The sequence below is a fragment of the Perca fluviatilis genome, chromosome 11 (genome assembly GCF_010015445.1).
Source record: "Perca fluviatilis chromosome 11, GENO_Pfluv_1.0, whole genome shotgun sequence".
NCBI lineage: Eukaryota > Metazoa > Chordata > Actinopteri > Perciformes > Percidae > Perca > Perca fluviatilis.
Genome location: NC_053122.1, coordinates 29,929,442 through 29,990,389, shown reverse-complemented (window position 1 = coordinate 29,990,389; position 60,948 = coordinate 29,929,442). Strand labels below are relative to the sequence as shown.

Here is a 60,948-nt window from a genome sequence, read left to right as displayed (position 1 = left end):
CTGTCCCAAAAGTACCAATCATAGGATCAGGGTCCACATCTTTATTGAAAACATGTATGTATGTATGTATGTATGTATGTATGTATGTATGTATGTATGTATGTATGTATGTATGTATGTATGTATGTATGTATGTATGTATGTATGTATGTATGTATGTATGTATGTATGTATGTATGTATGTATGTATGTATGTATGTATGTATGTATCAAAAACTGCAGACCAAAATGGACGGATCGTAGAGCAAGCCCAGAACATATGATATAGCGTTCCTGGATCCTGACGGCACCTAAGGCATGTTGGATCAGAACCAGGATATATCTTAGCAAGTGTTGCCCTTGATAAGTGAAGTCTATGGCAGATCTTAAACTGCAGTACCCCATGTCTGATACATATGGAGGAGGAGTGTATCCTCTGTATAGCATATTGCCAATCCACATCCAGGATTACTCTTCCTAATTCTTCTTGCCACTGCTCCTTAATGTGATTGAGGGAGGGTGTGTCAATTGCTTGTATTATATGATCAGGGTTTCCGTGGGTCATTAAAAAGCATGAAAAGTAATTAAATAGATTTTGTGAAAATTCAGGCATGAACTGGCATGAAAAAACATGAACTTCGATGTTCAAAGGCATTAAAAATTATGTAAACTTGATGGAATAAAAACATTGTTTTTCACGATTTATTTTGTTATATATAAACATCTAAATCTAATTTTGATCGGAAGTATAGCGTAATGGTTGACCTTTTAATTGGCTGGCTGTTTTTTACGGCTGGTGCACGAAGTTGCGACACCGGATGCTAGTAATGCAACGTGCGGTGAGTGTGAGTCTACTGTCTATGGTGTGAGTGAGTGTACGCTGTGGCGAAAGAACAGAGGAAATATGAAATGACGGAAAAATGGAAAATGCAAGTTTTGGGACTGGTTGACATGATTTTGGCGAATTTGCCTACTGCCGTAAGCAGAATAGGTTCATTACTTTTAATTACCGGTGCATGTTGTTTTGAGATCCGCGGGGCAGAAATGCGAGCTGCTCAGTGAACAGTGTTTTAAATATTTGTATTTCTGTTGTGTTCTTATTTTGTGAAGCACCTTGTGTTGCGAGCCATCTGACAGTTAAATTTGGATTTTCAAATATTAAAAATTGGCATTGTCAAATGCTTAGAATTTGTGTGTGAAAGTATCTGCAGTTGGACATTGGCATGAAATTAATTTAAAGTGGCATGAAAAAGGGCATGAAAAAGCATGAAATGAGATTTGCTGATACCTGCAGAAACCCTGATGATGATATAATCTAGAAACTAACCCTCTCCCAGATGGGTCATAATCAAGGCACTCCTCAATCCAACCATGAACTGGCGGCGCTGGGAACGAAGACTTTTTTTTTTGAAACATAGTCCCTAACCTGTAAATACCTAAATAAATGTGACTGTGGAATTGAGTGATGCTGTAGCATTTGCTGGAAGGTAATACATGTTCCATTAGCAAAAAAACAAAAAAACAAGCCAAACCCCTTTTAGACCATGTCTGAAACACTGGAACAAACACAGATGGTGGGAAGGAAGGGTTTGCTGGAACTGGGAAGGCTGGCAGACTAGTTCTGTGATTATTGGCGTTTTCACACATGAAAGTCCGAACCAAGGTCCGGACCAAGGTTCATGTTTTTGTTACATTGTATACATTTGATCTGGTAAGTTTTGGTTTCACACTGCAGTTATGCAAGTGCACTAAAGATCTATACGTGACAAAACTACGTCCTGCCGTCATCACATACATGGGCTGCGTTGCGTCTCCAGATACTTCTAAGTGATTGGTTTGTTGACGGGCTTCCCCGTCCTCTTGTATCCTCTCTCTGTGTCAGAGTTTTTTCATTTGACTGCTGGTCTCCCCAACTAACCCTCTTTTTGTTTTGTTGTGATGTTGAGAAGCAAGACACAGGAACTTTCTTTTTGGAGCATTTATTCAGAGACAAACGGAAACCTACACTGTACATTTACTACCACTTAACAAATAAACTGCTGATGTATTCTCTGCTCTGATAGCCGACAGCTGTCTGCTCTGAGCACATTCACCGTCACTCTCTCTCTCTCATTAAGAACCGAGCTATTCCTTAAAGGAGCTTCCCCGGTCTTGTAACACAAGGAGAGCCTGCCAGAGCTTCTTATTTGGTCCAAAAGTCCGAACCATCCAAAAAAATGCTTTCACACTATAAACGAACTGGACCTTGGTCTGGACCGAGACCACCTCTTTTTATTGGACCAAAATTTGGTCTTTTGATCCGGACCGTGGTCCCGGGGAGGTTTCACACCTGGTTTGGATCAAACTAAGGGCGTTTTCACACATACCTCGTTTGGTCCGGACTTTCAGACTTTTTAGTTTGATCCGAACCAAAATTACAGTGTGAAACCTCCCCCGGACCACGGTCCGGATCAAAAGACCAAATTTTGGTCCGAGAGAGAGAGAGAGACGGTGAATGCGCTCAAAGAAGACAGCTGTCGGCTATCAGAGCAGAGAATACATCAGCAGTTTATTTGTTAAGTGGTAGTAAATGTACAGTGTAGGTTTCAGTTTGTCTCTGAATAAATGCTCCAGAAAGAAAGTTCCTGTATCTTGCATCTCAACATCTCCAGGGCTCCCTTGTAATAGAGATTTGACTATCTCAATGGGACATCACCTGGTAAAATAAAGGATAAATTAAAAAAAATAAATAAATAAAAAAATAAAAAAAAGATCACAACAAAAGGGGAGAGCAGCAGTCAGTTGAAAAAACTCCGACACAGAGAGAGGGACGGGGATGCCCGCCTACAAACCAATCATTTATAAGTATCTGGAGACGCAGCTCACGTATGTGATGACGGCAGGACGTAGTTTTGTCACGTATAGATCTTTAGTGCGCTTGCAAAACTGCAGTGTGAAACCAAAACTTACCAGATCAAATGTATACAATGTAACAAAAACATGAACCTTGGTCCGGACCTTGGTTCGGACTTTCATGTGTGAAAACGCCCTAAAAAGTCAGAAAGTCCGGACCAAATAAGTTATGTGTGAAAACGCCCTAAAATGCAACCTGAACTGGGACCATATTTTGAGTTTGGCACACACTATTGGATTGTTGGTGAGATGCTTCTAGCTGAGAGGCAGTGAAGCGCACACCAAAGCAGCTAAAGTTATTGGAGAACTTGCATCTTGTTCCATCAGCGCCCACAGAGGCTGCACTCTAAGAAATAAATCCGTAAATAACAGAAAACGTACTGGCAGCTCATTACCCGGACATTGTACTGTAATTTTTCAGTTAAATAACCTTGTCTATGGTAAAAACAAAACTGAGCATTTACTGTTATTTAATGGTGTGCCTACAGTAAAAAAACTGAGCATTTTCTGTTATTTAATCAGTGGCGTAACGAGCCAACACTGGGCCCTTAAGCAGGATTATCAAGGTGGGCCCCCCTACTACAACACGTGATGACGCAATGTCCAAAAGCAGGCTACAATGAAAAGGACAGGATAGGATCATAGAGACGCAGCATATAAGAGATGAGATGACTGACAAAATCAGAAATAGCCTACGCGCACCACAAAAAACTGGTGACGGCGCACCATAACACATGAAAAAACACTGCTGGTTACAGCACACTATAACACATTGTTACTCACTGCTATGACTACACACACATAGGCCTAGGTCTAAATACATAAAAGATGCTCACTTACATTATAGCAGCATTTTCCAGGCTTTCCTCTGTGCAAAGTTGTGGATTAAATCCTCAAGATCCAGATGGCGTGCACGGGCATTCTCACTTGACAGTGTAGCAAGTCCAGAGAGACGACTCTGTCCCATTGAGCTCCTGAGATAGCTTTTTATCAGTTTCAGTTTTGAAAAAGAACGCTATGCAGAGGCCACTGTCACTGGGATGGTCAGAAAAAGCATGAAAACAGTGCAAACCTCCCCGAAACTCGCAGCGATGCAGCTGTTCTCGACGATCAGCATCTTCGTCAGCTGTTGCACTGTTTTCATTTGTGAGATATGTTCTTTCAAGCATGCGCAGAATGATAACAATTGCATTGGGAAATCCGTGGTAATGTCATCACTGTAAATCTCCTCGCCTTGCTCACTCCCCACTTCTCTGAAACGCTGTTTGTTTGGCATCTTCAAAATGTTCTCGGAACACAGTTACGTCTCTGATGGCGCTGTCCAGTAGCTGGACTGCTGTAGCGAGATCCATGTCTTTGGACTGTAGAAGTTTTGATATCACATTAGTTCTCTCCAGGATTTTGCTTTGGAGGACAACAAGACAAACAAATGAGAATTTCTCCATTGTCTGTTTCAACGATGCAGCATCGTTCCGTTCATCTTTCTTTCTGCTTGTCAGTGAAAGTTTTGCCATTGCCTTCATCACATCATTGTACCGATATCTCAGAGTTCTCAGAATTATGTACTTAACAAAAAAGTGTGAAATAACTGAAAACATGTCTTATATTTTAGTTTCTTCAAAGTAGCCACCCTTTGCTCTTATTACTGCTTTGCATTCTCTTGATGAGCTTCAAGAGGTAGTCACCTGAAATGGTTTTCCAACAGTCTTGAAGGAGTTCCCAGAGATGCTTAGCACTTATTGGCCCTTTTGCCTTCGCTCTGCGGCCCAGCTCACCCCAAACCATCTCGATTGGGTTCAGGTCCGGTGACTGTGGAGGCCAGGTCATCTGGCGCAGCGCTGCATCACTCTCCTTCTTGGTCAAATAGCCCTTACACAGCCTGGAGGTGTGTTTGGGGTCATTGTCCTGTTGAAAAATAAATGATGGTCCAACTAAACACAAACCGGTTGGGATGGCATGTCGCTGCAGGATGCTGTTGTAGCCATGTTGGTTCAGTATGCCTTCAATTTTGAATAAATCCCCAACAGTGTCAACAGCAAAGCACCCCCACACCATCACACCTCCTCCTCCATGCTTCACGGTGGGAACCCGGCATGTAGAATCCATCCGTTCACCTTTTCTGCGTCGCACAAAGACACGGCGGTTGGAACCAAAGATCTCAAATTTGGACTCATCAGACCAAAGCACAGATTTCCACTGGTCTAATGTCCATTCCTTGTGTTTCTTGGCCCAAACAAATCTCTTCTGCTTGTTGCCTCTCCTTAGCAGTGGTTTCCTAGCAACTATTTGACCATGAATGCCTGATTCGCACAGTCTCCTTAACAGTTGTTCTAGAGATGTGTCTGCTGCTAGAACTCTGTGTGGCATTCATCTGGTCTCTAATCTGAGCTGCTGTTAACTTGCGATTTCTGAGGCTGGTGACTCAGATGAACTTATCCTCAGCAGCAGAGGTGACTCTTGGTCTTCCTTTCTTGGGGCGGTCCTCATGTGAGCCAGTTTGGTTGTAGCGCTTGATGGTTTTTGCGACTGCACTTGGGGACACATTCAAAGTTTTCGCAATTTTCCGGACTGACTGACCTTCATTTGTTAGAGTAATGATGGCCACTCGTTTCTCTTTACTTAGCTGATTGGTTCTTGCCATAATATAAATTCTAACAGTTGTCCAATAGGGCTGTCGGCTGTGTATCAACCTGACTTCTGCACAACACAACTGATGGCTCCCAACCCCATTAATAAGGGAAAAAATTCCACTAATTAACCCTGACAAGGCACACCTGTGAAGTGAAAACCATTTCAGGTGACTACCTCATGAAGCTCATTGAGAGAACACCAAGGGTTTGCAGCGCTATCAAAAAAGCAAAGGGTGGCTACTTTGAGGAATCTAAAATATATCAGTTATTTCACACTTTTTTGTTAAGTACATAATTCCATATGTGTTCATTCATAGTTTTGATACCTTCAGTCAGAATCTACAATGTAAATGGTCATGAAAATAAAGAAAAATGCATTGAATGAGACGGTGTGTCCAAACTTTTGGCCTGTACTGTATGTAAAATTATATGGAAACAAATTAAATATATGTACATATGTGTTCAATATATGGAAGAAAATATTTACAATATATGTAACATTATATGGAAACATATATGAAATATATTTACAGATATGTGTTTAATATATGGTAGAATATTTTGTAAATATATGTAAAATGATATGGACATATGTACACAGTGTAAAATATATGCACATACAATGTACATACTGTATATGGTGATCATGGTGTAACATAAAAAATATATGAACACTTAATATGCAACCTGCAATGTATGTGCAAACCTTTATACCAAATTAACACAGACTAATGGGTAACAAAAGCCAACTTTATTTTCTTTTAATCAGGCACAGATACTAAACCCAATTTGAGGTAGAGAGCTACACAGGCCTATTAAAACCACAAGAGGCCTTGCATATGGTCATACAAAGGAAATGTGATTGACTCAACAGTGCAACATCTTTAAAGAGTGCCATTGAACAGGAAATATAAATGATAAATTAAAGCAATTTCAATGACCAATATATTTTTTTTAATTCAGCAGTGCTGTTATAAAACAAAATATATTTAAAAAAAAATGCAGAAATAAAAATGAATAAATAAATATACAAACTTTCAAAGACCTGGAAAAGCAAAGAAATAAATTGGCAAAAGAACAGTCCGTTATCCTGGTTAGGAGTCTATCTTGTTCTTCACTGCTTTGGCGCTTCACCTGGTGTCTTAGCTCGCAGATTTTACTGTTGATTGATTTTCTGACATCAGCTTCCTTGGCCGTCTGTTTACAACATCAGCTGTTGAAAAGAACAACAATGATTACTCTCACTTCTCCTGCTGCCCCTCTAGTTCGCGAAAATCTCGACCACCTGCCCCCGCCTGGCAGAGATGCAATCAAAACTGGAAAGCACCAGCTCTGAAAAGTATTTACCTTGTAAAGCTTGAAGTTTCCTCGGGTCTAGAGCCTGCCGACGATCAGCAGAGGGATCCAGCTTGCTGACCCCTCCTTTCACGTTGGACTTGAGGAGGACATCCATACTGAAGAGCCCCATCAGTAGCACCCGTGCCATCCCATTGGGGGGTGGTACAAGCTTTTGCCGTCTCCCAACAATGTGACGAGACAGTGACTGTTCCATCATTCCCGATTTTCACCTTATGTAAACAAATACATAAGAGCATAAGAAGAAATAAAAAATGAAAATCACCACAAGCAATATAATGCAAAGAAGGGCAAAAACAAAGATAATTGCCAAAAGCAATAGAATGCCAAAAATGCTGTAAGTTTTAATGTTTGTTTGAAATTTACCAATTAATAAATACTTACTTGTGAAGGTCTGCAAGGTGTGCAAAGTGATGTTTCACCTGGGTCGTCACTGTTAGCATCAGGGTCATCAACATCTTTGGTGAAGAGAACCGCTACCCCACGGCTACAGCTTCTGATGGACGCGGTAGCCAGATGATCTGGTGGTCTACACTGCCTGGACCGGCCAAACGACAACGTTCCTCAAAAACAACCTCCCCAACCGAACGGTAAGCAATCGTCCTCTTCTTTCTCTTGTCAAACAATTTTAATCTGTTTTGGAAACGTGGCTCCCTGTACAGCAGGGATGGGACCCATCCCAATACACGCGGAAACCAGGTGCTCCATGACAATTTGCACCACGCCTTGCACACTCAGAACTATGATTGACTGTGCTCCTCTGTGCTTTCTCCTTTGGAACAACCACCCGTTCATAATCCCATAACCACGGTGTCTGTTCCCTAACTGAGATCGATTAACATAAACAAAAGAGGTGCTATACTCAACAACCTAATTGGAATTAAAACAACCACTGCACTGACAGAACAGAATAGGAAAATCAAATGTGGACTATTAAACATTAGATCTGTCTTCTAAAGCAATATTGGTAAACGAATTGATATCAGATAACCAAATTGATTTATTTTTTCTCACCGAAACATGGCTGAGCCACGATGAATACGTTAGTCTAAATGAAGCCACTCCTCCCAGTCATAATAATACTCAAATTCCACGAGGCTCCTTAATCCTAAACCTAAACTAAATTATAACTCGTTTGAAAGCCTTGTTCTTAATCTTCAACACCCAACGTGGAAAACGGTACAGCCAATTATTTGTTGTTGTTTACCGCCCACCAGGTTCGTATTCTGAATTCTTATCTGAATTCTCTGAGTTCTTATCAAGCATAGTCCTTCAATCAGACAAAGCACTTATTGTAGGTGATTTTAATATCCATGTGGACGATGACAGCAATAGCCTTAGTACTGCTTTCAATTCACTACTAGATTCAATTGGTTTCAGTCAGAATGTGCATGAGGCCACGCACCGTTTTAACCACACCCTCAACCTTGTGCTAGAATATGGAATCAAAATTGACGATTTAATAGTATTTCCGCAGAATCCTTTATTATCAGATAATTTTTTAATGACTTTCGAATTCCTATTACCAGACCATAACAAATTAAATAAAAGTTTCTACACTAGATGCCTATCGGACAGTGCTATAACTAAATTTAAGGAAGATATTCCAACAGCACTTAACTCAATGTCGTGCCTTAATATAACAGAGGACCTTTATGTTAACTTTAGTTCCTCCCAAATTGATAACTTCGTAGACGCTGCTTCGGCCTGCCTACGGACAACTTTAGACTCGGTTGCTCCTCTCAAAAAGAAGACGATAAAGCAAAGGAAATTAGCACCTTGGTATAACTCCCAAACTCGCAAATTAAAACAAATCTCACGAAAACTTGAAAGTAAATGGCGTTCCACTAAACTGTGTGGATTGGCAAGATAGTCTGAAAACCTATAGGAAGGCCCTCAGAATTGCCAGATCAGACTATTACTCAACACTAATAGAAGAAAATAAGAGCAACCCAAGGTTTCTTTTCAGCACTGTAGCCAGGCTGACAGATAGCCACAGCTCTACTGAGCCATCTATTCCTGTAGCTCTGAGTAGTGACGACTTCATGACCTTCTTTAATGATAAAATTATAACAATTAGAGATAAAATTCATCACCTTTCGCCCTCAACTTCTAACAGCTCACCATTGGGCGCAGGAGGACTGGAGAGAACGATAAGACCTGATACATACTTAAGCTGCTTTTATCCTATGGACTTTCAACAATTAATGTTAAAGGTCTCTTCAGCCAAGCCAACTACCTGTCTCTTAGACCCTATTCCAACGAGGCTACTTAAAGAAGCACTACCCGTGGTCAACACCACAATATTAAACACGATCAATTTGTCTTTATTAACAGGTCATGTACCGCAGTCATTTAAAATAGCTGTGATAAAACCTATTCTGAAAAAACCTACCCTCGATCCTGAAGTCTTAGCCAACTATAGACCTATATCTAACCTTCCCTTTCTCTCCAAAATCCTTGAGAAGGTAGTTGCTAACCAACTATGTGACTTTCTACATAGGAACAATCTATTTGAAGACTTTCAGTCAGGATTTAGAATGCATCATAGCAAAGAGACGGCACTGGTGAAAATTACTAACGATCTTCTAACTGCTGCTGACAAAGGACTTGTCTCCATACTTGTTTTATTAGATCTTAGTGCTGCATTCGACACTATTGACCATACCATCCTGTTACAGAGATTGGAACACTTAGTTGGCATTGAAGGAATCGCACTAAGCTGGTTTAAGTCCTATTTCTCTGAGCGATCCCAATTTGTGAACATTAACGATAAACCCTCCAAGTATGCTAAAGTTAGCCATGGCGTTCCTCAAGGCTCAGTGCTTGGACCAATTCTATTTTCCTTATATATGCTTCCTCTAGGTAATATTATTAGGAAACACTCAATTAACTTTCACTGTTACGCAGACGACACCCAATTATATCTGTCAATTACGCCAGACGAAAGTGATCAGTTAGCTAAACTTCTAAGGGTATTAAAGATATAAAATCCTGGATGACCCACAATTTCCTGATGTTAAACTCAAACAAAACTGAAGTTATTGTGATGGGACCAAAGCACCTCCAAACTTCATTATCTAAAGATATAGCTACTCTGGATGGTATTGCCCTGGCCTCCAGCACTACTGTCAGAAATGTAGGAGTTATTTTTAATCAGGATATATCCTTCAATGCCCACTTAAAACAAACTTCAAGAACAGCCTTTTTCCATCTTCGTAACATTGCCAAAATTAGGAATATCCTGTCTCAAAACGATGCTGAAAAACTAGTCCATGCATTCGTTACTTCTAGACTAGACTACTGCAATTCCTTACTATCAGGTTGCTCAAATAAGTCCCTTAAGACTCTCCAGCTGATCCAGAATGCTGCAGCGAGTGTTCTGACGAGAACTAAGAGAAGAGATCATATTTCTCCTGTATTGGCTTCTCTGCACTGGCTTCCTGTGAAATCTAGGATCGAATTTAAAATCCTCCTCCTGACCTACAAAGCTCTAAATGATCAAGCACCATCATACCTAGAAGAGCTCTTAGTACCTTGTTGTCCTAGTAGAGCACTACGCTCCCAGAATGCAGAGCTACTTGTGGTTCCTAGAGTCTCTAAAAGTAGACTGGGGGCCAGAGCCTTCAGCTATCAGGCTCCACTCCTGTGGAACCAGCTCCCAATTTGGGTTCGAGGGGCAGACACCGTCACCACATTTAAGAGTAAACTGAAAACCCTCCTCTTTGATAAAGCTTATAGTTAAGGAGTGAGGAGTTGCAGCATCCGCCTAACCGCCCCATCTGCTCCTCTTCGTAGTCATCAGTTTTATTTATCATATAATCAATATTATAGAAAGAGTAGAGGGAGGCAGGCCAGTACAGCCCGATCTGGTTGGGGAGAGTTCTAGCCTGACCAGGCACCTCTCTTTAACCTGCCTCTCTTAGTTATGCTATTATAATTCTAGACTGCCAGGGAAGTTCCTTCCTTCCTTTCTATGACACACTGAGCTGCTCTCTCATCTCTGTTTTCACTTGTTTCCTTTTGTATGCATCCTGTCCCAGAAATGCTTGTTACTAACCTAACTCTGGGGAGTTTACTCCCCGGAGTCCTTATGTTTCTTCTTCGCGCTCTGCAATTCCCGGCCGCGTCCTGCTGCATCCGCCGCATCCACCCATGCTCTGCAGCGCCATGTTACATCCCGCAACGCCCTGCTGTGATGTTCATACGCACAGAGTAGTCAGGATCCGGTATAGGAAACTGCACTACTCAGTATGACACGATGTGCCCTGCTATATCATGAACTTCCACGATGACCTTCGAAGTCACTGTTCCATTATCTTTAATGTGATTATTATCTGCCACTGTTCATCATACCCCCAACCGGCCCCGTCAGACACCGCCTACCAAGAGTCTGGGTCTACCGAGGTTTCTTCCTAAAAGGGAGTTTTTCCTTGCCACTGTCGCAATAGCCACTGCTAATGCTTGCTCTTGAGGGAATTACTGTAATTGTTGGGGTTTGGGAATTTATAGTGTGTCGTCTACTATAAATAAAATTGAATTGAAAGTCTAGAACCTATAATCTCTTAAAGAGCGTACAATCTGCAGCCGACCTTCTGCATATTTTTTTGTGTATCATGTGTTGAGTTCTGTGAATTTATCACAAACATACTGTTTGATTGTGCCACAGCAGGGTAGCTGGCCAGCAGAGGGAACTAGCAAACAAAGAAATACTGTAAAGACATGATTGCTTTTCAACTGTAAGAGGAAGCACTAACCGCAACTTCCCCATCCCTGGAGTTTCTGTAGTTAAAAAAAGTGAGCTTTATGCAACCAATTGAGTTTCAGAGAGAAGATGGCTTTTTTACTGTAGAATAGTAAAGCTAACAAAGCTTCACTAAATCCGTGATAAATACATTCAATTTCTTATATATATTTTTTTAACAATAAAAGCATCCAGTGTTTTTCCAGTTGTTTCTGACAAAAAAAACGTTGTCTCTGGTCTAATCTGGTCTGGTCTCCAGCACAGACACACGAGTTAAGTCTGCAACACACCACTTGTTTGAGGGGGAGAAGGGGGAACCCGAAAATTGACAGCTTGTAAACGTAGTCATTGAGAACATTGACTATGACTACATTTACAAGCTGTCAATTTTCGGGTTATGGTCGGGTTAAGGTCACTATTCGGGTTTCTGAAACATTCGGAATAACCCGTTTACATGCGTGAGCAGAGAGAGTTACTCCTACATGGAATTTGTAATCAATTGGCAATATCCCGACGTAAACGGCGACGCACGGTTAGCGTCTGGACGTAGCCTACGGACAACCAATAACTTTTCGGTCACCTTCTTATAAATCTCACTATTTCGGTACTTTCTGCCGTCAACAAAAGACATTATATCCATGGTTTTCACCACACTAATAAAGAAATTGGTTTCCTCCTCGCTCCAAAAGTGTGGTGCTGTGCTGCGTCTCGCCATGTTTACCTCTACTTCTTGTTTACTTCCGGTATACTGCGCACAGGTTTTCTGCATTGACATATATATAACTATATTATTATAGTATATAATTATTATTATAACTATGTTTTGCGCGCATACAAGAAGTTCCTCTACTCAAAGACCAAGATTCCTTGCGAATAGAACATCGCAGAACACAAATCAATGTTCCTTTTGATGGGTATGCGATTACGCTTTACATTACCCAAATTTCGGTTAGAAAGGGGTAACCCGGGTAGCATATTCGGTTTGTCGGTGTTTACCGTGATGCACCGGGTTATTGCTAATATTCTGGTTTTGAACGGGTTATTGGCTGCATGTAAACGTAGTCTATGTTTACAAGCAGCCAATAACCTGTTCAAAACCGGAATATTAGCAATAACCCAGTCGCGCACGGCCATGTAAACACCGGCAAAAACAGGAATACGCTCATATTCCTGTTTTTAAAAACCCGAAAATGATCCCTGGGTTACCCCTTTTCTAACCCGAAATTTTGGTCATGTAAACGCGTATCGGCATATCCCCATCAAAAGGAACATTGATTTGTGTTCTGCGCATGTTCTATTCGCAAGGAATCTTGTATAGTAGAGGAACTTCTTGTATGCGCCAGAAAACCTGCGTGCAGTATACCGGAAGTAAACAAGAAGTGCCGGGATCGTCAGCTGTGTGAGTTTTCTCGTCAACCCTGTGAATCTTCTCCTCAACCGTTTTCTCTTCATCGTGGATCTTCTCGTCATACCTCCTGCGGTTGTCGCCTTTCATACTGTGTGAGGCTACATTCCCATTGAGTACAGGTACTCTTTTTGTTTTGGCCTGCGTGTTGGAGCCGCCATTCTGTTACAGGATACAACGTACCCGAGCTACATACAGGCCTGCATCATTTGGCCATTGGAAGGGTATTTCAAATTAGGCTAGGTTAGTGCCGGCTATTTTATTTTCTTGGGCCCTTAGGTTTTGAATGTGAATGCATTTGTGATCTGAAAAGTTATTTTGCAAGATACATTTAATTACTAACCTATTTTTGCTAAATAAATCTTTTATATTGTTTTTTTATAAAACAGTTGTGGTTAGTGACTTTTTTGATATTTTAAGTTAAGAAAAGAGTATTTTTGGTTTAAAAATTGAGTTGCTTAAAGGTTAAAAGTAATTCATATACATTTCATTTCATGTTAAAGTGTGAATAGTAATGCTTAGATGGTGATTTAAAGGGAAAGAATATTTTATGCAATAAGTTAGTGAATACACACACAAGTTAAACACTGATAAGATTATTAGTGAAACCCCACTTATTTTAGTAATTGGATAGAAGTTTGGAAGAAGAACTCAGGATAACCACCTCTCACTATAGCCATCCACGCTAGAGAGGCGCTACACACGGTATAAATAAAACTCCTGTGCAAATTAATTAATGTAATGTGAAACTACTGTTAGATACGTGGGTTCTTTAGGGACAGCTAATCTGTAGCTCTGAAGCTCTGATTGGCGCCTATGAATGCAGTCAGAGATAGCAGCACTGAGGACGAGTATGGTGAGTGATGGCGACCCATAAGAGTTAGAGGACCCGCTGGCCTCTTTAAGATCGCAAGTTTTGGAAAACTTGGGTTTCCCAGTCAGTTCCAGTAGTAGAGGCGAGAGAGTGGTGGATAAGACTGCTGTAGATTAGGGTTACATTTCCAGCGTTGCGGCTCCGAACCGTAACGTTAGTTGGGACAGACAACTTGTTTCTTCAGGCTAACTATATTAGCTTTAGCCAGGCAGGTAGCAGCTCTCTGCGGTGAAAAATGGCCAGGAGACGTCGTGATAACGTTGCATTAATCAGGTAGGCTAATTTAGTTTGTCTCTGCAGAGAACAGAGATGTTGTATTTTCAGTTTTATTACTTATTGTTTACTGTTTACATCTTACTTCAAACACTTCAGGCTGTTGCAGCTAGCTCAGGGGAGAGACTGGATGACACTAGGTGGTACAGCCTGAGACAGCTAGCTCAGGGGACAGACTGGATAACACTAGGTGGTACAGCCTGAGACATGCACAATAAAAAAATGGCCTTCTGCATTTTTGTTTTGCGTTTCCCTCCATTGTACCAAACTCATACCGAACCGTGATGTCTGAACCGAGGTATGAACCGAAACGTGACTTCTGTGTACTGTTACACCCCTAGTTTACACAATAAAATAGTTTAGATTCTGTAACAGTTTTATGCATTCTCCTTCATATAACATTATTGTATAATGTTGTAGAGCCAAGCAAACCCTTTTAGTAAACATGATGACATTGGAATGTTTTTTTATATTATATGTACTCTGACCGTAGAATAAGCCATTATAAACCTGTAGAAAAGGCTAAGCAAAAGAAAGAAAATACTATGATACCGCTAGAATCTTAAAAAAAAAAAAAAAAAACGTGATACAAATGTTTGGTCATACTGCCCAGCACTAATTAACACCAGTGTGAGTAACAAAGGTGTGTGTAATTACCTTTAAATCTTCCATGGATTCTTGAAGTCATTAAGGACAGGAATTGAAGCAGTTTTGGGGGAATGTTGTAATGTTTCCCCCCCTTTTCTGCTTTCGTGCCCCGTTCTGGGTTAATCCCTAGCAGGCACCTGTGGCAAACAAACATGACATTGCAAAATAAATACTATAAAACAATTAATTAAATAAATACACAACACCTCCCAATATTTTTAGAGTAAACATGCATATCCTTACCCATAACTATGATACACGGGGTGCATGGCAGCTCTGCTAAGGCATCCTGTGAGAGAGGTGAAGACAGAATAGGCAGAGGGGAAGATGTGATATGCCAAGCTGCATAGACACATTTGTTGGGCTAAATGACAAATTACTAAATTAGTGAATTGATGTTTTGCTGCGGAACTTACTTCTTCATTTATTAAAAGCACCTTTTGCTCCTCTGCGAGGTACTTCACTAGACCCTGGAGGAGTTTTCACAGGAGTAGTTACTGTTACCTGTGATTCCCTTGCTACCAAGAAACTCAGTAATGATCTTGCCCTTCTCCTGAATTTGGTCCAGCAATTTGGTTTGGACAGGAAATCCCATTAGTTTCTCTGTGTGGTCGAGCAGATGGGTGGTGTCGAAGAGGTAAGGCCATTCTTCCATGACTCTGATTATATTTTCCTCACTATTCAGAGTGATGCGCTGGGCATAGTATGTTTCAGACATCAGTCTTTTAATGTCACTCTGAGGGAGAAGGTTTTCTTTAAAGGCATCTTGTAGCATTTTCTTTTTATCCTCATGGCTGTTAAAATCATTCAGTGACTCGGGTTGCCACTGAGTACAACCATAACGGTCAGAAGATCTGCATTTTTTCTTTGGCCTCCCTTCATGGGATGTGCTAAAAGCATACTGTCTTCTGACATGCTCAACCCTGTTGTCCATTTGCTTTACAAGGGATGCAAAACCTTGACCCACAACATTTATGCCACATTTGTCCAAGAAGGAATCAGGGTATCTCTCAACCAGCTGCTGTGCAACCTGCTTCAACTTGCTTCTGCCTGGTCTGGTGTCAGTAGCTATCATGTCTTCCATGATGATCCGGATCATGTGCCTTCTATCTTTTGGTGGTGGTCTCTTCTTCTCCTTCAGTGCATTCATCAACTTAACTGGGAACTTCTGTGGAGGCGTCACAGTTGGCGTCACCACCACATTATGGCGTTATTTTTTAGTCAAAAGCTATGAGCGTGTAAGATGCTCACGAGCACATTGTTATTTCACACGCGCAAAAATGAACCTTCAAGCTGGCATGATAAAAGTACTCGCGCACAAATTCAACAACCGAGAGGTGTACAGGTAGCTGCGAGCGAGCGCCTGGCATACTCTTACTCTGCTTGTACAGTGGAATCCTGCTCGCGCGCAGCGGGCTTCTGCTCGCGGAGTGCTGTTTTGCTCGCGCAGTGGATTTCTGCTCGCTCAGCTGATTTCTGCTCCCTCGAGTGTACATGACTTTTGACAATTTGGGGGCGGAAACCAAGGAGGGCACTGACCCTCTTATGATTGGTCACTTTCACACAGGGACATCCTTGATTGACAGCTCTCATTACAGGAAGCACGGAGTCAAAGTATCTGACGGAGTTCAGTCATTCAGTTAACACTGCACAGTGGACGGAATGGAGGCGACACCTGAAGATGTAGGCGTAAGTGATATTGATGATATGATGGGGGCTGTGTGTTTGACAGTGTTATAGCAATTTAATCTGAAATTTGTTTGGAACATGTAAGTAGCTGACATAAGCTAATCAACCTTAACTAGCAAGTTGGCTAGCGAGCTAGCAAACTCATCAGGGGCTAACGTTAAGTTTTTATTTCTATTTTATTTCTTTATTTCTTTATTTTTTATTTTTTCACCTTGTTAAGATCAGATATATGAATATTGATTCAATTTCGTATACGTGTTAAAATTGTAATTTGACAAAATGTTAATAAATTTTGTGAAAAAAAAAAGAAAAAAGTTAGGTGTCTCTCAGCAAACTAGCGTTTTAGTCAGTGCTGCATGTGTAAAACAAAACGTAAAGTATGGCCAGTGGTTCCCAAACTTTTCATGGCAAGTGTTTTAGTTGAACTAGTGACCATGTATGTTACTATAACATACAGCGCTTTCAAGAACGCCTCTTGACTTGGACTTCTTACAGTTTGTTTGTCGGCAGGAGCCTGTACCTCTGGGAAGCACTGTCAAGGCATGTAAATGTCCCCCCAGATATTGTACAGTGTTAATTTCATGTTGTTTTCCACTTCAACAGGACATAGTCAGACGTGAGATTACTTCCAGGCTGATCATTAAATTAGAGTCAGCGCTTTCAAGAATGCCTCTTGACTTGGACTTCTTACAATTTGCATGTCGGCAGGAGCTGTACCTCTGGGAAGCACTGTCAAGGCATGTAAATGTCCCCCCAGATATTGTACAGGCCTTAAGAGATTTCCTCCATCTGGTCATGGACCACATTGAAAATGCTGAAGTTACCAGCAGTACTGTTGAAACTGTAGCTGGAGAGATGGGGCGTCCCAGGTACAATTTAGAGAAGGAGAGACTTGTTGAGCTTTTGGAGATAAATCTGTCTGGGGACTGCATCGCAAAGTTACTGTGCGTTTCAGCCAGTACAGTCAACAGACGGATGAGGGAGTTTGGTCTCTCTTCCAGACAGAACTACAGCAATGCTACTGACCAGGAGCTTGATAATGCAGTCCAACGCATCAAAAATGAAATGCCCACAGCAGGCTATAGGATGGTCAAAGGGAGGCTAAAGTCCATGGGAATCCACGTCCAGTGGAGGAGAGTTACTGCATCAATGCATCGAGTGGACTCGCTTGGGATTCTTTCTAGACTGACTGGACTGGGCTGCATTGTGCGAAGAACTTACTCCTGTCGCGGGGCCCTTTCACTGTGGCATGTCGACACTAACCACAAACTTATCAGGTCAGTACTGTACAGTACAGATTATTCATTATTTATTTATTTTGTTAAATATAATGATGCAGACACTGATAGATCTCAAAGCATAAGTATGTTGCCATGACATTTCTACAATAAAAATCCAGGTTGAAACTGGTAATGTAGGTCTTTATTTTGTTCCCATCAGGTACAACATTGTACTTTTGGTGCAGTGGACGGCTACTCCAGGAAGGTAAGATTTCATTTCATTGGGTCTTTTCATGTGTTGGCCTTCTGTGTAAGCAAATTGCTATGTATACCAAATAATTACATGTTGCATTCAGATGGCTGAAATACTACCCTGTTGACATGGGAGAAAAAGTTATTATATAGGGTGCCGCATGGTAGTAAGAGTCATTAAGGTGTGTTAAAATATCAGATTCCCTGAGGCATGAAGGGACCAGAGTGTAATCTAATTGTACATGTAAGATATTGACAAATAGTAAATGTACATTTATGAAAATGTCTCATAACACAGGTGATGTGCTTGAATGCTGCAACAAACAATTGTGCATCAACTGCATTCACTGCCTTCAAAAAAGCTACTGAGAGGCATGGAATACCCTCAAGGTAAGTTTTTACAGGCTTCAAGGTACAGACACAAACATGATGGATGTTATATTTTAAGAAAGAATTTACTGTAAACTCAGGGTTCTCAAGGATTATAATTTTAAATGTTTCCTCACTACACTCTACTTCCTTATACTCTCCCAGTCATAGCCTTACCCCTCCACGCTGAACACGTTTATTCTGACACAATGTAGCACTTTATTTCTGTGTATTGTACATCACTGACAGATTTTAACACACTGGTCATCTGTGTGTGCACTTCAGGGTGAGAGGTGATCAGGGAGTGGAGAATGTCGAAATAGCCCGATATATGTTCACTGTCCGTGGAACTGATCGAGGAAGCTTCATGTCAGGAAAAAGCGTCCATAATCAAAGGTTTTTCTTTTTTGTATTTTGGATGCTTTTACCAAGCTAATAAAGAGGTCTTTTGTGTGTAAAATCATAACATACTAACATTTTATAATGTCCTTGATTGTTAGAATAATAATTTCTAAATCCGTAGGATTGAACGTTTGTGGCGGGATGTCAGAACATGTGTGATATCAAAATATTACAACGCACTCCACAGCCTAGAGATGGATCACCTTCTTGATGTGTCCTCCAGAGGTAAGGGTTTGTCTCATCATATTGTGCTATTTATCATCTACTTTCTGTAGTCTTGGTCAGTTAAATGTTTCCTGTGTCTGTGTTCTATTATTATTTGATTTGTGCATGGTTTGTAAGGTTTGTTGTTGTCCTTCATCTTCTGTTGTTGATTTTATTTAATCCTAGTAACCATTCCATACAGGAGGTCTTTGTCCCCTGCCAGACCGTTATTGTAAATAAGTAACTGTTCTTAAAAACTTGCCTGGTATAATAATAATCATGACTTGAGGTTGAAAACAAGGAAGGCGCAGGCGTCCTTATAATTGGTCAATTTCAACACAATTGGATTGGTTAACAGATGTCTGGAGCACTTTAATAAACATTAATGGCTAGTCGTATATCACTGTAAATCATTGTGGAATTTTAGAAATGGTTAAATACTGGGGAAAAAAAACATAAATCAATGAGATGTATTTAAGAAAAGGCAAAACAATGGTTAATGTTATGTTTTCAAAGCTCACCTGTGAAAAGTAACATACTCCTACCCTGTCCCTTTATAGAAGATCTTTTGACAGTCCACCTGACATTCCTTCCTAAACTGAAGGCAGACCTGGAGGCTTTTGTGGAAGGATGGAACAACCACCCACTGAGAACAGAAGGGAATAAAACTCCTGAGCAGATTTGGCACTCAGGAATGATGCTTCAACCGACTGACCAGCCAGAGAATCTTGAGGTTGTTTTTTTTTCCTTTTAAAACAACTAAGTTGCTACAGTAAATTTTATATCCAAAATGAGCTGTTAATGTAACCTTGAGATGGCCCACCAGGCTCTAAGCAGTGTAACACATCTTCAGCTGGTGAAACAATCACAATTGATGCAAATGTTGGTAATACAGTTCATATGCACTCAGTTACCTCTTTATTAGGTACACTTGTACTGTTTAACACTAATACGAATATTTAAGCACCTGATCAAATCAATTTGTTACATAGTACAAACCCTAAATGTTTATCTTCAGCTAATGTTGAAAAGCCAAACAATTGGGATAAACAGATTACATTAGATACTGTAAACATGGGATAACTAATGATAGCGGTATTTTTCTGTCTTGTTCAACTGTCAGGATATTGAAGAGCCGGACATTGACTGGGATGTTGCAGCTGACTATGGAGAAGATGTGGATGGTGTGATAGTAGTCCCTGAATTTGAGTGTCCACTGAATGAACAGCAGCTAGTAGAGCTTCAGCTGCTGATTGAAGAAAATAGAGACACTGACACTAGAGACCTTTACCTCCTATGTCATGAATATGTGCTTCAGGCTTTGTCAGGTGTTTAATGTTTGTTTTTGTGATCAGAAAGTGATGTAAATAAAATATACAACAACCACAGTTAAATCTTTAGATTTATTCTTTTTAACAATAGAACAACTTTGTTGTGCACTTGTTTGTACACAGTAGTAGAAAATAGAAACAAAGCGCAAAAAGGGTAACAAAGTTACCAAGTAACTTAAACAAGTAATAAGGACCTTAAAATGCTACTTTAGTGTCTGCTGAACTTGTAACCACCACAGATTGCCTCAGTTAGGTTGTTTTCAAACTCTTGGGAGGTGGCTAAGTGGCGTGTTGGAAATGTAATGGCAACAGCACAAGCATTGACAATGGGGTAACAAAGGCTATGTGCCCCATAGCGGGAGTCGCAGTCATGATCAAAATTAACAGTTATCTTGATTGCCTCTCTCTTGGATTCGATCAGTGGAACATGTGCCTGACCTGTGACCCACTGAAGGAAGCTCCGGACTGACAGGCGCTCCCCCCCACCATTTGTTCCATGCACAGCTGCCACGTGACTTTGACCTTCAGGGCTGCCCTCTTCTTGGCTGTCTGCTTCTTCTCAGAGACAAATACAAATAAGTAATTTCCAACATTTCTGTTAGTACAAATGCATTCGTCATATACATGGCGGGGGTTTGACAGAATACACATACGAATATAAACCTAAAGAGGGAGTAACTAATAAAAATAGAATAAAATGAAACCGGTGGAAAACAAGTGTATGATAGTATGGTAAGAGTGATGGACAAGGATTATAGAAAAAGGTGCTAAGCAGTGTGTTACCTCTGTCTTCCAACTTTTGCAAGAAATCCTGCAGAAAATTGATGATCTGCATCTCTCGCTGCCGTCTCACAGACCCTTCCTCACTGAAATCAGGAGATAGCGCAAGCAGAAGGAAGTCTACATTCACCTAAAATAAGGAAGCAAATCAAATGCTTAAACACGGTAAAACAGTAAGGATTGCAGATTTAAATTAAAGATTCATTTTATGTTTTGGCCTGTAGCGTTTAGCTCTTTGAACACACATTTGAAGGCAGCTTAAAGTAAAAATGCAGAATATGCCATAAGAGCAAGTCATCAGTGTCTCCAACAGTGGCTGTTCTAATAAAATAATTGTTCATTCACAACGTTACTGACTTCCTGTAAGTGGCCGGGGACAAAGAGCTGCTGGCACATCTGGGTGTGCCGTGCTAACACCTCATCTAATCCGTAGAGCCTCAATCCCTCACGCAGCTGGTTCAAGATCGGGATCAGCCTCACCAGTGCATGCAAAGCGATGGCACTAATAAACAGTAAGAAAATAAGGTAACACTTTATTTTATTGTGTCCTTGTTACATGTACTTACTGTAGTAATAACAGTAAATGATGCATAACTACATGCAACTAACCCTCAACCAAATCCTAATCCTACCCTATTCCTATAGTAAGTACATTTAGTTACTTAATATTACTCTGTACTTAAATATATAATTGCACTGTAACAAGGACACCTTAAAATAAAGTGTAACCGAAAATAATACTGTATTGATTCAGAGTTAAATTTTTAACACTAAAGCATTTTGTGACAAATATTTATGTGTTATGTTCATGTTAACTTACTCTGTGATGGCCTTTTTTTGGTCAACATTTATTAGCCCAGTGTAGCCACATGCCACAATCGCATCTGATAAGTCTATCAGCCTTTCTCCTCCTTCTGCATTTTCCACCTGAAAGTAGAGTCGCATCTCTCCAGCCCATGGGCCCACCACCTGTGGGAGGAACCGCTGGAACCGTACTCCTGGATAGGGGTTGGACTCTTTTCTTCTCCGGAGTTGCTCAGGGTGTGCGGCGCCGGGCGGGTGTGGGGATACTAACAAGCCCCCGGCTGAGCGCCGCTGCGTTGGAGTTTCCCCCGGTGGACGAGAGGGTCGCCTCCCTACGCCTGCGGGTTGTGGGGGGGAAAACTCTGACTGTTGTTTGTGCATATGCACCAAACAGGAGTTCGGAGTATTCGGCCTTCTTGGAGACCTTGAGTGGAGTCCTGCATGGGGCGCCAGTGGGGGACTCCATTGTTCTGCTGGGGGACTTCAACGCACACGTGGGCAATGATGGAGACACCTGGAGAGGCGTGATTGGGAGGAACGGCCTTTTGTTTGTTTGTTGTTGGACTTCTGTGCTAGTCATGGATTGTCTATAACGAACACCATGTTCGAACATAGGGATGCTCATAAGTGTACCTGGTACCAGAGCACCCTAGGCCGAAGGTCAATGATCGATTTTATCATCGTTTCATCTGATCTGAGGCCGTATGTTTTGGACACTCGGGTGAAGAGAGGGGCAGAGCTGTCAACCGATCACCATCTGGTGGTGAGTTGGGTCAGGGGGTGGGGGAAGACTCTGGACAGACCTGGTAAGCCCAAACGTGTAGTGTGGGTAAATTGGGAACGTCTGGAGGAGGCCCCTGTCCAACGGACTTTCAACTCGCACCTCCGGCGGAGCTTTTCCTGCATCCCTGTGGAGGCTGGGGGCATTGAACCCGAGTGGACAATGTTCAAAGTTTCCATTGCTGAAGCTGCGGCGAGGAGCTGTGGTCTTAGGTGCCTCAAGGGGCGGTAACCCACGAACACCGTGGTGGACACCGGTGGTCAGGGAAGCCGTCCGACTGAAGAAGGAGTCTTTCCGGGATATGTTATCCCAGAGGACTCCGGAGGCAGTTGCAGGGTACCGAAGGGCCCGAAGGGCTGCAGCTTCTGCCGTGAAAGAGGCAAAGCAGCGGGTGTGGGAGAAGTTTGGAGAAGACATGGAGAAGGACTTCGGTCGGCACCAAAGTGCTTCTGGAAAACTGTTCGCCACCTCAGGAGGGGGAAGCGGGGAACCATCCAAGCTGTGTACAGTAAGGATGGGACACTGTTGACCTCAACTGAGGAGGTAATAGGGCGGTGGAAGGAGCATTTTGAGGAACTCCTGAATCCGACTAATACACCCTCTGTGTTAGAGGCAGAGCTGGAGGATGACGGGGGATTGTCGTCGATTTCCCGGGCGGAAGTCACTGATGTAGTCAAACAACTCCACAGTGGCAAAGCCCCGGGGATTGATGAGATCCGTCCAGAAATGCTCAAGGCTCTGGGTGTGGAGGGGCTGTCCTGGTTGACACGTCTCTTCAACATTGCGTGGAAGTCTGGAACAGTGCCAAAGGAGTGGCAGACTGGGGTGGTGGTTTCCTCCTTTTAAAAAGGGGACCAGAGGGTGTGTGCCAATTACAGGGGTATCACACTTCTCAGCCTCCCTGGTAAAGTCTACCCAAAGGTGCTGGAAAGGAGGGTTCGGCCGATAGTCGAACCTCAGGTTGAGGAGGAACCAGCGCGATTCCGTCCTGGTCGTGGAACAACGGACCAGCTCTTCACTCTCGCAAGGATCCTGGAGGGGGCCTGGGAGTATGCCCAACCGGTCTACATGTGTTTTGTGGATTTGGAGAAGGCGTATGACCGGGTCCCCCGGGAGATACTGTGGGAGGTGCTGCGGGAGTATGGGGTGAGGGGGTCTCTACTCAGGGCCATCCAATCTCTGTACGACCAAAGTGAGAGCTGTGTCCGGGTTCTCGGCAGTAAGTCGGACTCGTTTCAGGTGAGGGTTGGCCTCCGCCAGGGCTGCGCTTTGTCACCAATCCTGTTTGTAATATTTATGGACAGGATATCGAGGCGTAGTCGGGGTGGGGAGGGGTTGCAGTTCGGTGGGCTGGGGATCTCATCGCTGCTTTTTGCAGATGATGTGGTCCTGATGGCATCATCGGCCTGCGACCTTCAGCACTCACTGGATCGGTTCGCAGCCGAATGTGAAGCGGTTGGGATGAGGATCAGCACCTCTAAATCGGAGGCCATGGTTCTCAGCAGGAAACCGATGGAATGCCTTCACCCTGGTAGGGAATGAGTCCTTACCCCAAGTGAAGGAGTTCAAGTACCTTGGGGTTTTGTTCGCGAGTGAGGGGACAATGGAGCGGGAGATTGGTCGGAGAATCGGCGCAGCGGGTGCGGTATTACATTCCATCTATCGCACCGTTGTGACGAAAAGAGAGCTGAGCCAGAAGACAAAGCTCTCGATCTACCGGTCAGTTTTCGTTCCTACCCTCACCTATGGTCATGAAGGCTGGGTCATGACCGAAAGAACGAGATCCAGGGTACAAGCGGCCGAAATGGGTTTCCTCAGGAGGGTGGCTGGCGTCTCCCTTAGAGATAGGGTGAGAAGCTCAGTCATCCGTGAGGAGCTCGGAGTAGAGCCGCTGCTCCTTTGCGTCGAAAAAGACCCTGAGGAGATTCTTTGGGGAGGCCTGTTTTTGCCTGGCCCACTGTTTCAGCCCCCTTTGAAACAGGTCCTCTCTTGTCACATTGATGTTGAATGACCGGGATGTGTCAACTTTCTTTTCAAGTGACATCAGGATGTCTGATACGCTACACAACAATATCAAAACAATATTGTTGAGAATTCAGTGCTACAGACCAAGGCAAGCATCATTATCCAATCCCATTAAAAATTATTCTACAGCATACCTTCCGAAGTGCTCATCGGTGTCCTCACTAATATCTGCATCTTCCTCATTTGTGTTGCTGTAAAGATCAACAATAACAAAAAATTCCATAACAGGTTACCTTAATCCATCATCTGTCCAAATTCTTTAATAAAAGGTGAGGGGACTGATGAGGGGACTCTACAGTGGGATTAAGCATTTTAAGCAAGTGGATACAAAATGCATCAAACTTTGTAAGATACTAAGAAGAAACTTAGAAAAGCTTTTACCTCTCCCCGCAGACACTTGCATGCACATGGATGTCGTCTTTTGTAAATAGTTGACTGCACAATGGACAAGCAACCTATGAAAATAAAAAAATAGTGTTAAATATCCATTAAAAATGCAGATGTACTCTTTCAGAGGTCAGATAGGTAAACGATACCGTGCCTGATGAGAACAGATCATGTAAAACATTTCACTGGTTAATTCTTAAAACCTAAATCTTAAGAAGAAACAGAAGCAATTTGCTCACCTTACTCTCCAAATGTGATGGCTGCACATCATCAGATGCCTGTAAAACATTTCTGGGTCATTTACATCAGATATATTTGAAATAAAATCATAAATGTATGGCTCAATAATATGAAATGCTATGTATGATCTCTTCATTTGTATTGATAGCTTACCACTTCGTCATCCAAGTTGATAGTGTCATCATCACTGTGGGTCTATAAAAATTAAATATCAAGACTTGATGACTTACAAAAAAACAATAGTTATAAACAACAGTGCCAGAAGCAATTTTGGGTTAAGCTGACAGGGACACTGCTAACATGGTCCCACCATCCAATAGTTGCTGTGAAATTTAAGAAATGACACAATGACCAACCTGTATATTAAATAAGGAGAAAGAACATCAATGTTATAGTTTCAAATCAGCAAGCCATACCTCAACCTTGACTTTAGACTGGATACATGTCTTGACATGGAGACCGAGGAGCTGCAGAGGCACATACTCCTGGCATGACACACACCGGGCTTTCGGCATGGCCTGGAACTCCAGAGCTGTGAAGGGTAGGGGAGAAATGTCCAGTGTGTTCTGGATGGGCATAATGTAGAGACAGCCCTTGCCTCCCCAGCTCTTCACAAGGCTGGCCCCTGTGTATCCTTCCTCTTCAGGTGTCAACAAGTTGAGTTTCCGTTGACCTGATCCTCCTGTTTAAGTTCAAATATTAAACAAATATTTATTTTCTGCCCCTTGTTGGAAGGATCATACTTTTAAAACATGACAACTTTATAACAAACAAAAAGATTCAATAAATTTCCTTTGTTTGGAGAAAAAAAGTCAACTCAATCTCTTGCTTTTTACCCATGGCTTTGTGCAGCATCCAGGCACCCTCCAGTTCTGACATGTCTCAGAAAGAATGTGTGTAATCTATGAATTTAAAGTGTGTGAGTAAGATTAGCAAATATTTAGCAAATCAATGAGCTCAAGACAAATCTGTTCATTAGAGTTATTGGCAGCATTCCAAAAATAAATGATATGGTTTTGGTGGCTAAGATTGGGGCTAATGTTTTCACTGGATATGCTGTTTTAGTATAGGTTTATAATATTTTGTGCAAATTTCAGTTCTTACTTCATTAAGTGTCATACCACATACCTCATTATGGCAAGCATCCTCTGGAACATTTACAGTCCTTCTTCCTAACCCAGCTTGTAAAAGCATTAGCTCATCAGATGGTTTGGGGGTTCTCTCAGTTGGGCTGTCCAGAAGAAAGAATTGGATTGGCGTTGTTTTGGTGCCTGACCTTTTTTTAGACAATCGCGAAGGAGGCCTACACTTCTGCTTATCTTTAAATAGTCCAGGGAAACACCTGTAGAAAGAGGAGTAGATGAAATTCAAATTAATTTGAATCAGCAGTCAAACAATTGTGTGAGGAACTAAAGAGGGCTGTTGTTGAAACAGCTGAGATGCATCCTTTGAACAACATCCAAACCTGGCCATATTCTTTTGAACTGCAGTCCCTGAAGGTGCCTGTGCAGGTCCACGCACCGCATTGTGCAATTGTGGTTCCTGGGATGTGTCCTGCCTGGATACCCTGGCTGAGCTTGACTGTGCATTGCACTGTCCCTGAACTTCATTGTTCATTCAACATAATTAATTCACTGACATCATGTAACTTCTGTCGTGTTATAGGCTAAATGAATAGGTGAGCTGTATGATGATGACAGCAACGCTACACTTCCATGACGAATGCAATAAGTTGTTCCACAGTTTTTATATATTGTTATATGTATACAGGGAAATCAACATAATGTAATCAAACCACACATGTTGTCTAGAGATGGCAATGCAACCTAGTAAAGATAGTTACTCATGATACATACTGTTTGGTGTTGGATTATTCAATGTAGCTCTCAGCCTGGCCACCAAATTGAGGGCCATATTGCGCAAATCGTCCTAGAGGAATGGGGAGAAATAAAGAAATGTAACTGAAACAAACAACACCACAAATGAACTACTTTAACGTAATAAACATTTTAGAAAATAGTTCACCTCCTCTTTTGCATTTGCCATTTTCTCTTACATCTATAAACGGCAAGATGAGCAGCTGGATCCACACAAAAATACAATAAGGGACAATGTGAACGTGGTGGCTAAGTTACCCAACATTCAAAACAGTATTTTACTGCATTGGATGTTAGCCTGCAAAATCAAATGCATTAAATCAGCGTCAATAAGAATAGCACTTTTACATGTGAAAACAATTATGTTATGATTCAGTTAGCCATAACGTTAGTTGTCTAAGATGCAGTTTTTAAAGATTAAAAGTTTTAAAATGAGTGTCGGTCGATCATCACAAGTGTTGGCTAAGGCGTTAGCTACAGAACGAATAGCCTAGCTTTACGTTACTTGTTGCTCAAAAATATGTAACGGTAACGTTAACTTACTTAACAAAACGTAGGCTTCATCGTTCGCAAATATATACATCGATGGTAATTGATTTTACTATGATCTGCGCAGCATTTTAAACGTGCAGACAGAGACATTTTATGTATATTAGAAAACTCATTCAAACTCAACTCACCCACTCTTCTTCGGTGGTAACTTAACCTGAACTTAACCCAACTCCGTGCTTCCTGTAATGAGAGCTGTCAATCAAGGATGTCCCTGTGTGAAAGTGACCAATCATAAGAGGGTCAGTGCCCTCCTTGGTTTACGCCCCCAAATTGTCAAAAGTCATGTACACTCGAGGGAGCAGAAATCAGCTGAGCGAGCAGAAATCCACTGCGCGAGCAAAACAGCACTCCGCGAGCAGAAGCCTGCTGTGCGCGAGCAGGATTCCACTGTACAAGCAGAGTAAGAGTATGCCAGGCGCTCGCTCGCAGCTACCTGTACACCTCTCGGTTGTTGAATTTGTTCGCGAGTACTTTTATCATGCCAGCTTGAAGGTTCATTTTTGCACATGTGAAATAACAATGTGCTCGTGAGCATCTTACACGCTCCATAACTTTTGACTAAAAAATAACGCCATACCACATGCTCGTTTAGCACCACAGTTGGCATCCCCACCAGATGCTCGTTTGGTGCACCGGACACAACCTAAGTCTGCAATAATTTGCAGCACAGCTGGAATAGAGGCACAGGGGTTCGATAGAAAAAGCATTGAGTCATCAGCATATAATGAAACCTTATGTGTAGTATCCCCTCTTACTATACCTATGACTTCAGATGAACTCCTAAGACTAGTTGCAAGTGGCTCTATAGCAATGTCAAAAAGAAGAGGGGACAAGGGACAGCCTTGTCTGATGCCTCTACAGATGGGGAAGTAGTCTGATAATATTCTGTTGGTTCGGACAGCTGCCTGAGGAGCAGCATATAACACTTTAATTCAAGTCTGAAAAGTTGGGCCAAAACCAAACTTGTCAAGCACCTTCTACAGATAATTGTGCTCTATGCGGTCAAAAGCCTTCTGTGCATCCAGCGAGACAAGTACTTCTGGAGAAGGTGATAATTCAGATGATTAGAGCAGATTGAACATTCTTCGCACATTACTGAATACATTTTTACCAACCACAAACCCTGTCTGATCAGTGTGTATAAATTTAGGCAAGACTGACTCCAGTCTGGAAGCCAATATCTTTGTAAGAATGTTATAGTCACACCCTAGTAGACCTAGTAGACACCCTAATGGCCTGCAAGATTCGCATTTAGAAGGGTCTTTGTCTTTCTTAAGAAGTACACATATTGTAACCTGGGCCATCGTTGTGGGCAAGGTTTCATTCTCAAAACATTCACCATACACTTCTAGTAATAAGGGTGCAATCGTCGATGCAATCTTCTTAAAAAATTTGTCTGGAAAACCGTCTGGTCCCGGGGCTTTACCGGATGTCAGACGTGTGATTGCATTAAGAATTTCCACTACAGTGATGGGTTGATCAAGAACTACTCTTAAAGAGCTCAGGGGTAGGTGCATGCTGTCGATCTACCTGCTGAATCTTATCATGTAATTCTGTTTGGCGTGCAGATAATCTCTTGTGCTCACTAGCTGTATAAGAAGTAATCATACCTATGATATATGCCTTCAGAGTCTCCCATAATGTTCATCTGCTTACCTCTAGAGAGTCATTAGTTTGTAGAAAAAGTCAATTCGGTCAGCTAGATATTTCACAAAATGTTCATTTCAGAGTAGACGTGGGTTTAAGCGCCACACACGCTGCGGAGAGACATGTTCCGGGAAGCAAAGTGCCATACTAACTGGGCAATGATCTGATATAACAATAGTTTCATAGCTAACTGAACTGAGCAAGGATAGTAGTGCATTATCCAATAGAAAGTAGTCTATCCTGGAATATGATTGATGTACAGGAGAAAAGAAAGAAAATGCTTTAGAGAGTGGGTTTTTATGTCTCCATGGATCAGTGACTCCATAGGCCTGTGTGAAAGAATTAACTACCTGGGCCGCCTTGCTCGCAGACCTAGTAATCAGCCTGGAGCGATCTAAATCTGGGTTCAAAACACAGTTAAAGTCACCACCCAGAATCAATCTGTGTCTCTAGAGCTGAAAGGTGGGGAAATTTTTTTTAAAAGAAATGTGCATCGTCCCAGTTAGGTGCATATATATTAGCCAATACCACTGGAATGCCAAATAACTTTCCTCTAACTATTATAAACCTGCCATTTTTATCAGCAATTACTTCACTCTCTACAAACTGAACATCACTACGGATTACAATGGCAACTCCACGTGACTGTTTAATTTAGAATGGTAAACCCATGAATACCCTTTTAGTATGTTAAAAATGTAACTGAAATACGTAAATAATGTAAAATAAATAAACCATGAGATGCCATGAGTGTTCGCATGTTGTTTTGAAACCGACAGGCTAGTTAACGCTTTTTCATCTTCTGCTAGTTTTCTACATAGGGTGACCAGTGGCTGCGAATTTGTGAATGACTGTAAGTCATGTTCCGCAATAAATGTGCACAAACGTATTTTTAAGTCGGAGACACGGTCATTCATAGACAACGGTATGTCAGCTGTAACAGTTGCTCCCGGCAACGTTGTGGTAAGTTTGAGTGCAAGGGCAGCCGCTCTTTGACCGGGGTCTTTCTTACCGCTGCTGGCATATAGTAGCTTCCTTGAGCAAAACGTGCAGAAAAAAGCACCAGGCTCTCTCAGTTTCTGGCACTAACTGCCAAAAGGCTCGCCGTCTCTACCTACTTCTTCTATCCAAACCCAGCGCCATTTATTTTTGAGTCCTTTATCTATGGGTAGGACATCATCCCCAGGCTTCATGAACTTGCGCTCCATTCTTTCACTGACGATGCTAATGTGATGTATGGATCTCAATCACAGTGTGTTGCCAGGATCCGCCCTGCTCTGCTTCTGATAGGCTTGTAACGTTTGTTAGAGCTGCCTTACTCTCATATATATATATATATATATATATATATATATATATATATATATATATATATATATATGCCGGATCAACAACGTCGGACTTCACGCGGCATCTCACACAGTGAAAAATTTTGTTCAGATCTATCTTTTTAAATACATACATATATATATATATATATATATATATATATATTACACACACACACACATACATATATATTTTCCTCACGGTCGCACACCAGAGATCCGGCACGGTGCCGGAATAATTTAAGCCCTGCATTTAGACATAAAATAACACTGCTCATTCATGAACAATGAATGAAATTACCATACCGATAGTGAAACGTAAACATTCATAGATAAATACGCAACTATATACCTAATTTTAAAAAGATAGATCTGAACAAAATTTTTCACGTGAGATGCCGCGTGAAGTCCGACGTTGTTGATCCGGCATCATTTATCGAAGTGCCACACACTTTGCATGTAGCTGTTCACTTACTGCCACTGTTTACAAAGTTATTGAAAGCAAAACTAATGACAAAAGGCACAACTCCGGGAGGACTTGGTGTCGCCCTCGGCAATGCATTTTTTGATATGTGAGTGCGCGCACATCGGCGCATGCGTTACGTTGCACATTATGGCAAAGGGCAGGGGACATACAGCTCGTCATACGTTTCCCCGTATACCGTAAAACTTCAAATAATAGCCGAGTTCCAAATAGACGCCTGTCTCTTTTAAACGCCTGGTGTGACAACAGATTTGGGTAAATAAAGGCCGGTCTCAAATAGAGGCCTGGTCTGTTTGTTTGTTTTTTTCGTGTCGGGTTGTATTTGATACCGTCAGATCGTTTGTTCTATGTTTTGATTTGATTTTACGTGACAGACGCAACCGTTCTTAAACGACTCATCACTATGGCAACATAACAAATAGGTTAACAAACTTTCTTTTAGTCTTCAGTTTTTCTTAATTCTCTCAATACCACCATGGAGACAAAAAGAAAAAAGTATGATTTGACATTTAAGCTGACAGTTGTCAAATTTGCCAAACAAAATTCGGGAGAAGCAGCGGCAAGACGTTTCTCGAATGATCCTAAGAGTGCGAGAATGGCGTAAACATAAAGCAGAACTGCAACGTCTGTCCGAGGAAGACGACAAAAGGGCCAGACTGCAAGGTGGAGGGAGGAAGAAGGTCAGTGAAGAGCTGGAGGTGAGCGTGTGTGAGTGGATCCACAGCATGCGGGCAAAGCATGTCAATTAATGGCCTGTCTCTTATAGACGCCTGTCTCAAATACAAGCCGGTGCATTTCGGCGATTTGGGTAAATAGAAGCCCGGCTATTATTTGAAGTTTTACGGTATGCGCCAATAAAAGAAAATACAAATACATGAATAAATTTAGATTTAAAAAGCAATAATTGCATGAAAACAGGTTGTTGGACTTGGACTTCTGTTGACGTGTCTGGCTCTGGCACACGGGTCAACACGGGTTCTTATAGTACCTTTCTGAAGCCAGGCTAACATAACGACTTTCAAACTCGCCACACTTCTTTTTAGTTTCTAGGTTTTCAGCAGTGAAAAATCTGTTACAGTCAGGCCGCAGGCATCAGACAGCTTTTTCGAAATACGTACGTGGAGAAGTGATCTTCTGATAGGGTGGGCCGACGCTTGCCTTTACGTGATTCATCAATATCTGAGGTAAGTGACATAGTGCCCTCTGGGTAGTGTAGTTTATTTAACGTTAGGGTCATTACCAATCTCTCTGACACTGACGCTTTCTCTGTCAGTGGTAGAGTACCGGCTACATGCCAGAAGTAGCGGTATGCAAGAAAAAGTGCAGGAACGCTTAAAAGTAAAATGTAGAAGTGCCGGCACTGCATACCGGTGAGCACCGGCCCACTTCAAGCACTGACAATGGAGTAAAAACAGGCCAGTATTATAATTTAAAACATGTTTAAAAGGTGCTCTAAGCAATGTCACGCTACAACATGTTTTGTCACATACAGCAAACATCTCTGCACCACCAAACAAAACAAATAGTGTTCCAGCAAATAACCGACAACAAGGATTTGGGGTGGGATTTGGGTGGCTAGTGCAAGTGCACATGAAGGTGGGTGGGTGGGGGGAGGGGGGGAAAGAAGAGAGAATTTACATCGGAAAAGCCTTCGAAAGGTGGCGAGAACTCTGCCGGCAGAAGGGCTTCCAATCCGACATTCAGGTGGCTCCGTTTTTGCTGGACAGGTGGGTAAATCCAGTTTGGTTTTTCTAAATGGATGTTCATGTTTGCCTTACTACCAACACAAGGATATGTTGTACTGTGTTTTGAGACCATGTCTTATGGTGATACTGCACTTGAAATAAAATAAAATTCTTGCCTTTATGCCCACACAAATCAACCGCACCTGCTAACCTAAAGCTCCAAGTGCTCAGGGATAAAATTTTCGATCATTTCACTTTGTTGCCGCCACAGCTACGAGAAGGACAAATGTAACTCCACGCCATTCAAGGCTGGGACCAGGAGACCTTCCAGTCACAATTATCTAGCATTGGCTCCCAGTCTTTGTCTGGACGGTGAGACAATTTGTCATTGATTACTAGCCACATTTTTGGTATGCATACTGTAATTATGTGATAATCTTTTTTTTTTTTTTATATTTGTGTTGGTGGTGCAGGGGAACAGAGATGAGTTTGCCATCGAGGGAGTGGAAGATATGGACAGGAGCACTTTATCAGTGATTGAACAGTTGGAAGCCAGGTGTGTACAGAGTAACTACAAGCCCTTGGTTCCTCATCTTGTTTGTAGTCGATTGAGTTTGCTTTCATGGTTCATCAATGAGTAATTTTGTGATGAACTCACGTTTATCCTGGTTGCAGGAACACAAAAAATCTTTCTTCTTTCCTATGGATGTGCACTTTTCTTTCTAATGTAGCTCAGCGTAAATTCTTTCAGGGAGACTTCAATAACTTTATCACTTTTCTCCTGAACTGATCAGTTGTATTCGAGAGAGTCGATTTTCAGTTAAACCAATCAGATTCTGCCTCATATTTCACAAGCCAATCACAGCATTTCATTTCATTCATTTCATTTATTATACAGGAAAATTTAGTATAAACGGCCTGGCTCAGTTTAAAAACTGGTTTCCAGCAGGTTCCTGTTCTGCAGCAACATAGAATGTTGAACACATTTTCGGCACAATTATACAGGACATTATCATGGACTAGACAGATACAAACAAGACTAGAACAATACAAGAACAAACAATCAATGTGTGCAAGTATGTCTATCAAGAAGAAACAGTTTATGACTTTTTAAAATATGTGATGGATAATAATGTTCGAATGTGATGGGGAATGTCATTCCCAATTTTGGTGTCATTCCCAATTTTGGTGTAAAGTGCTGGTGAAGAGCTATTTTGAATCTGAAAATAAAATACAATAGCATGGCTTTTTACGTAGTTCTGGTAAGTCAAAAGCGTGTGAGCGCAATGCAATGATGAAACCACTTTGGAAGATTACTGTGGCTCTTAAGTGCTCGATAGTATAGTCGTGCTATTGGTTCAGTAATGTCCTTAGTGGTAAGAGACCAGATCGGAAGACAGTAGGACATTGTTGAAAACACAATGGCATGTAGGTAGGTTTCAGAAACCGAAAAGGAAAGATATGATCTAATCTTGTTATACACATAGTTTCTGATTCAGCTTTTTTGTTAATTTAGAAATGTGTTCCCGATATGTAAGGTGTGAATCAAGTAGCACACCAAGATAGTTGTAGGTCTTCGTGACGACAAGATCTTGGTTTGCAAAAGTAATAAAATCAGTAAAAAGACTTTTTCTGGTTGAGTGAAAATACATACATTCAGTTTTCTTTACATTGATGGTCAGATGGTTCTTTTTCAACCAATCATGTAAGAGGTGAAGATCAGATGATAATTTGGAATTTGGAAGCATGACATCCATGTTTTAAATCTTATCTCTCCTCTGCGGCTGTCAGTTGTCATTTCAGGCAAGAGTGCGACAGTCAGTGGACGGCTATATGGCAATAGTGATCTTTCTGTGTTGTTTGTGGCTCTTCAGGCTTACCATGTCGGACTCAGACGTTGAAGCAGCTTGTCTCCAGAGGCTAATACAGGATCCCTGGACAGCATTCGCAGGAGCTCTCGCCTAGCTAAGCTGCCCGGCTACACAGAGATGTTTCGTCTGCAGCTTCAGGATCGCAGCATCACTCCGGCTTCAGCTTTACCTTCTCCTGAGATCCGTGAGCTGGCTGCCCAGGCACGGTGTGCCTCGCCGGTTCCAATGCCGTCCATTCCGGCGGCTGCTCGTGGTTGGAAGCGGACTAAGAAGGCGGATCCCCCTCCCAGAGCCCAGAGACGCGGTGCGGGGTCTCTCAGCCGTGTGGCTGCTACGGCTGAATGGAATGGCATTTCCTTCTTCCTAATTCCTAATCTTTCTAATCATCCTCAGACTCCTTGCACTTTTTTACGAATGCTGCCCCTTCCGCAGGTTTTTTTTTTATTTTTTTATTCCAAGGCCAGTGGTTCGCAGGCCACTGGCTTCCCAATTTCTCCCCGTCTAATTCTTCTGCTATGTATGAGATTTACCCCATTGCAGTCGCATGTCATGTCTGTGGGTGTCATTGGAAGCGGAAACGCATTCCTGTTCTTTGCTGTTCTGTTCTATCAGGCAGTCGTCAGCATCATAAATAGAGGGCGCTCTTCATGTAATAATATCATGCCTTTTATGAGACGCATCACATGGTCAGCTGTCACTCACAACTTTATCATTACTGCCCATCACATCCCTGGTCATCATAACATTGTGGCTGATGCTCTGTCTCGCTTTCGTTTTCAGACGTTTCGGAGCTTCTGCCCTGCAGCCAGCCCTGTACCAGTAATACGGGTTCCGCCATCCATTCCGACATACACCCACTCCGACATTGACATCTAAACGTCCTGGGAAAAGGATGTCGGTTAAAATTCTGAGGGGCAGCAGGAGAAGTGAGAGTAATCATTGTTGTTCTGTTCAACAGCTGCTGTTGTAAACCAGTTTCCGACGGCCAAGGTAGCTGATGTCAGAAAATCTATCAACAGTAGAATCTGCGAGCTAAGACACCAGGTGAAGCGCAAAAGCATTGAAAGTCAGTGAAGAACCAAGATAGACTCCTAACCAGGATAAAGGAATATCGGATAAAGTTCTTTTAGCAATTTATTTCTTTGCTTTTCCACAGTTCTCAAAAGGTCTTTGAAAGTTTGTATATTTATTTATTCATTTTTATTTGTGAATTTTGTTTAAAGATTTTATTTATATTTTATAACAGCACTGCTGAATGTACATTGGTCATTGAAATTGCTTTAATTTATCATTTATATTTTGTATATTTTCTGTTCAATGGCACTCTTTAAAAAATGTTGCACTGTTAAATGTAGGGTCAATCACATTTCATTGTCTGACCATATGCAAGGCCTCTTGTGGTTTTAATAGGCCTGTGTAGCTCTCTACCTCAAATTGGATTTAGTATCTGTGCCTGATTTAAAAGAAAATAAAGGTGGCTTTTGTTAGATTACCCATTAGTCTGTGTTAATATGTGGTATAAAGGTTTGCACATATATTGCAGGTTGCATATTTATTAAGTATTCATATATTTTTGATGTTACATGTACATATACTGTATATATCACCATATACAGTATGTACATAAATTGTATGTGCATGTTGTAATATACTGTATGTACACATATATATTGGGTGTTGAACAGGACATTCTAAAACGCTTAACATGGTTTAATGTACCTAAACGGGTACACCAAAATGATTTATTATTTTTATTCAGGAATTCAACTGTCTGTACACCCGAAAATACAAATAAAAAAAAATCTTTAAAATCATGAACTCAAGTGTCATTATGAAACACATAAAACAAACACAAAGTGTTGGTCTGTACAGTTGTGCTGTTATATGTAGTTTGCTGCTAGCATGCAGCCTGACGTCTGAGATTCGGGACAACTGCTTGGATTTCGGGACTGTCCCGAATTTTTTGGGACGTCTCGTCACCCTAGTAGACTCTTATGACAAATTGGCATCTATATAAACTCATCTTTATACGCCATCCTTTCTAACCGGAGTTCTTTGCTGCAGTGCTGCTGACTGTGGCACTGGCACATAACAGCGCCAAATGGGTTTCAAAGCAGCGCACATGAAAACAAATCTAAAGTTTAGTTTCATGTGCTCACACAAAACCTTCATGTGCACACACAAAATTTAAGCACTTTAAAATAAGGGTTGACATTGTACATGACCCCTTTAGTCTTGTTAAACTTTCTGGCCATACATAGAATCTTTAAAAAAAAAAAAAAAAAAAAGTCTGAATGGAAAATAAAGGGGTCATGTCTGGGTCACCACCTGCCTGAATCTAACAGAAAGTCGCTCTTAACAGATAAAGATGGCCATTAACCGTAATTTTTCTGTACTCTGCATGACAGCTGTCAGGGAAAATGAATATGTCCTGGCAGGAAAGATCATTGCTGTGTCTATAGTACATGGGGGACCAGCACCACATTTCCTGTCAAAGGACCTTGTTAACCACATTGTAGGGAACCCCAGTTTCGGTGCCACTGTGGAAGATATTACAGATGAGGACATAGAGAGAGTTTTGCATCAGGTATGAAGTGACCTTGATTCAAGTAGTGGGTTTACTAAGAGAGCACATTATTTAATTCAGAGTAAAGTCATAGTGAAATGAACATACCAGAAGTTTCAGATCTCCACTTCTATCAGTAAGACAATATTTAAGTAAAAAATAAATTTGATCCCTGTTTTGTTTGAGTGCTTTACCATTTGACTGACCATTGCAAGATTCTTACCCTATCAGGGATGGGTTTTGCTAAGTCTTACAAAGTCTTTTTAACAGATCCAAGAAGCAGAATCAGTGGAATCTCTGCACAATGTACTTGCAGCTCCATGTTCCAGACTGCTGGATGCTTTCTACATGTGAAGACTTCTGAGGACAAGCAAACTCTTGTGGAGGAATACCTCAGATGGTATATTCTACACAGAAACCAGAGTGTTATTCAAAGGTAATAGCTCTAAAGACTCATTCTCTGCCTCCATTCATCAAACATATTTCCACCTCATGTTTAACAACCACATGCTTTCCAGTCCCATGATTTATCACTTGAATGCTTTAAAAGTGACTACAGTTAAGATTGTGTGACATTCACAAATGGTAAAGCGGGTTTAGTGAAAAGTTTGTTTAAGTGTTCAGTTTGAGTTTTCAGTCTCAGGAAGACTGGTAACTTAGACTCTGGTATAGTTACCATGGTAACTGAAACCATCTGTTATATGATCATTGTTCCTAATCAATTCAAAAGAAGGACTTGCAAGTCTACACTTTTTGACCACACTCCAGCAGCATCCGTGTGTGTTGGCCCCACTCTTGTGCCACTCTCAGAAGAACCTGACAGCTGCTGACATGGAAAGCCTGTTTAGACCACACCTCAGTCCAGCAGGAAGTGACCGTCGGCATAAAGAAGGCAAAGCACTTGGATTTTGGGCAGATTTTCTTCTTGATTGTGAAGGTTTGTTATGGCTTTTTTATATGGTGTTTGTAAAAAGTGAAAACCTTTCGTTTTCACACTGTTAACTTAATTTACTTGTTAGATGATAAAGACACTAAAACAATGTTGACTTTTCCCCTTTCAGAAAAAGCGACTGCTCTGTTAGGGTGACCAGACGCCCCGGTTTGACCGGGACAGTCCCGATTTTGAATTGCTTGTCCCGAGTCCCGACAAAAGCCTGTTGGGACGCTAAAATGTCCCGGTTTACACCAGGAGTGGCGTGAGCCGATTTCAGTGTAGACCCGAATGTAACTTTGTCCAGTTTATTTTTCCGAGGCGAATAGAACGGGCAGCTACATGCGGCCATGCTGTATTTGTTGCTATCACCTAGCAACCGTCTCTACGTGAGGAAAGCTGTGAAAGGTGAAGTTTTCGGAGGAATCATAGCCAAATCAGTCTAATAAATTGATGCCATCAACACAAAGTTTAGGAGGGCAATACTATAGCTGTGGACATGCTGCGGCAGATGTGTTGCGTTTGTGCTCCGTGTATTTCTGCAGCAGTAGTTTCAGGTTTCCACCTCCAATGTATAGCAGCGTACAGCCACTTCCCTAGCTAAACTCTTTCAGACACCCAAACGGGGCTCTGTGTCAGTCAGAAGGTCTGAGATCTACCGTATCAGCAGAGCAATCATGTAATGCACAGCAGACTATGGTGCAGGTATAGATTATTTTCTGAAATATAGTGACTTTATTCTTGTAATAGCCTATTATAACTATTTTTCTCAAAATATCATGACTCCTCCAAATCACAGAGAACACATACTGTATTTTGAATGTGCACAAAGTTTTGGACATTGCTCAAACACATAAATATTACAATCCAAGGGTTTGTTAATACATTAACAACAAAAGATGCAAAACAGGAGGGAGGAGTAAATGATGCTAGGCTACATGTGTGCTACAGATATAATTAGAAAAGTTGATCTACAGGAGAATAAATAGTTGAAAGCAATATAGAATGCCTGAGAGCCTTCAATATATTTAATTATGTTTTTTGTAATCTATGTTTCTCTTCACATAAAGATATTTGCAGCATACATTGATTCAGAAAAAGGTAGAAATAGGTGCATATAAATTCACCAGAATGCAGGAAATGTGTCATGTTTCGGTGTTTTGCTTTGTATTTTGTTCCATTTTTTTGTCCCATGTTTTTTCTTTTTGTGGCTGTGTTCCCTGTTGCGTGTATTTCTGTTCCCTGTTATGTGTAATTCTGTTTCCTGTTTTATTTTGATAGTCTGGTTTTCTGTCTTTTCCTGTCTAGTTTTACTTCCTGTGTTTTCCTGCCTTTTTTGATTACTCTGTCTCACCTAATGGCCCTCATTTATCATTTATGCGTACGACCTAAAACAGGCGTACGACGGGCGTACAACGATTCCTACACAAAGCTCGGCATTTATCAATTTGGACGTGAGCATAGGCTGCGATCAAATCTCACGTCTGGTCTGAACTCGTGTACGCAAGTTTTCGATTCAGTGTGGACTTGCGGTGCAGCATATAATCAGTTTAACAGGAGAAGGAGAAGTCATCAGTTGATCACGTATCAGCAATGGCAGATCTGGCTCTTTTAGAAGACCTCTATGCGCCGGTCTGCAACATTGTTTTAGCCTGTGGGGTTCTGCACAACATCGCACAGGAAAACACGGTGCCATAAATGTAGTGATGGAGCCAGATGACCCGATGCCCAGAGAGAAGTGTCCAGAACAGCCCCAACTGGGGGCTATACGAAGGAGACAGGATATTATTCCTCACTTTAAAAAAGGTAGCCTATAGTGTTATGTTTGGCAATGATATTCAATACAGGAAACATGACGATGCACAACATTTTTATTTATTCTTCAGGTTTTTGTTTCTCTTTCAAGTGAATGATTTATTTCTGCCATTGACCGAGTTATTTCGGCTTGTTTTTCCAACCCTTTTGCTGTCAGGAGACAGGGTCGAGGTGGTGGTCCAGCACGGGGGGTGGAGGATAGATAGATAGCTAGATAGATAGATAGCACTTTATTGTCCGTATACACGGAAATTTGTCTTGCAATACAAGCTCCAACAATCACCACACAACAACCTAAAAACAAAAGCTATAAACATAGAGACATCAATACAACATAGATACTTAATTAATTAATATGAGGGGTGGGGGGCTGCCCTGCAAGAGTGGTCATAAATAACCATACATATATAGACAAGGTAAAAAGGGTGAGATTAAAAATTAAAAATTGGGGGGAGGAACTATCACTTCTTTGCTTTCCTGTGTTGATTCAACAGAGATATTGACAGAGGAACAAATGAGTGTTTATATTTGTTCTTTCTGCAGTCTGGGACCCTATAGCGCCTCCCAGAGGGCAGGAGTTGATACTCCCCATGCAACACATGGGACGAGTCCTGGGAGATTTTGTCAGCCAGTCTGACAGTATGCAATACTTGGCTTTCAGTGAACGCGTTCTCCACTGAACGTCCCACCAATTTGGAACAAATCCTCAGGAGCCGCAGAATCCTGGCCTTCAGATGGACTGAGAAGCCCCCAAACCACACTGCGCCTCCATACTGCATGATACTTTGAATCGTTGACACAAAAAAAAGAAACAGGATTTCGCTGCTCGCTCCGAATGACCTAAGTCTCCTGGACACGTGGACACGTGTTCTCCCTCAGCTGTTTCCTTGTTCTGACTCATGAAAAAAAACAGGAGTGAAATAAAAGACACTGCATAAACTCTGCTACCGTGTGTTTATTTAATTATAGGTACACCTACATGTAGGCCTAATAGATTGCAATAGAAGCCTGTATATTACTATTAGGACTATAGAAAAATGTGTCAAGGATGTATAAATTAAATAGGCTAAACTTCAGCTGGAGTCCGATTTACTACGGCAACACTGTTGACCGCATCAGTGATCTCCTTCCATTCCGAATTCTTTCTACAGCCTTTAATACCAGTTTTCAGGCTGACAAATAGCACACACGTTAGTGCAAATGAACCTGAGATATCATGGTTTCAATCTCCACCTCTGAAAAGTTCCGCTTCTCAGCCGGATTACGTCTTGCCATGTCGTAAATTGTAGGGGTGAGGCCTCAAAACCAAGAATATATTGGGGCGTTATATTTAAATGACGATCATTTCCAGCCGCCGCATTTATCAATGTACGACCATTCTTACGCTGTGATTGGTGTGATACAAACCTTTCATGAATCCCACGTGAAGCCTGTCGTAAGATGATTTCTGCGCTCATATCTGCGCTGGTTTCTACGTTAGGTTGATAAATGAGGGCCAATGTGTTTCACCTGATTGTACCACCTGTTCCTTGTTTGCTCCCTACCTCATGTATTTAGCCTCTGTGTTTCCGTTTGTGTCTTGTCAGATTGTTTTGTGTCCAGGTCCTGTGTGTTTGTGTATTTTGCATCCCTGCCCTGCCAGTTCATGACTCCTTGTGTTTTTTCTGTTTTTGGATCCTTTTTATCCTGCCCTTTTGTTAATTAAATCTTCAAGTCCAACCTTCTCCTGCTTGCCTGCCTCATCTCTGCGTTTGGGCCCTCGATTCCCTGCCTCCACACAACAAAATGAAGTGTTTAATGCTCAAAATTTTCAATAAATCATTTTAGTTCTTTTGGTGTTATTGGAATAAATAATCTTTTTTGAGAAAAAAAACAAACTTTAAAAGGCTGTTGCTGCAATTTTGTTAATTTTACCGGAAAAAAACACTTATTAGATGAGGAGCCTACGATCACGTGCAAAGTGTCCCGATTTTAGCTCCCGGAAATCTGGTCACCCTATGCTGTGTCCCTAGAGGATGTACTGAGGTTTGCTACAGGGCTCGCATCACTTCCACCTGCTGGAACACCACTACCATGCATTGAGTTCTTAACAAATTCGCCATTCCCTATGTCAAACACCTGTGCAAATACGCTAAAGCTCCCTCTCCTTGAGACGTACAGTGTCTTTAAGACAAACATGGAGTTTGGCTTACAGAATTCTCCAGGCTTTGGGTGCATTTAATGCTATGCCAAGTCTGGATTTTTGTCCAGTCTTTAAACATGCAGTTTATAAAGCATAAAAGAGTGCATGCTCATTTCAGTTCAAAGTATTTTAATGATTATTATTGCTGTTCATTACTTGGTTGAATGAAAAATCACAGAACAGATGGTAAGTACAGGTCACATTACCAGTAACAGTAAAATTGTATTCAGCTAAAATATATGTAGTTTCCAGGGATTAAAATTCTCCATTGCTAGACAGATTTCCGTCTATTAGAAATTCTATATCTGAGATTGATGCAGATCCGATAAAAAAATAAAATAATCATTGTATCACTTTTTATTTTTATAAAAGCAACTAGGCCACAAATATTAGGTCCGTTGAATGAATGTAACTTTTGTAATGTTGAATGTTTACAGACCTAATGTTTTTGAGAGAGAATGTTTTTGAGAATCTCAGTGACAGCTCAAGATGCATCAGCCATTAGTTTCGCTTTGTGCTGTAGCCTAGCTACACGCTTGTGTTTGCTTAAAAATAAAAAAATAAAATAAAAAAAACACATCCGGAGGACTAAAGAACGGTCTAAAAGTTTTAGGATTATCATTATCATTGAGACAGCTGATAAGGTAGGCCAATCTGTTGAACTTTTTGGGGTATGATCGATTGTGAGCTCTATGTGCGAGGGAGGTAAGTGTAAGCTAGGTTCTTTACGTGCATTAATGTATACAATTTCCTTTCGAAGGGGAGGTCATTCATTTGGGTGCCACCTACGGCTTGAACAGATGCTATGCCACCCGATGCATCGTTATGTGTTAAGCGATGCACTATTCCGTACCGAATGCAATTTATTATCCCGTTTGTTAAGACATGTCCACTAAGGCTGGGATACCTGACCCAAGCCCGACGGATCCCGACGGTACCCGACGGGCCGGGCCGGGTTCGGAAGGATATTTAGAAATGATGGACGGGTTCGGGCCGGGCTCGGTCTATCACATCAGCGCGGTAGCCTACGGCATTGGAAATTTAAATTTTAAACAGCTTATTATGAATGGGCCTGTTTCACTTGATGCAAATGTTCGTTTTTCTGATTAAAATAAATTTAAAATATTAACCTAACAGAAACACGTGCATATCAGGCAGACTGCATGCGCATTGAGCGCTCAGAGCGCAACGATGGGAGATTTTAAAACCACCGAAAATGAAGGAAAGTCTACTGTGTGGAAGTATTTCCACATAGTTGTCTAGGCATATGTTAATTTTATTTCAATTATATGATTGGGCCTCTTGTGTGTGCGCGTGCGTTAACATGCGCTTGTTGCCCCGTGTGCGCGCTCACTGTGCTGATGCGCTCATCTGTTGACATTTCATGAGTGCCTTCCTTACAGTTGCTTAATAAAAGCTTTCCACACAAAAACACGTAGCCTACATGTGTCATTCGAATGAGAAAAAAAGAGATTTTAACGGTGTCGGGCCGGGTCGGGCTCGCTCGGGCCAGGTTCGGTCACGGTTCTGTCGGATGCGGGCCGGGCTCAGACAGAAAAATTCGGCCCGATCCCACCCCTAATGTCCACAATCTTTCACAATTCGCAACGGAAGGTTTTGACTGAGCGTGATTAAACATGAAATAATAATAATAATAATAATAATAATAATAATAATAATAATAAAATTATGCAATAGACTTTTGTCATCGCGAACTGTTGTGTAAGAGGGTCAATTGTATTTGTGCTATATTATTAATTTATAGCACAAAACCCAGAACCAGTTTCCTCGCATATTAGCGTCATGATTTGTGTGCCACTAGCAGTTAGCCGTCATTGGATGCGTTGTTGCTAGTGGTGCTACTGAAATTGATAAAAAAGTGAAAAATAAATGGTTGGGCTTCGCTGTTGGAAAAGGGGGAAAACGGCAAGCCATATGCAGACCTGCCAACCTGTACGCATTTTGCATAGTGGATACACATTTTGACATCAAAATACGGTGATACGATTTGTCACTTTAAACTACACTAAAATCAGGAGACTGCTTTGAGTTCACTCGTTGACATGCAGTAGCCGTCTCAGTCTAACAACATTTGATGGTAGTAGGCAGCTAAAACCTATGGCTAAAACAGTGTAGCAGCCACGAGCATGGTGAAAAAAAAAAAAAAAGTATGGTGAAAAAAAAAAAAAAAAAAGTAGAAAAAAAAAAACTAAAGAAGATGAGTTTGACCAATCACAGCATCAGGTTCCTTTCTCTAATGTCAAGCGGGGATATCGGCTACTGATAGTAAAACGAAAGGTGCCTGCAAAGGTAAACTGATTTGATGTAGAAAGGTGAAATTGTGAAATGAATTAATTTACGTAGCCTACCTGTCAACTTTGGAGAAATATTAGTTATATTATTAATAAAGCCTTGCATTTGGTATACAAAGTGTTGGATTTCGTTACTTGTCTTATGTTTTGCCTTTCCTAGGATTACGACTTTGGCTGGCTGTTTGGCACCTTCTGACAAAGCTCAAGCTAACAGACTAATGGCTTATTAGCTAGCCAAATACTGAGCTGTAACATCTGCAAAGATTGGCTCTGTGAGCGCATCAATCTGCTCGGTGTGCGTAACAAACAGAGCGAGCAGCCGTCGGACTTTAACATCTGTTGATTCGTGCAGGACTTCACTGTGAGCGGACTGTTTGGAGACGTGTGACCGGCAGGTAATGTTAAAGGTTATCTGCTACTGTAGCAGAGCTGCAAGGAAACGCTGTTTTCAGTGTTAAACACTGCTGCAGGTATTCATGCACGACTGTTGTTGGTGATTTCCAGAGGTGGAAGACTTACTCAGATCATGTATTGCAGTAAAAGTAGAAAAAAACTGTGTTGCAGAGTTACAAATTACTTGTCACTTACAAGTCCTGCATTCAACATCTTCCCTAGATAATAGTACAAAAGTATTATCAAAATATACTTAAAGTACCAAAAGTAAAAGTGCTCATTATGCAGTGTAATATATTTTGATTATATTATGATCCAATTAATTGTATTAAATATGACCGATAATTTTAATAAAATGTTTAATTTAATTCAAGTAGCCTACTTGAACATATTATTTTCTTGGGTTTAAAATGTATACAGATTTGACATTTAATGGCACATTTTTTCCACGTGTGCGCCGCCGTGTTCATGAACCAGAACCATCGACAATAAATCAGTAAGTTGCCACTCAATAAAGTTTTTCAAGGTTAGCAGGTCTGCATACAGCTCATGGTGTTGAAAAATACCAGGAGTATGCTTTTGCGTGGTTTGCTCCAAAACAATTGTGTATGGAAGCAATGAAAAAAAACGTTTTAGCACACCACCAGTCTGAAGACCGCCTTGTTTCAGCACACATCATCCCTACCTGTTGCAACTGCCACCACGTCAGAGGTACGTTTTATCTATGCCTGACCGTGTTTGTGCTCAAAAAGTACACATCTGTTCTTTCATAGCAGAACATGACCTGTCCCTCACCATATCGCAACCTCTTGTCAACCTAATACGATCCGTTGCTGAAGACGAGTGCCCTCTCCAGGTTGTCATTATTGAATGCACAAACCTTCTACATGAGCACCTACGGTATTGCTGCTCATTGGAAAACGGAGTTGTCTGTCAAACTCCAAACTGCCATGTTTTCTTTAAATGCTGATGAGGCAACAAATGGAAATATGGACAAGTTCTTGAATGTTCTGATTCGATACTTTGATGAGGAAATGGGAAAAGTGTCAACACACCACAAGAAAAGTGAATATCGCACATGCGTCAACCCTCACTCACACATTGACCGATATTCTCCAGTTCTATAGCCTAAACTGGAATCAGGTTGTTTCCATATTGTTGGACAACTGCAGTATAATGAGAGGGAAAATGTCTGGGGTAGAAACCCAAGTCAGGAGAGAAAACCCGGAGACACAGTTCATATGGTGTCCAATGCAGCCAAGGCACTTTTGAATCCTTTCCAAGGATTTGTGGAAGGATTTTGCTAAGTTATCTACTATGACATAGATAAAATTCCCCAAACAGAAGGACATTTTTGGAGAGGTCCAAACTTTACTTCATTAGGAGAAAAAGAGCCTAATCTGTCCCATCAGCAGCAGGTTTCTTCAAATGCTGGAAGTGTGCAACAGAATAAAGGACCTTCTGGATCCACTGATTGTGCACTTCTACAGCTCCCTGTCTCCCCATGATAAACACAATTACAGGTAAGATGACATTAGCGTTCTCTTTTTAGATTTTCTCTGTACCGAATTTGCATGTCTCATTAAAACATCAGAATAAATGTAGCAACAATTTCTGTTGTCTTGCCTTAATCTTAATGTGTAGGCCCTTAGTTTTTTTACTGATACAGATGGCTCATCAACACAAAAAACGGTCGATAGCATAATAAAACATAGCAAAAGACAGACAAATAGAAGACAAATCACATACAATAAAAAATTACTACAACAGTCAGAGTTCCAAAATAAACACGTTCAGAGTGTTCAGATTTGAGCATATAGACTAAAACTCCAATGGTTCCACAATCTCGAAGTGAACCTAACCACACTTATTGCAGGGTTCATTAGTGTTGCGATTATGCTGTTGAATGTCTGTCTACATTTTAAGCAGCAGCCTCATGCCATCATTATATGTCACATTGAGTTTCTGCATATTGCTTTTTTTTTACAGCACCGCCACAAGTGGGCAGTGTTGGGCTGCAAAAAGCTTTAAAAAGTGTGGTCTTCACAGACAATGAACACATACTAAATTTGCAGTTCAGCATATTAGCTTGTGCATACATCATACAGTACTTTCCCTCTAAATGAAATCTGAGAAACTAACAGAAACAATGATCCAACAAAAGACTGGGGAAACAGAGAGACTAAATACACAGGGTAATGAACACTAACAAGGGACAGGTGATACAAACAGGTGGAACAAATCAGGGCGGGGCAGAACAATCAAACAGGCGGAAAACAGAAAACAGGAAGTAAAACAAGACAAGACTAGAGAGGACAAACCGATTTCAAAATAAAACAGGAAGCACAAAGTCACAATCGTGACACATATTGCCTGTAGACAGCATGCCGGAACAGTTTATTGCTTTCTCCTGGGTCTGGGGCATCCTGGACAGTCCTTATGTCATTCCAGACCCTGCTAGATCATTTAAGGACCCCTTCCTCTATAATATATAGGTCAAAATTGGGTAGGGTGGAAATGCAACTGTCGGGACGTTGTCCACAACACTTCCTTTCTATGCCTGTTGGCATTTCTCTGCAATGCAGACTCACACACCAGGTGGGTTGACCAGGGACAGGAGTGGGGGCTGCTGCAGGGGTGTCCTGTGTGGCCATGATGTCAAATTGGAGACTGGGGTCCCTAGTAAGGCATCCCTGCAGGAGCTGATGGGACTCCTCAAGACTCAGGGTCTGAATCCTCTCCTGAAATGAGTAAACCTTGAATATCTTATTCTTTTCCCAGATGTGACACTGCAGATAAGACCCACTACACGCATACTGCTTCTAAATTATTTGATTTCCGGGTTTAGGAAGATCATAAGATTTAGTGAAACAATTCAGGTAAGGCAACACAGGCTAGCCTACTTGCTTTGCCGCGAGTCGTTCAGCCCGCAACATCTGGACTTGTTGCAGATCAATAGTTTGTAATGGGAAGGTAGCACCCCAACCCCGGCCTCTGCCTCTGCCGCAGCCTCTCCCTCTTCCACGAGTAGCAGATCTATATCATGAATGGTCAAACAATAAGTTATGACACACCTAACAAAGTTTTATAAGATATCATTTGTAAAGGCTTTTATAGCAGGAAGGATAGCGCTACATAAATGATACATTTTTTATTATTTTTTTTAACCTACAGAACATCTACATAAATAAACTTTAACACAGTTTCTTCTGCATTACTAAATGATTCACATTACAGAATGTGGTACTGTCAACAGACTATTGTATAATTTAAGACTTAAAATTAAAACTTACATTTTATTTAAAACGTCTATAATTTACTCAACCAGCGCCTGAAGGAGTTGGTTGAGCCATCACCACAGCAGCGTTAGCACAGAGGCTACTTCCACTGAAATGCGCGTTCATGACTGTTTCAGGAAGCCCGGAAGGGAGGGGGAGGGGACAGAATGAGGTGGAGGGAGGGGCGATCTATTTACATGGTCCAAACACAAAATCCTGGAATTGGGCTTTAAGCACATTTGCATTTCCCGTTGAACAGGGTTGTTGACCTCGACGACACTGCCAATTCCAGCCTGATGTTCCATGGGCCTTAGTTCAGTTCAGAGAACTGCTAGGCCTCTCCGCATTGGAATTTTTTAAGTTCCTGATGCAGCTAAGAAGACCTCTCACTGCATTCTCGATTTCGGCATCATGTGGTTCCTGACAGAAAAATAAATACAGTAACAAATGATAGCATAGGCACTGTACCAAGCTCAGTAAGACAAACACATATATAACGTTACACACATTCATAACGGACAAAGAATGTGACAAATCTAAGGGTCGCCATGGGATGTGAGCCTAGAAAATATGGTAATACAGATCGCGAGCGCAACTCTGCCTCTCTTTGAAGGGTCTGTTATCACTGACTAGCTAGCTAACTGTTGTATAAAAAATTAAAGAAACATTGATTCTTCAGGTCTGTGATTTTCAAAAATGTAATAACAGCTTTCTAAGCAGCTAACACTGAGGTAATGATAATAGGACATTAATGAGAGCCTAATGTGTCTGGAAGAAGTATCCGGCTGTCGCATCCCGTGTAATAATTAATGTCGCCTTTACCTCAATGCAAAAGCTAAAAATGGCTATGAAGTCTGTAACGTTATGAAATGTAGATATTATTGATCATTAGCTTACTTTAAATAAGTAACTACCACTTGGACTTATTTTTAACTTTACAAGTTTAGAGTTAGCCTTAACCTTAGTTAGCAGACTAGGTTATGTTAAATAGCTAACTGTTAAGAGGGTAAATCTTAACTTTAGCTGACGTTACAATGCAAGGCGAGTCCTCCGTAGTGGAAGTTTGGAGCCTCATTTATACTCAGTAAACGTAATACAACTTTTTTTCTGCCACATGGCATCATTTTGTCATTGATTACATGCCAATTTGCAACACAGTAATACAACATATACCTTATTTATTGATATTGATTGATTTCAATATCGATCGATCCAACACCAAAGATTCTTTTGTACCTTAAAATAATGTTTCCAAGTTGGCCAGATCAGGTAGCGGATCTGTAGTTCAATTGAGACAGAAGAATAATGGTAATGGTAACGGTAATGGACAATTCTGCTTCCAACCTGTAGGGGGACCGAAGAGGAAAAGTGCTTTGGTGCCTACTATAAAGGTGCTGGTTGACAAGTAGCTAATGCTAGTGCTTGGTCTATAACGTTAGTTCATTATTGGTGGGTAACATAAGATTACGACATCATTCAACACACTCAGTTATTTTTAGTATGATTGTTTTGACCACGGTTAACAACTCTGGGCTAACCCACAAATTCATCAGTAACGTTAACTGTATAGATAGACGACTAATCTAATGGTAATTTAGCCAGCTAGCACACCCCTATCTGTCTGCCTCACTGATAAAGAATTCAGTTCTTTTGGAGACAATTTTAACTGCAAATTTATTTTCAGAGTACAGTGATTTTATAGTGTCATAAACTTTACCCCCAATACCACTTTCAATAAGTTCATAAAAAATATATCTATATATATATTTCGCGAAAAAGCCAATTAGATTTTTACTTAAGAGATTGTGCTTGGAAAGGAAGGACAGTATTCGGGCATTAATAATACTGCAGAAAACCTTCCCCAGACTACTGTTCACACAAATACCTCTGTAAATGGTCCCTAATAAATAAAATTATTAAATAAATAAAATAAATTGTTAGGGTCCAATCTGTCACCATTTTTGAAAATAGGGGTGATGCGTCCATGGTTCTAGATCTCAGCTTGTGGAGGGCTGTCTGCAGTGGAGGGCTACTGTGCTTTAGCATCTCAGGGCAGATGCTGTCCACTCCACAAGTCTTTCCAGCCTTCAGAGCCTGCAGTTGGCTCTTCTATTAGTGTTATTTCTGTATCTAGGGGGTTTTGGTAGTCTTTCACTCTTGCCTCTAACTGGTGAAGTTTTTCAACTACTGAGTGTTGCAGGGGGTATAGGCGTTTCCAGCATTGAAGGACATCTGGGGCTTAGCCCAGACCATTTTATGCAAATACAGGGATCACTCGAAGATGTTTTTGTTTTACAGTAACACTTTACTTTCAAAGTCAAAGTACATCTTAATTGTGTGAGACTTTCCAGATGCATGTATTTTATATAATAATACATAATATGAACTGTTGTGTATTGGTATATTACATTTTAAGTCAACAAAACTGTCCTAGAGAGTTCAGTCCATCTCTTTTCACCTGCTCCTGTTGCTCTCCCTTCTCATCAAGTGTTGCTGTCTCTTTCTCTCTTCTTCTACCAGAAAGCTACACTAGTAGCCTACACTTTTCTAGAAATGGGCACACTTATCTCGAAATGTGTAGCCGATTATCATCGCATTTGAAGCACACTACAGCTGTAACGTTAGTACAGCCATAAAAGCAGCAAACAAACGAACAGGATCAACGGAGATAGATTCTACCCGACCTAAAAAAAACCCGCCATGTTTCTAATAGTTGCGTGACCAGAGACATAACAAACCCCGGATAAATATTGGAGATGTATTTGAAAGATGGAGACAGCTTGGATCCCAAAAGAGTTGGCTTATTTCCTTCTGAACAGGTAAGCATTAGCTTCAGGCTAATTTATCACGGCTACAAGGGACAGGCATTTTATGTAATTTCAGTATGCAGTATGTGCAAAGCCAAAGCACAATGAATGAAATGAGGCAATTTATGATTTTGGGGGTTTACATAAGCTATTGTCCGGTTATATATTTGTCAGTCAATTTTTCAAAATACATTCGGGGCTACACTCAAAATATTCGGGGCTGAAGCCCCGGCAATGATCCCTCAGCTCTTCTCTCAGGGCATGGACCTCAGCCCGCAGAGTCTGCAGCTGGTTGATCTGGATGGTGGAGTGTTGGGTGAAATCCTCTATCACTCTGCGCAGGGCTAACCTCAGGGCCTGGTTGTCTCCCTCCTTCTATGGACTTCAGCCTTCTGCTGTAGGACCATACGGCCTGGCTCAAATGCTGGATGTTCTTTCTCACTGTTGTTGTGAAGGCAGGTCAAGGTCTTTTCTTTGAAGTCCACAAACTCCCTCTCTAGGATGGAGAGTCCCTCTCTCAGTACCTTCACAATGGTGTAGAGTTTGGTACTGCAGTGAGGAGGGGAGGTCACATGACTGCTCCTAGGGGCGACTGGTCTCTCTGGAGTCGCTGGCTGTTGTCTGTTTCCTTTCTTCTTTTCTGCTATGTTTTTCATTGACTGGAAGTGTTTGTGGGTCATTCTATGAAAACATGCCATTTTATGTCCCTCAAACAAAGGTGTCTTGTAAAGCTGAATTAACAATGTTTTTTTCATAATTATTTTATAATTTAGTTGTGTAATGTGAAAAATAAATTATTTACTTTTTAAAAATTCATCCTTTGTTGTTTTTAAAGGATTTTAAGCAGTTTCCGTATTAGGTATATTGCAGAAGCAGTAAAAAGGGCTCGTCCCTCTGTATGATTTGTCTAGTATCACTGGCTTTTTAGGATAAAAAAGTAAAAATAAATCATAAACTATCATAAAAATAAATACACTTCTAAAAAGCCTCAAGCGTTTGCTCATGAATTATGAAATAATTGTATTCGTAATTTTTTTTTTAATAATGAAAAAATCTACATTTTACATTGGTCCCCATGTTGTCGTCAACCCTCTTACTTTTGGATAAAACCCCCCTTGGAGAAAATGAACTTTGCCAAAAGTTACATCATTTCCAGGAAGTGATGTCACCTGCCTTTCAGTAAGTTGATGGTGAAAAGACAAGTAAGTGTTGCTTTCTTTTAATTACTTTTCTTACAGTTTTTCTCTGTCTGACAGAAGGGGACAAGGTAATTGTCAACCACATTACGATAAAATCATGCATTACAAAGTAATTTGATTTAAAAAAAAAAAGAAGCATTTTAACCTCTCTTGAATGCACACCATGTGGTGTCATGGTGTTCACCACATGGCTAGTAATGGCTGCCAATAACATTTGTCAACCCTATTACTGTCAACCCTGTTACTTTCAATCCTCTCATCGGATGCTACATGTGTGTTCAACACTAGAATTATTTATGTAATACGTAATTATTTATATAATATACATGACTATGACAAGATCACTAATATTATTTACTTAAAAATGCCTGTTTTTGCTGTTTTTATCTGTTAGGATGCCTCTTTCTGCAGCTGAGAAACAGCGCCTTTACAGGCAACATAGAGATGCTGATGCCGAGAGACGAACAGAATACCTTGAAAAAGAGAGGGAAAGATGGAGAAAGGATAAAGCCAAGGGGAAAAAGCTATCCGTTAGTCAGCTTAATGACAGAGAAAGGAGAGCCAAAGCAGCAGAAATGCAGAGCAGCACAAGTGAAATGCAGAAAAGCTAAAGCAGAACTTGCAGTTACCTTAGAGCAGTGCATGACACCACCTATAAGTCCAGAACCAGACCCAGAACCAGCAGCAGGGCCCTCAAGGTTAGAGTTCAAAGAAAGCGGTTATGTAAATGTAGGAGAGAGAGACAGAGAGAGTTTGTGCATGCATGGTCATAGATGTGTGAACATAGAGTATAAAAGATTGTTGGAATTTAATCAATATTTCCTTGTGTTGCAGGCAACGTGATCAGGGGCGTTTAAGGTCAAAGAAGGAGAGAAAAAGGCTCTGAAATGAACTTGAGAAACTGAGACAAGGCCTGGAAAAAGAAAAAAAATGGACAGATAAGTACAAAAAAAGGTACTACTGCCTAAAGGATAAAAAAGGCATCCACCTGAGTTCCCCAGCTGAGCAATCACAAGCACGGAAAACCCTCAAATTTCATTCGGCACTGTTGAAAGACTTAAAAAGCAAATACAAAAATTCACAGGATGAAAGAGAGAGGCAGATTATCTCCCAACTTGTACAGTGGGTACGGAAAGTATTTTGACCCCTTTACATTTTTCACTCTTTGTTTCATTGCAGCCATTTGCTAAAATCAAAAAAGTTCATTTTATTTCTCATTAATGTACACTCAGCACCCCATCTTGACAGAAAAAAACAAAAGTAGAATTTTTTGCAAATTTATTAAAAAAGAAAAACCGAAATATCACATGGTCACATTCAGACCCTTTGCTGTGACACTCCTATTTAACTCACATGCTATCCATTTCTTTTGATCCTCCTTGAGATGGTTCTACTCCTTCATTGGAGTCCTGCTGTGTTTAATTAAACTGATTGGACTTGATTAGGATAGGCACACACCTGTCTATATAAGACCTTACAGCTCACAGTGCATGTCAGAGCAAATGAGAATCATGAGGTCGAAGGAACTGTCCAAGGAGCTCAGAGACAGAATTGTGGCAAGGGAGAGATCTGGCCAAGGTTACAAAAGAATTTCTGCAGCACTCAAGGTTCCTAAGAGCACAGTTGCCTCCATAATCCTTAAATGGAAAAGGTTTGGGACGACCAGAACTCTTCCTAGACCTGGCCGTCCAGCCAAACTGAGCAATCGTGGGAGAAGAGTCTTGGTGAGAGAGGTAAAGAAAAACCCAAAGATCACTGTGTCTGAGCTCCAGAGATGCAGTAGGGAGATGGGAGAAAGTTCCACAAAGTCAACTATCGCTGCAGCCCTCCACCAGTCGGGGCTTTATGGCAGAGTGGCCCGACGGAAGCCTCTCCTCAGTGCAAGACATATGAAAGCCTGCATAGAGTTTGCCAAAAAACACATGAAGGACTCCCAGACTATGAGAAATAAGATTCTCTGAAGAGACCAAGATTGAACTTTTTGGCGTTAATTCTAAGCGGTATGTGTAGAGAAAACCAGACACTGCTCATTACCTGCCCAATACAATCCCAACAGTGGAACATGGTGGTGGCAGCATCATGCTATGGGGGTGTTTTTCAGCTGCAGGGACAGGACGACTGGTTGCAATTGAAGGAAAGATGAATGCGGCCAAGTACAGAGAGATCCTGGAAGAAAACCTCACCCAGAGTGCTCAGGACCTCAGACTGGGCCGAAGGTTCACCTTCCAACAAGACAATGACCCTAAGCACACAGCTAAAATAACAAAGGTGTGGCTTCGGAACAAGGTCAGGGCCCAGCCAGAGCCCAAATCCAGGTGTGAAAAACTTGTTGCATCATTCCCAAGAAGACTCATGGCTATACTACCTCAAAAGGGTGCTTCTACTCAATACTGAGCAAAGGGTCTGAATACTTATGGCCATGTGATATTTCAGTTTTTCTTTTTTTAATAAATTTGCTAAAATTTCTACTTTTTTTTTTTTTTCTGTCAAGATTGGGTGCTGAATGTACATTAATGAGAAATAAAATGAACTTTTTTTTGATTTTAGCAAATGGCTGCAATGAAACAGAGTGGGGGGAAAATGTAAAGGGTCTGAATACTTTCCGTACCCACTGTATGTGGGAAGATAGTTAAAAAATATTGCATTCAGAAGTATGGACAGAGTGCCGTTGGGCTTCCTAGGAGAAGGTGGAAGACTTTAAGTAGAAATGCACTTCATTTCAATCATAAAGAAACGCACCGCATTCCACAGGCATTCAAATTAGGTGTCATAGCCTTTTATGAGAGATGATCAGTTGTATCACAACTGGCAGAAAACCGACCATAACACGACAAGGAGTTAAAAAACAAAAGAGGTTTCTTGTTGATTCCCTTTTTAAATCTTCACAAGAAGTTTGAATCTGAAAATCCAAATAGGGCTTTGTCCTATAGTCTCTTGTTCTATAGACTTTGTCCTTTCTGGATTGTACATCCGACCATTCAGGACAGAGATACTTGCATGTGCAAAATCCATGAGAATCTTGGCTTTGTTGTTGACAGGCTGAAGCTACTAAATTTACTTCCCGATTCAAACCCTGAGAAGCTGGTAGAGGAGGTTACTTGCAGCACAAACAGTAGACAGTGTATGTATGGAGAGTGTTCCACATGCAAACTGAACAGCTACCCATTTGATACTGCTTATAATCCCTCAATGCGTGTTACATACACACAATGGGTAATGGAGGATAAAGAGGTGACCAGGGCACAAGAAAAGGAGGCTGTGTCATTCAAAGTGACAATAAAAAAAGAAATCAAAAGCTCTTTAGAGGAGCTCATTGAGCTTTTCACTTGTCAGTTGCACAGGTTCAAGAAGCACATGTTCAACATCAAACAGCAGTTCTCATTCTCCAGAGAACTGAAGAGAAGCTTGTCCTTGCATGAATCCATTATACATGTGGACTTCTCTGAAAACTACATGTGCAAGTACAGTACCGAGATCCAAGCTGTGCATTTCGATGCCTCGCACCAACCGGCGACAATGCACACTGGTGTGTTGTATATTGGTGAAAATGCAAGCCCTCTCTGCTTCTGCACCGTCTCGCAGTCCAAGCAGAAAGGTCCGCCAGCAATTTGGCAACCTCTTGACCCAGTATTGGACTATATACAGGCCAACCATCCGTCTGTCTCTGTGGTCCACTTCCTCAGTGATGGCCCTTGTACTCAGTACAGACAGAAGGGTAATTTCTTCTGGCTCTGTACTGAATTGTGCAAGAAAGGCTTTAAAAGTGGTACCTGGAATTTGTTTGAAGCAAATCATGGAAAGGGAGCTCCTGACGGTGTGGGGGGAGTGCTAAAAAGACTGGCAGATCAGCTTGTGAGCCAAGGGCGTGATAGCCCTGATCCCGCCACACTCTATAGAGCTCTACTGACAACTGGCCCCACAGTGAAGCTCTTTTATGTGGAAGCTGAGATGATTGAGGATGCATACTCTTGCATGCCAGCAAACATCCCACCGGTCCCAGGGACAATGCGAATACACCAGGTGGTCACAAATGAAATTAAATCATTTTCTTGCATTATAATTTGACAGCTTCACCTCTTTTTTTGTCATGTAGTATGAAAAAAAGGTAATCATTACTTAAAAAAAATGAAATGAATAGTCACAATAACATGACTGATAACCCTTGTGTGGTCCTTCGGGTCACTGGGAACCAAAGGACAACACAAGGGTTAAATAATGTCTTCCATTTTGAGTATATGATTGATTTATGTATATTTTAGACATGTTACAACGTCCCTGTACACTGGGACGGTTGTAACAGTGGAGAGCCAGGTATTAAAGCGCCCATATTATACTCATTTTCAGGTTCGTAATTGTATTATAAGGTTGTACCAGAATAGGTTTACATGGTTTAATTTTCAAAAAACACCATATTTTTGTTGTACTGCACAGCTCTCTCTCACTGCTGCAGATCCTCTTTTCACCTGGTTTCTGTTTTAGCTACAGAGTGAGACCTCTTTTCTTCTTCTTCTTCTGTACTATCTTTGATTGCACTCGCACATGCTCAGTAGCTCAGATGTAGAGCATGTCAGCTAGCTAACTCTAGAGACAGTAAAAGAAAGCCTGTTTCTCCAACTTTGGTCAGTTACAAGGCAGGATTAGCTGGGAGACTTCTAAATGAGGGCGCACATGTAAGTAGTTCTTTTGTAGATTATGGTGAACTTGTGTGTGTTGTAGCAGTGCTTTGTTATTGAGAACGAGGTACCATGCTAGTGTTACCTACGAGCTAACGGTTGCGGTTAGCCAGTTTATTTCGGATTGTGACGTCACAGTCCGAGCCGATTTTGAACAGCTCACCAGGAGACTGAAGGCAGGACACATTCAGAAACCGTATCTCACTCAAAACAGCATGGATGGATTTTTTTCAAAGTTTGTATGTGTGTGGAAGCACCAGAGACACAAAAGAACACCCCAAATACCAGAAAAAGTGTTTTTTTCATAATATGGGCACTTTAAAATCAATTTTGCAACCTGTACATATTTCATAAAACTACTTTAATACATTGTTTCAGCAGCTGACAGATTGAAGTTTATAATATAACAAATTGGTTATTCCAGTGTAAATGTTTTTTGACGTATTTCTAAAAATTGCAAAAAGTGTTACAACTGTCCCTGGTCTTCCCTAAATAAATAAATAAGAGCCTGAGGTGGCACAGCATTTTTTTAGGTAAGAATCTACTTTATCCAAATAGGTGCTTCAAATTTTTTAAAACAGTACTTATATATATTATATATAATAGATATTTATAATGCAAAATGGCATGTTTTCGTAGAATGATCCTTGTAAAAATTATCCAGGCTATTTTCTGATCCCTGGATCGTGATTGTGCCATTGTGATAAATGTTGATGATAAGGGTGGGACAGGTGGGGTCTTCCTCCCAGACTGTAATTTGTCTTCCTATGCGGATTCCATTCTTCTTAACATGGGTGAACATTTTACAAAAGATTGCATGCCATGCAGGAGGATAATGGGTGAAGAAAAGCAGGTTGCTTTGGACCCTAGTTTCCTTTCATGGTAAAATCTGCAGTGATCCTCTCAGGTGAGTCCTGGAGGGCTTTTGTTTTGAAGGACTTCCTATCTTTTAGGGAAGTCACATGGTCAGGATACTGGATCTTGGATCCGTTAGTGTCCGGTGGCATAAGCGCCAGATCTGAATCTTTTACCGGTAACGTTAGATGGCTGATAGCGGAGCTGTCCTCCATCCATTCATTCGGGCCGACAGTAGTTTTTTATCCCCTGTAATTAATGTTACCGGTTGAAGGTGCCGGTTGACCCTTGTAACGTTGATTAATGTTTCGTGTCTTCTTGTTTGTTTTCGGTTGTAATGTTAACGTTACCGTTACAAGCTAGCAAACGTTAACGTTCCGTTGGTGCTGTCAGTTGTCTTCTTTGTGTTCATATTTGAGGAAATAATGAACGAATTTTATCGGTCTTGGTCTTAAAAATATCCTCTCCGTTTCATGTTCTTCGTGTCAGGAGTTGAAATTGTAAATTGAACATTTCACCGTGAAAGCACAGTAAATGTAGAAAGTATCTCAAGAGCTTGTCATTTTGTTGCTAAACAGTTCTGTAACACTTGGCAACTGTCTAAGGCTGAGGTCTCTCTCTGTCTCTCTCTCCGTCAATTTCAATTTCAGTTTGTTTTATTGGCATGACAAAAAAATATACTGTACGTCTGTGTTGCCTCTGTCTCTCTCTCTCTCTATGTCTAGCGCTCTCTCTCTGTCAATTCAATTTGCTTTATTGGCATGAACAAAGAAAACGTGTTGTTGCCAAAGCAGTTTACAGAAAATGCATATGTAGTACATATCACATATTAAATACATACAGTAAGTGTCACATAGATTCTAAACTGCACTGATCGCTATACAACCCACTACATTACAAACACAATCGAATACGTTACAGCAGGGGTTTTCAAAGTGTAATCCTATCCAGTTCCATACACACTGACAAACACACACCAGTTATCAGACATGTATAAAGTACTAGAGACCCATACTTGAGTAAAAGTACAATTGCTCTATCAAAAGTGATTTGAGTAGAAGTTGAAGTGCTCTTTATGCACCACACTTAAGTAGAAGTACTAAAGTATTCAAAAGAATTTTGTACTTAAGTACTGCAAGTAGTTTATTTTAAAATTGACCACTCAAGTCCTGAAAGTAAAAATAAAAGTAGTGTGTTATATAGTTATTAAAGAAAGTTGAATATCATATTCTTTATATTATTTCAAATGTTTAGCCTAAAGGACACTCAGAATGCCTTTGGCTGTAGCCAAAGGAATTAACAAATATTAAATATATTACATAAAAAATAACAAATGAACAAATGCTGAAATAAAATGTACAATTATCACACTGTGGAAGTAAAACGAACATCCTCTCCAGCACAGTAAAGCCCTAAAAAACGGGCTAGCAGAGATGTAAACGGCAAAGCCCGCCTTAGTGCAACAGGGAGGTCAGCGTCAGAGGAAATACCGAAAATTAGTGACAAAGGGCTAGTGCGATTGCAGGTGTCAGAAATACTCATCCAAAAAGTAGTTAATTTAGGGCAAGACCAAAACATATGTATGGTGGGCAGGAGACTGGTTCCACCTGTTACAGGCGTCCCGGACAGTGGAGTATATTTTGGACAATTTTGCGTTTGTATAGCGGACTTTATGAAGACCTTGCATTGGATTAAGCCATGACGAGCACATATGGAGGAAGAGTGAACCATAGCCATTGCAAGGTCCCATTGTTGGTGCGTAATAGCCATATTCATATTGCTCTCCCATGCAGTCAACAATATTTAGTACTATAATTGCTATGTACATATTATATATATTTTTTGTATCTATGTATAGGTATCTTTTGTGTCGAATAATGTTGAAAGCCCATGTCAATTTAACAGTTTTGAGCACAGCAAGGTGTCACAATTAGGACTCTTATCTGGTTTGGATTCCAGTGGGCATTGGTATTGGTGCTCTGGCAGCTGTGGCGTAGCTCTCTCTCTGGCTGGGGGGCTGAGGCATGTAGGTAGGTAACTCCCTCGGTGGATGGTGGGCTGTGACTTCGTTAGGTAGATAAGTCTCTCTGGGAGGGGGGGCTGTGGCAGGTAGGTAGCACTCTCTCTTTGGATAGTGCGTTGTGACAGGTAGATTTCTTGGTTTGTTTCTGCTGTTTTGTGTACGGGGAATGCTGAGGGTACATTTGCTGGGTAGGGTGATGAGATCGTTCTCCTATGCAGCCTTTGTCAAAGTTCGAGGGCTCACCGAGGTCGAGCATAATTAATCCTAGTACAGAGACACATTTCCTTCGGTTCGGGTCTGTCGCCAGGAGGGAATCAGTCAGGGTTTGGGGGATTGGTTGGGAAAGTGGGGGAATGTCTTCTTGACAAATTCCCTAATCTGGAAAAAGCGAAAGAGGTGTGACTTTGGCAGACTATAAAGGGAAGCGAGCTCTGTGAAGGACGCAAATATGCCATCTTTGTATAGGTCTTTGACGCAGACGACAGCATTATTGTGCCAGACGCTGAATGCAAGGTCTGAGCTTGAAGGTGTAAAGACATGGTTTTTAAGCAGTGGGGTCAAGACGAAAGGGCCCTGTAAGCCAAAGTTTTTCCTAATTTGAATCCAGATCTTTAGCGAGAGAATACAATCAGTCATGCGCCCACGTTAAGGGCAGAGGGAGCTGAGAGCAGAGGACCGAACGCAGCGAAAGGCTTTTCCAAATGTACCCAGATGGGTAGCAAGGCACAGTTGTTGCTCATCCTGTACAGGAGCTTTTGCAAGTTAGCTGCCCAGTAGTATCGCCTAAAGTTAGGGAACGCCAGACCCCCTCAGCCTTCAGGGACTGTAATATCGCCTTTCGGATCCTAGCAGGTTTGCTGCCCCATAGAAATTTAGATTTTGCCCTGTCTAGCTTGTCGAAAAAAGTTTTAACTCTAAGTACAGGGATGTGCTGGAAAAGATAAAGGAATGTGGTAAGGACAACCATCTTAATCAAATTTATCCGGCCCACGAGGGAGAGTGGTAAGACCTACCAGCGGTCAAAATCGCTTTCAGTTTTTTCGACCAGAGGTAAGAAGTTTTTTTGGAACATGTCTGATACGGCCGTAGTAATAAAAACCGTCAAGTAGCAAAATCCGTCCTCTGCCCATTTAAATGACGATAAAGAGCGTGGGAGTTGCCTAGCCAGAGAGTTTATCGGTAGGA

At 41.2% G+C, this 60,948-nt stretch overlaps 2 protein-coding genes across 2 annotated transcripts; one reads left to right on the top strand and one right to left on the bottom strand.

Moving 5' to 3' along the window:
• The first annotated feature begins 16,100 nt into the window (after positions 1-16,100).
• On the top strand, positions 16,101-20,300 carry LOC120567690. Its single transcript, XM_039814658.1, has 8 exons — positions 16,101-16,490; positions 17,094-17,771; positions 17,931-17,975; positions 18,261-18,352; positions 18,617-18,727; positions 18,855-18,958; positions 19,498-19,670; positions 20,061-20,300. The coding sequence occupies exons 1-8, from the start codon at positions 16,464-16,466 to the stop codon at positions 20,271-20,273; spliced, it is 1,443 nt and encodes a 480-aa protein (XP_039670592.1). The 5' UTR covers positions 16,101-16,463; the 3' UTR covers positions 20,274-20,300.
• A 176-nt stretch (positions 20,301-20,476) lies between these two features.
• LOC120567689 lies at positions 20,477-26,975 on the bottom strand. The gene is made up of 13 exons (XM_039814657.1): positions 26,751-26,975; positions 26,414-26,627; positions 26,122-26,187; positions 25,702-25,967; positions 25,439-25,480; positions 25,285-25,323; positions 25,040-25,113; positions 24,793-24,849; positions 24,549-24,693; positions 21,869-21,993; positions 21,406-21,550; positions 21,052-21,178; positions 20,477-20,823 (listed from the first exon to the last, which is right to left on the bottom strand). Exons 3-13 carry the CDS (start codon positions 26,162-26,164, stop codon positions 20,477-20,479), a joined length of 1,410 nt encoding a protein of 469 aa, XP_039670591.1. The 5' UTR covers positions 26,165-26,187; positions 26,414-26,627; positions 26,751-26,975.
• Between the last annotated feature and the right edge of the window lie 33,973 nt (positions 26,976-60,948).

Bases quoted from the DNA above. Each gene is read 5' to 3' on its own strand.
- LOC120567690 (XM_039814658.1), top strand. From the start codon at position 16,464: ATGGAGGCGACACCTGAAGATGTAGGC. The intron at 18,353-18,616 runs GTAAGTTTTTAC...TGTGCACTTCAG, and splicing joins AGGCATGGAATACCCTCAAG to GGTGAGAGGTGATCAGGGAG. The intron at 18,728-18,854 runs GTTTTTCTTTTT...CTAAATCCGTAG, and splicing joins AAAAGCGTCCATAATCAAAG to GATTGAACGTTTGTGGCGGG.
- LOC120567689 (XM_039814657.1), bottom strand. From the start codon at position 26,164: ATGTCAGAACTGGAGGGTGCCTGGATGCTGCACAAAGCCATGG. The intron at 25,481-25,701 runs GTATGGCTTGCT...TAATTTTTATAG, and splicing joins AGTCTAAAGTCAAGGTTGAG to ACCCACAGTGATGATGACAC. The intron at 24,850-25,039 runs GTAAAAGCTTTT...TGATCTTTACAG, and splicing joins GCAAGTGTCTGCGGGGAGAG to CAACACAAATGAGGAAGATG.